The 60,836-nt window shown below is 35.2% G+C and overlaps 2 protein-coding genes and 1 pseudogene across 3 annotated transcripts; 1 reads left to right on the top strand and 2 right to left on the bottom strand.

Moving 5' to 3' along the window:
• The first annotated feature begins 1,364 nt into the window (after window positions 1-1,364).
• On the top strand, window positions 1,365-3,635 carry LOC143591967 (uncharacterized). Its single transcript, XM_077072008.1, has 6 exons — window positions 1,365-1,433; window positions 1,526-1,744; window positions 1,843-1,935; window positions 3,029-3,136; window positions 3,245-3,392; window positions 3,445-3,635. The coding sequence occupies exons 1-6, from the start codon at window positions 1,368-1,370 to the stop codon at window positions 3,633-3,635; spliced, it is 825 nt and encodes a 274-aa protein (XP_076928123.1). The 5' UTR covers window positions 1,365-1,367.
• A 29,006-nt stretch (window positions 3,636-32,641) lies between these two features.
• Window positions 32,642-41,153, bottom strand: LOC143591966 (protein transport protein SEC31 homolog B-like). Of its 2 annotated transcripts, none has more exons than XM_077072006.1 (22): window positions 40,822-41,153; window positions 39,852-39,906; window positions 39,602-39,724; window positions 39,378-39,474; window positions 39,260-39,296; window positions 39,065-39,170; window positions 38,894-38,951; window positions 38,659-38,756; window positions 38,428-38,547; window positions 38,272-38,314; window positions 38,055-38,161; window positions 37,856-37,983; window positions 36,743-37,280; window positions 35,792-35,884; window positions 35,528-35,713; window positions 35,236-35,449; window positions 34,142-34,257; window positions 33,969-34,076; window positions 33,753-33,881; window positions 33,413-33,668; window positions 33,062-33,300; window positions 32,642-32,975 (listed from the first exon to the last, which is right to left on the bottom strand). In XM_077072006.1, exons 1-22 carry the CDS (start codon window positions 41,151-41,153, stop codon window positions 32,886-32,888), a joined length of 3,273 nt encoding a protein of 1,090 aa, XP_076928121.1. In that variant the 3' UTR covers window positions 32,642-32,885. The 2 variants fall into 2 exon arrangements, with proteins under 2 accessions (XP_076928121.1, XP_076928122.1); XM_077072007.1 differs by having other exon boundaries at window positions 33,413-33,662; window positions 40,822-41,141.
• A 4,715-nt stretch (window positions 41,154-45,868) lies between these two features.
• On the bottom strand, window positions 45,869-50,398 carry LOC143591968 (serine carboxypeptidase-like 40; annotated as a pseudogene).
• Window positions 50,399-60,836: the final 10,438 nt, after the last annotated feature.

The following is a 60,836-nucleotide window of genomic DNA, read 5'->3' as shown; positions in this document are numbered from 1 at the left end:
TTTTAAGTAAAAGATAAGAAGGATATTATCGATTAACATGAGTTTTCTAATATGGGGAAACCACTGAAAGAATTTAGTAAAATAAAAACATTTTTTTGGGTTTAGTTAATGTTGTTGGCAAATTGTCTGTACATTTCTTTTAAGGATAATTGTTTTGTGATATGTTTACAAGACTTATACATCTTTGCAGCCCATAATTAAAAAAAAAACATTGAAGCATTATTACAACCCGAAACCCAAGTAACCCGACCTGATTAACCCGAAAGTTGTTCGGGTTGACTCGATCAACACCCCTGAGCTACACGTAATCATAATTTAATTTAGGGTTGTATTTTGTTATCTAATCATGTTTTGCTTACATGAAATATATAATTACTTCGTTACATACAACATCTTTTTATCTATTAATGACACACTTCTATGTTCTAACATGTGGAGACATGTATATCTACATTGCATCTGATAGAAAAAGAAAAAAACAACATTAGATGTAAGATAATAATAAACATATGCATATAATAAAGCATATTAACGTGGACTGTCTTTGAATTGTTGCTATTCATTACAGGCGCAAGTGATAATCAGTAGGCCATTATATTGATTCTAAAAACATGGACACAATTCAATCTATATATACACTACATGTCTACATTTGATTAAAAAAACCCACTGCAGTTTAGATAGTATGCATATCTCACATGTTTAGTATCATGTTTATGTTCTAGTTCATAACAATACTTGTTGTGGAATGTATATATCAGATTTCTTTACTATCGATTTCCTTGTAGTACAATGTGGATGCTTATGTTAGTGATGATGGTCTTTACAAGAACGAGATCTGAAGAAGATTCTCGAGTACCTACAAATCAGTCGGTGGTTGAGGCAAGTGCATCTGCTCTAGTTTCGCGCTCGACACGTAGACGCAAACGTAATACGCCCAACACCAGTGGTGATACCGGTAAATTATATTTTTTTAAACTAAAATTTTCATATTCAAGCAAAGGGTAGTGGTTGGTTTTCATGGGTAAAGATCTGTTTGAAATCGCACTTCAAAAGGTGATGAAATGGGCTGAATTACTTTGCAAAATAAACAGAATTCAAATCATTTTATCCTTTTTTGTCTTTTCTACATTACATGCAGAACAACTTGTAGAAGCAGAACAACCACCTGCTGAAACAGAACAAAATGTTCAACCACCAAATAGACGCGGTCCAAATTTAAATCTTAGCATTACAAGGACTTTACAAAATATGCCTGAGGGTTCTAAAATCCCTTTGACAATGGATGAGGGTACAAAATCTTTTGTTGGAACCTCAGCAACACCGTTTGCGACTGAGTGTGGAATTGTTATTCGCAATTTTGTCCAATGAATTATCACGCATGGGACTCAATACCAAAAGAAGCGATAAATCTGATGTATGAGAAATTAGAAGTAAGTTGTATATATTTTTACATTTAATTATTGAGAATCTGTTATGATGTTATATAGTATCATTAATATCATTAACAATGTATTATTTGAAGGGAAAATTTGAGTTGTTGAGATCAAATAAGGTTTTCATGGAGTATGTGAATGCTCGCCTTCAAAGCCATTGGAAACGCACCAGATGTAATTGGAGTCGGCACTGGAAGAAAAATGGAGGAAGAACCAATCCCGAGTTGGCAAGATCGAAAAGGAAATCTGATTGTCGTGAAGAAGCTTGGAAGCATATGTGTGATTATTGGGAGTTAGAAAAAACTCAGGTATGCTAAATTTCTTTTTACAAATCATGACAAATGTCCGTGAATATTTTTCTTATTTTTAAAGTTCTAACTTGTGTGGCAAATTTGATTTTTCCTAGAAATATAGTAAGCAAATGGAAGCTAACAGAGCAAAACAAGTTAACATAAGCAGAGGGGGATCTCGGTCACTAGCCAATCATACATTCCAACTGGTAAGATTTTAAATTTTCGACTGATAATGCAATCTGTTATTCATGTTAAGTAATGGTTGTACTCGCGTTGTGGTTTAGAAGAAAATTGAATCTGAAACCAAGAATTGACTTGGCTGTAAAATTTATGAAAAACGGATGTTTATACTAGGGATGCCAACGGGCCGGGTATTGGCAATCACAAACACATACCCATCTACAGAACTGTGTCTCATAAACGGCCCATTACCCGTCGGGTATTTATCGGGTAATTACCCGTCGGATAACAGGGATACCCGTGGGTATCGAGTATACCTGGTAGTTTATAAAAATATACCCTTGGTAGTTTCTAGATACAAATTCTAACTTTATATTTTTAAAAACTTTGTTAAATATGATAAAACACAAGGATAACATCATCACCATTAGATAATATATCAAATATCAAGATAATGTAAACTATAAACTTCAATACTTCATGATAAAAAATAAAGACACTACTATATGCAGGTTTGGATACTTTTGCTTTTGCATCAAAAATACATATCCACAAAAATAAGTTTGTTGCTACATTCTGAAACGAATATCTAAAACAATAATTCCATTTTCCATAAAGCTAAATGTTGAATTCTTGGGCGGAAACTATTTAGATATTTACTAGAAAAGCTATACAAAGAGTCATTTGGTAAAGATAATTCATAAAGCATTTAGTTATAAAACTATTAATTAAAGTCTTATATACATAGTAAATTAGAAACGTGCAGATTATATTTCGGGTATATTTACGGGTAATCAGATAAATATAATTCGGGTAATGGGGCCGAGTATCACCCAATCCCATTCCCATACCCGAACCCAAAAAAAAATTATATTTTAATCCCATACCTGATCCCATGCTCGTTTACCCAACCCGTTACCTGGCCCGGATGCTTCGGGTTCCGTGTATACCCATCGGGTTCAGTCATTTTTGCCATCCCTAGTTTATACTATACTGTACATGGCAAAAAAGGATAACAAATTCATTATGCTTCATTTTTATAACTTTTTCAACGACAAGCAAATACTCAGATTAATTTGAATATATTTGTTCTTCATTATTATAATTTGATGATGACAGACAACTCCTGAGACTCACATGCCGCCTAGCCCGTTAGAACTTTATCATAAGATGCATTACAATGCCGCGAAACAGGGATGGCTAAATGATAGTTCGCGTCTTGAATATGTAAGCATCTCCTATTTAAAAGTTTTTATTGTGAAATTTATTTTTTCAAATATTTATTTGGGTTGGTGCTGGTTTTGAATGTTGTTCACATGACTTCTTTTATGTTAGGAAAACATTACTCAGCATAAACAGGCAGCCATGGATAAATTAGTTTATGAAGGAATCACTGTTACAATTTCTATAGAACACGAGATTGAGAAAGAAGCCATAAAAAGTGTTTTGCGGGAGGAAGAAAACCATACAATCAGCATGGGAGGTTGGTGTAGGGCCCGTGTTTAGGAAAAAATATAGTTGGATGAAATTGGTAGCCGAATCATCCGAACAAGATACAAGTGAGAACGAAGTTCTAAAAAATAAGGTTATTGCACTCGAGGCGAAACAAAAACGAGAAAAGGAGAAATATGAAAAAATGTTCGAGTTTATAAGCACAAAGTTTCCGGACTTCGAGAACACAATAGCCATGGAAACGAGTGATGAAGTTGATGGTGACAACATCTAGGACATTAGTTATAAGCGTTTGTTACTTTTCTTTATCAAGTACTCTTTTAAATATTAGAATTGGTTAGTTGACGTTATTTTGATTGGTTTTGTTACGATATTAATGCTTATTATATTTGGATTGTGTGAAATCAAAAATCAAATTTATGAGTTATATATAAATCTACAAATCAGTTACTTCAATGGTATTGTTTTTCAGTCCTTGAAGGGATTTATTCGGTATTATGAATGCATGTTGGGAACTGAATTAAATTGTGTGGGGGACTATTTTTCAGTCCATATATAAGAATATTGGAATATATACATTATTAGAGACTAGATATGTCACTGAAAATAACATATTAGAGACTAGTTTATGAGACTGATTATCATACTCTAAATATAGTTACTAGGGACTAAAATAACATAGTATCTGAGAATAATTATCAGTCCCTAAAAGTGATATATTAGTGACTGAAATCAAGTAGTAACGAGACTAATTCTCAATCCTTAAAGAATATCATTGGAGACTGATTTGATATAGAATCACGAACCTAACGAAACGTATTAGGGACAATATTGTATTGATTAGAGGACTGATTTTCAGTCCCTAAAGTTATACATTAGGGACTAGAATATCATTGTATTCGAGACTGATTTACAATCTCTGAAGAAATGCTTTTGGGACTGAAAAGATGTGGTATGGGGGGATAAATTAAGGACTGATTTTTTGTGTACCAGGGACTGGCTGTTAGTCCCTATTGGTGTCATACAACGGAGACTGATTTTCAGTTACAAAAACTAGTATCTAGGACTAGGTATCTGTCACTGGCTAGGGACTGGTATATCAGTCCCGGATAACCATTAGGTACTGATTGGTGTGTATTAGAGACTAACTTTTCAGTCTCAAATACTAATCTTTTTTGTAGTGAGATATAATTAACTTATATATGTTGGTGCATAATGTCAGTAGTTCAGTATCTCGTGTTTTGTATGTGTCTGTAATCGTGTTAGATTGTTTGTTTTGGTTTTCAAATTGTGTCACACAAGTTCGCCTGGGATGTAGGCGAACTTGTAGACAAGCGAAGTTGTGACAACTTCGCCTAGTCTGTTAGGCGAAGTTGTCGAGGTTATATAAACCTCAACTTCGGCTTGTTTTGTTTAAGTTTTTCCAGAACGTGTAAGTGATAATTGAGATCACGTGTTGAAGTGTTGCAATACAATCGTGTTTATTAGTATTGTAACGTGTGTTTGCTTATCGGTTCAACGTATCATATATCTTACGCTCGTATTGTATTACGTGGGGATTCCGCACCCTCGTGTTACGAGATACTCCTGTGTAGATCCGGCTGGAACCTACAATTGGTATCAGAGCGTTTGCTCGTGATTGTGTGGTTCGGGATTATCACACGGGTGTTAAGATCGTTCCGTTCGACTATTCGCGGAACGAGTTTACGTTGAAATACCTAGTTTTTGTGTCTTACCCATCTCCCACCATCAAATATAACCCATTACACCTTCGCATACCTCGCAATACGTTCAATTAAAACCTGAAAAAACCTTGTGTTCATCAGGCGAAGTTGCCGTCACTGTTTGTAGGGTTTAAGCGAACTTATAAGGTTTAAGCGAAGTTATAGAGAAGGCGAAGTTGATTATAAGCGAAGTTAAGTTGTCAGGCGAACTTATCCTTAAGCGAAGTTATAATAACTTCGCTACCTGAGAACTGTTTACAAAAAAAAAAAAAATTCTTTGTATTTCGGGTCGTGTTTCTTTCAACTATGACTTCAATAAACATTACAGAACTGGTAAAAATGGAGGTTGAAGCCGGTTCAGCAACCAAAGCTCCAAAAATGCTTAAGGGTACCGATTTCGTTGCATGGAAAGATCGGTTTGAACAGTATGTGAAATATCAAGATGCTAAGATGTGGGTTTGCATTCATGATGGATACATTCCACCAACATCCTTGTTTGAAGGTCGTGATTAAATTAAGAAGTACAGTAAGATGGAATAGGAGGAAAAGAAAATGTATGAGGCAGAGAGTAAAGCTCATGCAGCAATAACCATGGCTCTTCCACAAGAGATTCTTCATACCTTCAAGAAGTACAAAACTGCAAGAGAGCTATGGGAAGCACTAGAAAATAGATATGAAAGTAATGTGGGGATACGTGCTTCTAAGACAAAGCTACTAAAAACCCAATTCTCTGTATTCAAGTATTTGAAAAATGAATCACTTGACGATATCATCACAAGATATTATCACTTGATGACCGAACTTAGTAATTACTCCATTGAATACAAGGAATATGAGATAGTAGAGAAACTCCTTGATGCTCTTCCACCGAAATGAGAAATGTACACGGTTTTGATGAGAGAGGATAAAGACTTTGTCAATATTGATTTGGAAACTGCAGTCAATAAGTTACGAAATTTTGAACTTAACATGGTTCGGAAGGAGACACCAACTGATCAGGTTCAGGATCCGGGAATGTATGGTGGAAAGTCACTCCAAGTTCAAGTTCAAAATCAGATGCCTCTGCCTACTACTCAAAGGGAGAATCAAACTCAAACTCAACTCGGGATGGTCATGTGATTCTCAATATGGATGGCGATATATGCTTCGTAGCTGGAGGTAGTAATACTTCAAAACCTCAAGCTACAACTGGAAATTTCTCGTCAAATGTTCCGAGCTACAACTACTCACAGATGCCCATGAGTGTTAAATCAGCTGAATAGCAGTTTGCTCTCTATGCATCCTTCATTGCATCTTATGAGAACTACATCAAAGGTAAAATAGTCGACCCTGCAACTTTGGATGAGGACTATGATCAGATCGATGCTGATGATTTGGAAGAGATGGACCTGCAGTGGCAGATGGCTATGATAGTAAGAAGGGTAAAGAGATTCATGAAGAAAACGGGTAGAAAGTTTGCTGGAGAAAGACCAGGGTTTGATAAATCAAAGGTTCGATGTTACAACTGTCAACAGAATGGTCACTTTGCTTAGGAATGTACAAATGAGAGAGTCGAACGAAGTCAGAACAGGCCTGCACAACATAATGGGGAAGGTAGTGAGAATAGAGCTATGGTATCTAGACAGAATGGTGGATACAACTGGAATATACAAGTTGAGGAAGTGTTCGAAACAGGCTAATTTGGTAAACATCGAAACTGGAGGAAGTGAGAGGGAGACGAGAAAAAATCAAGCATATATGGCAGAAGTGAACGATCAGCTCTCTGAGGTAAGTTCTGAACTTCATTGTATACAATGTGAAAATCTGTCTGAACAATTGAAAACAGTAACTGATCAGTTTGTTAGTTTGGACGCACAATTTAAAACGTTAAAAGAAGATCATCACTACACTAAAACTAGAGAAAACAGTTACTCGGTAAAAATAAAAGCTAGTGAAAAGGATATCAGAAGTCTTAAAGCCAGTCTAGCTGATAAAATACAAGTAATTGATCTTAGTTATGAAGTGTTAGAAGAAAAAACCAAACTAATTGCTGAAAAAGATAAACAGATAGCTGATTACCAGGTAAAAGTGGTGGAACTAAACAGAAAAATTGAACAATTTAGAAATTCTTCAGCAATGTTTGATCACATCATAAGTGTTCAACGTTCCCCAGTTAACAAATGGGGAATTGGATTTTCTGAAGTTCCACCACCGTATAACAATAACTATACTTATAATCCTAGTAATCAGAAATCTGCTGATGTTGAGATTAGTCAGACTGTTCCAGTCAAAATTTCGACTAACGAACCTGAAGCCAATAAGAGCGAAACAAGTAAGTCAATTTCTAAGGTTGAGATTTCTGTTCCTAGCTCTGTCTCATCTAATTCGGACAAGTCATCCGAATCTGGTGAGATAAAAGAAGAGGTAGTGTTACTAAAACGTGGTGAGGAATATAAGCCTGATGAAAAGAATTCTTCCTTAAACCCATTCGTCCCACCATATGTAAGACAAACGGGTAGTAATGCAACCTCGACCTCTGCAACAACTGTTGAGACGAAAGTTGAACACAGAAGTTGTTTCAGATGTAATCAAGTAGGACACCTTATTGCTGATTGTCCTCTAAACCAGAGAAAAGTTAGAGGTATGAGGCCTCCGAAAACTGAGAATAAAACGAATATTAATTATAATATTGGTAAGAATGTGAACACACCAAATTTCAGACATTGGACTAATCCAAGATTTCAAAGAAATCGGTCTCATTTTTCCCCAGTTAACTACCAAACCAACAATTATAATTCAGTTAATTCACTAAGGTTTGGATGGCCTCATAGTCAATCCTCGATAAGGTTTCCTTTCAGAACTTACATAAATCATCCTCAAACTGACTTTGGGCAACCAAAGTACTGGATGCCGGTCAACAGATTTAACCGACCCAAGACCAGTAGGTCTTGGGTCCCCAGATTTTAATCTTTTTCGTTAATTGTGCAGGAACAGTCAAACAGAGCTGTAAACAGTCTGTGGGTTGTTGACAGTGGTTGTCCTGGCACATGACTGGTAACAAGAATTTTTTACGTGACTGGAAATCTGTTCAAGGAGGAAGGGTTAGTTTCGCTGGAGAGAGTGGAGGTAGAATCACTGGTATTGGAACTGTGACAAATGGAAGAATGAAGTTAGAGAAAGTGAATTTTGTGGAAGAATTGAAGCATAACTTGTTGAGTGTATCTCAGATTTATGACAAAGAATACACGGTGCATTTTATTAGAAACGAGGCAATCGTCCTTTATCCTGGTTTCAAGATACCAGAGGCATGGGTGGTAATGAGAGCTCCAAGAGAAAAGAACACGTATGTAATGGATATGAGGTCAACTGAGATGACAACAGAAGAATCATGTCTTCTGTCAAAGGCAACTGAGTCTGAGTCAGAGTTATGGCATCGAAGAATGGGACATATACATCTTCGCAAGATGAATTACATTGTCAAGAATGGGCTGGTGATTGGTGTTCCCTTAAAGAATTTTAACTTTGAAGATCAATGCTTGTCGTGCAAGAAGGGAAAGCAACACATAAAACCTCATCACTCCAAGAAGGTTAACTCAATTGTCAATACCCTAGACCTACTTCATATGGATCTCTTTGGTCCCGTGAATGTAAAGAGTCTAGGTGGAACGTCATACTGCTTGGTTGTAACCGATGACTACTCTCGATACTCTTGGGTATACTTTCTGAAGGCAAAAGATGAGACAGTTCAGTTGGTAATTAACTTGATTACTAAGGTTGAGAATATTGTTGGGCGAAAGGTTAAGTACATCAGGAGTGATAATGGTACAGAGTTCAAGAATTACCAGATGGAGATGTTCTGCTTACAGAAAGGGATAGACCATCAGTACAGCTCCCCGTATACTCCGCAACAAAATGTGGTAGCTGAGAGGAAGAATAGAACGCTAATCGAAGGAGTCAGAACCATGCTGGCAGATGCTAAACTTCCCGTGGTGTTCTGGGCTGAAGCTGTTGCCACAGCCTGTTATATCCTTAATCGTGTTTTAACTGTTAAAAGATTAAATAAAACTTGTTATGAGCTTATGCATGGTAGAAAGCCAAACTTGAATGGTCTCAAACCTTTCGGGTCCCCATGTTCGATATTAAAGACAAACTCAAAATTTGGTGAGAAAGCCGACGAAGGTATTTTAGTCGGATATGTTGTTGGGACTCCCAACAGAAGAGTCTTTAATTTATCAAACAGCAAGGTTGAAGTGGTATGTAACACTGACATTACGAGTTACAAATCACCAAAGCCTAGCATGGGACCCGCTAAAGCTTTCGACTATGATAAACTATTCAAATCTTTTAATGTGCCTTATTTGGATTTTGCAGAAGTTAATGAGAAAATTGCTTCACAGATTCTGTATGACGAGGCGGAAAATATTGTGCAACGTCCGCGATACGATGAAAGACAACCTTCCTCGTCAAGTTCAGTTGATACTCCTGCTGCCTCTACTGAAGAAGAATTCTACAATCCATTTCACTCTCAACATCAATCACCCATTGATGAACTCTCTTCGAATTTAGAAAACAATCTGGAAGTCGGTCCGGTTCAGACTACTAGAATTCAGAAAAATCACCCTTTGGAGAACGTGATAGGTAATCTATCTGACGGTGTTCACACAAGAAGGAGTTTGGATGAACACACATGTGGTTACGCAAGCATTAAAAACACGGGGATCATAAATGAATGCTTGTACACCTGCTTCATCAGCCAGATTGAACCAAAGAATTATCAAATGGCTCTAAAGGACAGCTCGTGGGTCGAAGCCATGCAAGAAGAGTTAGCACAGTTCGAGAAGATGGAAGTATGGAAGTTAGTTGAAAAACCACAGAATGTAAATTCTATTGGTACAAAGTGGGTTTTTAAGTGTAAGAGAGATGAGAAGGGGATAATCATACGGAACAAGGCAAGGCTGGTAGTAAAAGGGTTTAATCAGCAAGAAGGAATCGACTACAACGAAGTGTTTGCTCCTGTGGCAAGATTGAAGGCAATTCGACTATTTTTGGCATTTGCTGCACACAAAGAGATGAAAGTGTTCCAGTTAGATGTGAAAAGCGCCTTTCTTAATGGTAAAGTCGATGAGGTGGTGTATGTTGAACAACCTCCAGGATTTCCTGACCCTGATTTTCCTGATCATGTGTACAAACTGAGTAAAGCTTTATATGGGCTACATCAGGCACCTCAAGCCTGGTACGCGACCTTGTCCGATTACTTGCTTGAGAATGGGTTCGAAAGAGGAAAGATCGATAGCACGCTGTTTGTCAAGAGAAAAGGGGGAGATTTTCTACTAGTTCAAGTCTATGTGGACGACATCATTTTTGCTGCATCAAAAGTCGCCATGTTTCAAGAATTTGAAGCGGTCATGAAAAAGAAGTTTGAAATGAGCGCCATGGGCGAATTAACTTTCTTTTTGGGATTGCAGGTAGATCAGAAGAAAGATGGGATGTTCATTCATCAAGCAAAATATGTCCATGATGTGCTCAAGCGCTTCAAGATGGAAGATAGCAACCCATTTGATACACCAGTTTTCGTCAACCACAAACTGGGTGCTGATTCTGACAGTGATGAAGACGTGGATCCCACCCAATATCGAGCAATCATAGGTTCTTTAATGTATTTAACTGCATCTTGACCTGATATTATGTTTGCAGTTTGTCTTTGTGCTTGTTTTCAGGCAAGCCCGAAGGAATCTCACATGAAGGGAGTAAAGAGAATATTGCGGTATCTCAAAGGCAAGCCTAAGTTGGGATTGTGGTACACGAAAGGGGGAGAACTGGATTTGGTAGCTTACACAGATTCTAACTATGGAGGTTGCAATCAGAACAGGAAGTCAACAACCGGTGGATGTCAGTTTCTGGGAGGAAGATTGGTGTCGTGGCAGTGCAAAAAGCAGACCTCAGTAGCCATTTCCACCTGCGAAGCAGAGTACATGGCAGCATCGAACTGCTATTCCCAGGTTCTTGGATACAACAGCAATTGCACGATTACGGTCTGAATTTCACTGTAACTCCTATTTACATTGATAATATTGCTGCAATCTCAGTAGCTAACAATCCCGTCAAACACAGCAAAACTAAACATATTGACATTCGTCATCATTTTATACGGGATTGTGCTGAGAAGAAATTAATTGTGCTTGAAAAGGTTGATTCTTTGGATAATTTCGCCGATCTTTTTACTAAAGCATTTGACCGATCCCGTTTTCAAAACCTTGTTGAACTTAATGGGATGATCAATCCCGAGTAACCTTGTTTTTCGTTTTGTTTAAAAAAAATCACTATCGCTTAGAATTATGTCGGTTACTTCGGTTTGAAGGACACATCTTCGGATATGTTTGGTCCTTACTTCTACTAGTAGATTATGAGGATAACCATTAACCAGCTGACTGAAAGTGACCGGGGCGGTTTATGATGGGTTTTTTATTATTTCGCTGAAAAATAGTCGTTCATACTTAGTTAGAAGGACACATACTCGTATGTGGTCGGTCCAGCTGATCCATTGGATCTTCAAGATAGCCGTTTACCTGAAGACTGTGACTTGATCGGGGCGATAGAATTTAAAATTTTTTTTAGGGAGATGACATAATTTTTCAAGTCTATAACTTCGTAAGAAGTTTCAATACAATGTTTAAAAGAAAATTGATCCAACCTTGGAAAGTGATAGAAAAACTAATTCTGTGTGCCTAACTGGTGAAGTTATTAGGCCTAAAAGACTCTAGAACAGCCATTGTAAGTTATGGTAGCTTTATTTGGTGCGTAAAAGTAGAAGTGATACAAACTAAATCGCCTCGATTTAATGTGGAGAATCATTCTGAGTTGTGCATGTCTCCATATACATCTTTCCGAATGATAGGCAGAAAAGTGATTACCCAGTCATACACGAGCCCGTGAGTGTTCTTATTCCCGAGAAGATGGTGTGTCAAGTACCTGCAGTGATCCAGATTCGGGACTTGCAGTCGTCTATTATTTGAGGCTGTATTAATATCTTCATTATTAAAAAAATAATAATAAATAAATAAATAAATAAAAATGTTGTTAAGCCTTCTGAAATTTATATTGTTACAAATATCAATCAAGAGGCAAGAAAGAGATCGGGAAGAAGACTCTAAAGATCGATATATACTTACTGTTTAATCGGACACTACGGGTCGAAGTCAACTCGGGGTGACTTGGGGAAAGCCAAATACGCTTTGAGAATAGATAGGAGGCATCACAATCTCTCATGTGATATCCATCTAAATTTTGAGCTTAATTGAACCTAATCCGTATCACAGAAGCGATGAAAACCATATTAAGTTGTATACCTGCTTACAACCTGTTTCTTTATGTCATAATACCGCCGAACATGGATCTATGTGACAGCCACTTAATTAGTATGATTCCTGTTTGGATCTTTTTTAAAACATGTCGGTCCCCGTCTAGACTGAAATTTGATCCCATTTATTTTATTACTAAAATTCTCTCTGGATATTCTGGTTTATGGTTTAAAACTTGGTTACTTGGTTCTTTGATCGTAAAGTTTAATTCTTTAACGGAAAATTTCAAAAGACTGTTACATTTTGATCTAATTATATGGTCCTGTTTTGTAAATCAAGTTAGACGAACATACTGGTAAAGTTGACAAGCGAAGTTGTTCAGGGGAGAAGTTAAGGGTAAGCGAAGTTAACCTTAACTTCGCCTAAGTATCTTTAATCCTATATAAGGTGTCTTTTTGGTCAAACACTTTACAACTTTTCAAACACTCTGGCGAACTTATAATCTTCTAACCCTTGGCGAACTTAAATCTCGAATCGAACCTTGTTATTATCTGCTTCCAATCCGTGTTAAAGGTGTGTAGGCTTGGTATAACATGTAATTCACACTAATGGTGATAATCAAGGGCCGTGGTGATTCGATGTGTGACATTGTTTATGCTAACTTTTAAACAGTTGATAAACCAATCTGTTTATAATGTGTTCGTAACTCAGTTGATTCACCAAACACACAGTTGATCTCCATAGTAACATCTTTTCTTGTTCTCAATCATAAATTCACCAAACAAACCAGGATCGGACCTCTGTATTCGTCGTTTCAGATTCAGGCGAAGTTAGGTTTAGGCGAAGTTGTTCTCAACTTCGCCTGCTCATGTTTAATTAATTAATTAGTCTGGTTGTTCTTATGCGAAGTTAGGGTTGGGCGAAGTTATACTCAACTTCGCCTTATGCATAACTTCGTCTGCTGCTTATCTTATTTAATTTAAAAGTTCTAATTTGTTATCAGGCGAAGTTAGGTTTAAGGCGAAGTTGTACTCAACTTCGCCATATGGTCAACTTCTCCTGCACATAAGAAGTTATCATAACTTCGCTCATGGTAACAGGCGAAGTTATGATCTGCTTTGTCGATGTTCTAACTTAGACCGTTTGTTGTGCAGATATGGCTGCTGTAGCAGGAGCTGGTGGTGCTGGTGGTGACGAAGGTGGTTACAACAACCGACAGTTCTTCCCGGATCACAACATGTACATTACCTTGGATCCGGATGCTAGTGGCATCGACGATTTTCGCGAGATCATCTCCTTCCTAGTTCGCTCACGTATTTTTCACGCTATTACTACAACTCTCCCCATTTCTCTACCGAATATTGAAGATTTCTGGCGAACGATAGAATATGACTGTAGAGTTGAGCCTCCGGTTATGCGCGCCACAGTGAACAATCAGGTGGTGTAGTTCTCAGCAGATCAGATCAGAGTCGCCTTGCAGTTCGGGGCTGAGACTACAGATGATCCTACATATTTTCCAGCTCCATTCAGAGATGGTGCATTTTTACGTATGGGCTATTCGGGTCCTTTGGGTGACACTCAAAGGCGAAAGGGGTTCTTACTGGATCAGTGGCGTTTTCTGATGCACGTGATGATTGTGTGCATGTCGGGTCGTAAAGCTGGTACCGACGGAATGGGGGCAATGATGCAATCTGCTATGACAGCCCTGACTTACAACAAGCCCTACAGCTTCAGTCAGATGGTGTTTTATGAAATCGATCGTCAGAGACGCGCGGTCGCTCGTGAAAGATTTTTAATGTACCCCAGATTCTTACAGATGATTTTGAATCATGTAGCACCTACGCTACCTCAACGACGTCCCATCCGTTATGTTGAGAGTGCAAGTAAAAGGATCTTTGCACAATGTAAGTCGTCAAGCGCTCGTAGCAAACCAGAGCTTCGTCCGCGGCACACTCCATTGTGTGGTTATTTGGTGAACCCTGCTTATATTTCTCCTCTTGGAGATGAATTTCGGGACCCTGCACCGCAACAGGCTGACGTTCCTGAACCACCACCTGTGGTACAGCAAGCATTGCCTGCTGATCCTGTTGCAGCTCCAGAGGAACAGGTAGATCTTGAAGCTGCTTTTGGTGGCCAATGGTTCTTTGATATGGAGCAAATTGATCCAGCTGCCGAGGTTCAAGCCCCAGTAGCTGAGGCTTCTGGTATAAATGTTTCGATCGTAGCTACGTCTGTAGCTAATTCTGAGAGAAGCGACTCTGACTCCTCCGCTGACGATATCGCTGAAGCACGACAGATTCTGGTCACACAAGAAAGAATACATGGTAAGAGAAAGAAAGACTCGGATGACAGTGAATCTGACTTCGAGGAGGAGTTAGACCAGTTGATACGACGATCGAAGAGGGTCAGAACTGGTGAGGGTTCCGGAGCTGGTGAAAGTTCAAGGGTGGTTTGTTTCACTCCACCCGCGTTATCTGGTATGACTATGGTTCCCGCTTCGATGACTGTGACAGGACTGATCGCCCCATGTATTCCCGTGGTAACTACATCATCATCATTTGGTGTTCCAGCAACCACGTTTCAGTTTTCGGCTCCGGAGATAGTTTCCTTGCCACCTCCTACTGTTACTCCATCGAAGGTTGTTGCAAGATTTGTTGAGTCAACGTTGGTAGCTACTGCGGGGTTATCTGTCAAAATACCACCCGCGGTTACTGTTCAGCCTGCTTCTGATACTCCAGCCAGTTTGGGAATACCTCCACCTTATGCTCAAGATGCTTCTCACATGCGTTTTGATTTTGATGCTACCTTGTCTGATTCTGAAAGGATAGCGGCTCTTGAACGGGTAGTTGCTGAACAGTCAAGAATCAATCTAATTCAGACTCAAGCTATCCAGCGGCTTGTTGCAGAAAATCAGATCCAATCGTCCCTCCTTGTTGAGCACGGTAAACTATTTGATGCTTTAAAACAGTTCTTAGCATCTCAGGGGGAGACGAGTTGCAAGGGCGACGAGTTAAGAATAAAGAAGAGTCATGATAGAGACGATGATCCCAATGCATCGAAAGGTGCAGGTGGTGAGTTGCCAAGAACTGAACAAACTCTTGGGACTTCCACATCTCAGGGGGAGTCAACTGGTACGGCAGGTGGATCAGGTGGAGAAGATGTTGTGGTTGTGGATGATGAAGAAATGTTGGGTGATGATGATGTGGGTGATGATGATGTGTTACCTGTTGAGGAGATAGAAAAGATAGGAGAACAGATTATGGTTGATAGTGAGATAGAAGAAGGTGAGATTGTGGATGACAGTGTAGAACATGATATTCCAGACGTTGATAAGGTAAATGTGAGTCAAGATATTGATGAGTTAGATGAGTCTGAGTGGGAAGAGCAGCCGAGATGGAAAGAAGGCTACGCTCAGTGGTTTGTAAAGACAAAGAAGCCAGCAGTTCCAACAATGTTCAAAAAGAGTTACAATATCAAAGGGTATGCTGAGTCGAAGAAGGGTATTATTAGCTGGCTGTATGATGAGCAGTTGAGGTTATTTGTGATTAAATGCTTTGATGGGATTCAGTATTTTAAGAGGATGTTGAGATCTCTCAATACCTTGCCTGAGTGTGAGGTGAAGGATTTGGCAAAATTGGGGTTGATTAATAGAAGTGATGATAATATGGCCAGAATAATTGGGAAGATTGTGTGGAAAGAAAGTGTGAAAGAAAAGAAGTTTGAATTGTTAAAGCCGCAGAAAGGGAAGTTAGTTGAAGATAAGGAAAGGGGAATGCGAGCTGATGGCAAACCTTGGATGGTGATGAAATATAAGCCGGTTCGGTGTTTGAAAGAAGTGCCGATGAAGACAATGCCCAAGGATGTTTTAAAGAATCTCAAGTGGTGGTATGTTGATAGCCAAACAGCTGAAGCTGTTATGGTAGATGAAGACGAGCAGGAGATTCTGAGAGTGTATGATCCCATGCACTTAGTAAATTTGTCTCAAGCTGACTTGCAGGTGCTAAACGATAAGAAGATATTCTATATTCCTGCATGGAAAGATGAAGCCAAGAAGTACCGGAGGGTGGTCTCTGTCTGTGTAAGAGAGGGCGTTCATGCTTGAAGACGGGTGACACGAGATTTTTGGGATTACGACACGAGAATGAAGATAGAGATATGAAGCAACTGCCAAAGGGGAGTCTGTTGGTGCATAATGTCAGTAGTTCAGTATCTCGTGTTTTGTATGTGTCTGTAATCGTGTTAGATTGTTTGTTTTGGTTTTCAATATTGTGTCACACAAGTTCTCCTGGGATGTAGGCGAACTTGTAGACAAGCGAAGTTGTGACAACTTCGCCTAGTCTGTTAGGCGAAGTTGTCGAGGTTATATAAACCTCAACTTCGGCTTGTTTTGTTTAAGTTTTTCCAGAACGTGTAAGTGATAATTGAGATCACGTGTTGAAGTGTTGCAATACAATCGTGTTTATTAGTATTGTAACGTGTGTTTGCTTATCGGTTCAACGTATCATATATCTTACGCTCGTATTGTATTACGTGGGGATTCCGCACCCTCGTGTTACGAGATACTCCTGTGTAGATCCGGCTGGGAACCTACAATATATAGCAAATATATATTAATTATAATTAAATAACTTAACTTATGAGATATAAAAGTAAAGACATTTTGATTGGAAAAAAAACTGATACATAAAACATGGTGATGATATGTTGCACAGTTATTTTCTTTTATTAGAATCTATCTATTTTAATAAAGTAAAATAAACGACGACACATGTCACTCTGAAATCCATTCTTCGTAAAAAATTCTCGCTCAAACTATTTTCTTATTTTTAATGAAAGCTTATTTATGTCAGTGTAGTCAAAACATATCAATACTGTAACATCCTAAATTTATAATATTAAATAAAGAAAATTTTGTTTAGAGTTGTGTGTGAATATTTAATTAGATTAAATAAAAGAAAAGAATATGGACTTGGAATAATTAAGATGGATTAAGGGATGGGATGAGCGTTAGGTCTATGGGCTTTAAGGAGTATAAATACTCCCTTAAACCTCTCTAAAACCCTTGATCCTCATTTCCATCTTCCATAATCTCTACACACTCAAAACACACACAAACCTACACCACCTTACGGCCAAGAGAGAAGATGGAGAAACGAGACCAAACAAGTGTTGATTCTTGATAAATCTTAGATATACAAGATATATACAAGATTTAAGATTTACAACCAAGCTAACCGAGACCAAACGAACACGTAAAGGTACGTTCTTGATCTTAAAGTTTGTGATTTTATGAATGGTTGGCCTTGAAACTTAAAACTAGAGTAGATCGGGTATAAACGAAACTTAAAGTAGCAAACTTGATGTTAAAATGGACTAAACAAACTTATAGTTATGGACGGTTCATAAAATGAACCTAGATCTAGTTTAAACGTTTAAAGCCTAAAGGTTCAAATTTTATGCTTTCTCGGGCCGAGTCTTAGCCGCAGTGGTCAAGGGAACGCTTACGGGATCGGATAATGTCATGATAAAGGGTTTAAAACATGAAATGGTGGTGGATTTAATGACCAAACCCGTAACCACAGCCACGTTGAGACCTTACAACTCAATCGATTACTCTTAAGTAATCGATTACATGGAAATCGATCACATGACACTCACATACAATCCCATAGATTACAATATGACTCGATTACAATCTGAGATCGCTTACAAGGGAATTCGATTACTATTAAGTCCAGTCGCATACACGGCCTACTCAATCACATATATAACTCGCTTACATTCCAAATCGATTACTATGGTTAAATCGCTTACAATATGCTGATAAGGAAGATACGGTTACCATCTGGAAGTCACTTACATTGAACGTCGCTTACATTATATCGATTACAATCAAAGAACTCGCTTACAATAAAGATAGCCAAGTACATTCAAACTCACTTACATTAGCCACAGTCGATTACTCATGAGACTCGCGTACTTCTGTAGTCGCTTACATGCAGCTATTCGATCACATTGTATAATCGATTACATGGAGCTTCGCTTACATTATCATTCGATCACTTTTACCTTAACCCGATTTCAAAGGAATAATTTGATTACAATATAAGAAACCGATTACTTCTATAGCTCGATTACAATGCTTAAGTTGATTACCTATAGACCCGCTTACAAGCCCATATAGCTAGGATCGAATACACAGGTATGGGTTGGTTACATTGACTAGATTACATGAGTGGTTCGTTTACAAGGGAACCTTCGTTTACATCATAAATTGAATACATAAAATACCCGAAACCTTTATACTTAGAAACACTCGGCTACAATTGTCATCAAATAAATAAAAAAATAATTGGAAATGATGTGTGTACGGGGGTAAAATACTCTAAGTAAATGTGAGCTAATACAAAGAAAGAAAAGAAAAGAAATATTAAAGTAAATGAAAATATTCTAAGTATAAAGTAATCTAATACAAAATCATTAGATTAGACCAGACTTAGCCATTATCGGTTGTAATACAAAAGGACAAGCATTGATACATGTAACTCATATGCAGTTAGCAGAGCTCAATTCAAGAAGGGATTAACGATTAACGAAGAAAGAAACATGATCCAGGTGAGTTTCTAGCCCCATTCCTTGTTATGTTTTCGGGGCTGTGTGCATACTCGATGTGATTTGTTAATACACTTATCCTAAGTGATAAGTGTATGTCATATGTGATATGTGTGAAAGGTATAAATGATTGCTTGTCGGTACGTGAACGATCTTTGGATATTGCACGTACTGTCAAGTTATAATCACGGATATGAATGCTATGTATAATGTATGAATGATATGTATGTATGTTATGAATGAATGTAAGAGATGGCTAGGTACAGAAAAAAGGGACTGAGCCCTAATAATACTCAAGGTAGAAAGGGACCAGACCCTAATTATATCTGAGGCAGAAAAGGGACCGAGCCCTTATAAATCTCGAGGAAGAAAGGGACTGAGCCCAATAATACTCAAGGTAGAAATGGACCAAACCCTAATAATATCTGAGGCGGAAAAGGGACCGGACCCTAATAATATCCGAGGCAGAATAGCTCAAGTGCCTGTTCATCCATCTTCATTCCAAAGGCGAGAAAAATCAGCAGATTGAATAACTTCTTTAAAAGGAGTATTAAGATCCACATTCTGCACAGAAAAAGCACCAGCGCCCCGGTTAGCCATGCTCAAGCTGATGTTACCAGCACCTACTGTTACACCCCCAAATTTCGACTAACGGATTTTTACCGTGAGGCACGTGACATACCAGGATCCAGCTCATTCGTTATACCAAACAATCATTTAATCTATATAAAACACCATTTGAGTTTAATCCAACTAATTGGTAAAACAAAAACAAACCAAACAGTTCAAAATTTTTGTGGAAGCGTTAACGTAAAAAATAAACCATGTGCTCAAACATGCACAGCCCATCAAATGTAAACAATGTGAAATAAAATTTCATGCAACAAGTGTGACTCCAAACATAAGCAATGCAAACCCACTCCTTAGCACATCTAGCAACCTGGGCAAGTATAAATACTCAAGGGTCAACACGAGGTTGGTGAGTTCAAAAGTTGTAGTAAAAAGTAGTATAAATAGTATATGTAGTATACGTAGCATAAGTAGTATATGCGTAAGTAGATTTAGCATTTTTCAAATATACCAGGGTAGCTAACCTATTTACAAGCTACTAGACGTTTGAACCGAAGCTGACTGTATGTATGCCTTCTTACCAGGTCTATCACCAACACTGGCTTATAAAAATTTAGGTAAATATAACACCCGTGTTACGACATCACAGCCGTGCAAGCGCGACTAGCCCGAGTGAGGTTTGTCAAACCCAGTAGTACTACTCCATATAACCCCGCGATCACATTCTATCGGTTCAAGGTAACGTAAGGACTTTAAGTGATATAAGGGCATCTAGTATAAACTTGTGATATATAAGAAACTACATAAATCCAAAACAAGTCGCTGCGTTTTCCTTCAGAAAACCAGTATGTAAGTATATCCATGTTTTCTCCCGGGAAAATGTTGTGTTTTCAATCCAGAAAACAATTATACGAAAATAGTTGTGTTTTCAATCCAGAAAACAAGTATACAAAAATAGTTTTGTGTTTTCAATCCAGAAAACAAGTAGAGAAAATGCATGAACTCACCTGGTGTTGCGTGTAATAGACTTTTCTCAAAACCAAAAGGACGCACTTGACTCGCTAATCATTACCTAGTACAAGTGTTTAAGTTATGAGAATGTGTTCAACAACACATGATTCTAAAACCCAAGTATGGGCTCACACACAAACACAAACTTGACACGATGACTCTTTGGTGATAATAAGTAATGTCAATTGTACAAAAAAAGTCTTAACATGTATCCACACATAATATCATGGAAAATAAACCAAATATTCATCATACAACTCAACTTATGATCATTCAGTTCACGAGACAGATTATGGCATATACAAACTGATTTTATTCACTATTCAAAACCTAAAGATAAACTATACAAAATTTATCACAGTAGAATATACGAATTAACTTTCTCAAACAATTTTTGTTATATTTTTATCATGTAAACAAAGCTTACAATAGTTCAATCATTGCAGATAGGTACAAACAGTTCAGCAAATTACACAACAAAATGTGTTGACTTGGCTAAGCCAAACTACAAACCAAATCAAGTAAGGTCAATTGGGTTTGAATACTAACTCAAAATGTGACGTTCCATAAGTGGAACCAACTAATTTTCACTTGTCATAAAATATTTATGATGTCGGTAAGACAGAACATAATTCGACTCCCCACATCAGCTTTGACATATGTTTTTGTAAAATCATAAAAACTATTCAAAACTTGTACAAAAATTACAAAATTTACCTTTCTGGAATCTAGACTCAGAATACTATATCCTAGAATCAAGAATCGATCAATAATCATCGTTTAACAACAAGTTACAAACCAATCAATAAATGAGAACGAATCTGTCAGCAAACTGTTATCATCAAAACTCAAACCCTAACATGTTTATGTCATCCCTAGGGTTCTAATTCATCAATTAACATTATAATCATCAAAGTTACAAAGATTGAACATCCAGGGTTTTACAATAACTCATCAAAAATAAAATTGATACATAAAACTTACCGATTAACATTATGAATCTTGTGAATCACTCAAAGACACCACTAATTGCAAGAATTAAAGTTGAATTGAAAGTTGTGTGTATGGGTGTGGGATGAGAAGTCATGAAAGAGGGAGAGAGGGCAGGTTTCGACTGATTTTTGATGGGTTAGGGTTTGATTTATTTTTAATATTATATAATCATAATTTTCAAGAATGATTCTTATTGAAACAAGTTATGACTTAAATGAACCTTTTTAATTCCAAATCGAGTCATAACGAATCATTACAACCAAAACACTAACCCAAGTTTATAAAAATAAATACTCATTGTTATTTATATATACTATTTTATAAAAGCCGAAAACGTATAAGTTACGCTCATTTGATCATAATTTCACGAAAAAGCTATGAACTACGCACATAATCATTTGGCATGTAATTTCACATAAATAATATTATAAACATATGTTTGAGATATTATTTTTATATAATAACTAATAACATGTTAAACGAGCATAATGTACTAAATCGTGTGACACATAAAACCATCTAGCACATAACACTTATATCTTAATTATTTAAACATATTTCATTCGACATTAATCACCAACGCGTACTGACGGACTCATGTGTGTGACTCGTTAATGACTCGTGTAAATGTTATGCATGATGTGCAAGATGACAAAGTTTGTGTTAACGTAAAAGTGCGGGGTGTCACATTATCCTCTTGTTGAAAGAATTTTTGTCCCGAAAATTGATAGGTGTCGCTAAGTAAATAAGTAGACTCACAGTCTATACATGTGATCATAATGAAATTAAGTAGACAATCCGTCTATATGCATGATAAAAATGAACCAAGTATTGTGTCACTAGTGTTTGGGCAGAATTGCCAATGTTTAAAAAAATTAAAAAAAATCTCGGTTGTCACATCATCCCCTTGTAGAAGAAATTTCGTCCTGAAATTTTGATTATGATAGCTTGAGACCATAACGATAGTTAGCGCATGGCTGTATAAAAATTTGAGAAATGTCTTGCATGAATGATTTTTTTGTGATACTTTATGAAATTTGAGATTCATGGTCTTTGTTGTGAGTACCGGTTATGCAAGGTCAAAGCGGAAGTGAATATGCTAACTTAAAAGTTCAAGGGCTTCTTTGTAATTATATCATTCTTTTTCTAAATCCAGAGACCATTCTGTCATTTTGTTAAACTTCTAGTTCGTTACATTGCTCTTAACGAATTGGGTTATCATAACTAACTGGTCCTTGTAACGAATTGGACCTTATAACGAACTGGTCCTTTGACGAATCAGTCCATATAACGAACTAGTCCATGTAGCGAATTCGATCTTCTAATTCGTTATCTCTATTAACGAATGATTAACGCGAATTGGGATATAGTTCGTTATCTTATCCTTAACGAATCATCAGACGAATTGCTTCTAATTCGTTAACTTCCCCATTGACGAATCACCTTTAATTCGTTAACTTCCCGTTAACGAATTAGGGTTAGGTCAGAGAATGTCAGAAACATTCTCTGACATTCCCTTCCTCGTACTCGCTGCCCTTCCGGCGCCGCCTTTCCGGCGCCGTCGTCGCCGGAAAACCGCGGATTCGCCGGAAAAACATATTTTTGCACCATCTTCACTGTTTTTCGTCCCGTTCGATCCAGATCTGAGCTAGGGTGACCCCTAAGCTCATCTTAGGTTCGGTTTATACCTGATTCCACCCGGATCTTGTGACTTTAACGGTTTAAAGGTGTCGGCTCGTCGTTTCGCAAATAGATCTAATGGGTTTGAGCTCATACAATATCATACTATCATTACCTTGGATCGGGATCGATTTTTCCTTGGTGATTTCGGCTAGAGAGAGAGCTTAAGTGTGTGTTTTGGTGGTGTATGGAATATGTGTAAATGAATGATTAAATGGGTAATTATGACTTATATAATTATGGATCATGGGTTTAAGCCCATGGTCTTTCCTTCCTTCCTTCATAACCCAAGTCCATAACCCATATCCATTTAACCCAACACTAGCCCGACTCATAATAACTCATATTTCATTTTATTAACCGAAATCTCGAAAAACGGGATGTTACACTCATCGATTAGTTGATAGAGCTTACTACAAACTTGCATATCAATCGTATAATTAGATATTTAGAGAAGAAACCAAAATCAGTTCGCGGTTCTATTAAGATAAATTCAAATCATTAATTAATTTGCAAAAACTGAAATTATGCTTTTGAAATCGGAAAATAAGTTATATATCAACGTTTTGATATTGTACTCATGCTCTTATGGATAAAAGGATATAAAATTATGTTCAGAATTGACACCACCGCTTCAGTTTGTGGTACTGTAAATCACGCTCATATACATAATATGAAATAATGCAAAAATACGTGCATCTGCATCCAACTCAAAAGTCAGATTGTAAAATAATTAAACGCTCAATATGTCATATCGTAATTAGTTTTGAAGAAACAATGATCCGACAAACGCTTAAATCCAATTACGCTTAAACTAAGTTCCATTTACGCTAAATTGCAATTACTCTCAAACACAATTCGCTAAGATGCTATTACACTATGTTCAATTTGCAGACCCAGTTCGTAATTTACGCTCTATTTCACAAAAGACATGAATTTATGTATTTTTACAAAACTAAGGAAACATTTAGAAGTAAGACAACATGTCGAACTTATTCAAGCCCAAAATCAATTTCAATTTCATCAATTTTAAGTTGGAATTGATGTTGGAAACCATTAACGTACGCCAAGGTTCGTCCAACATTGAAAAACCATCTAAATCAGATACCTTATGATCTGAAATCACACCATGGAAACAGTGATAATCGCAAAATCGTGATTGCAAACGATTAATTAGGACGATAACAGAATTTAATATGTTTAAATCGTGATTGCAAACGATTAGTTATTGAAATCAACGGTGATTTTTGGTCGCGTACTTTTTTTGTACGATTAGTATAATTGTATTTTATCTTATAGGGGAGGGTTATCCTAAAAACAAGTAGTTTCATAGGAAGACTAGGAATAAATTATAACCATTGGATCATGTTAATATATGGTTGAGATTTAAAATTACCAATAACCGACATAGTTTCCTAGAATTACTCTTTCATAATTATAACTGACATAGTTTTCTAGAATTGTTCTTTCACCATCATTTGTAATGCCACATGTCAAAAATTTGTTAGTTCTTACCATACTTAGGAAACTCATTATTCTTATTTGAACCATTTTCTTATCTTATATATATATATAAAGGGTTCAAATAAAAAGAAGTTGTTTCCTAGGAATGGTAAGAACCAATAGAATTTTGACATTTGGCGTTAAAACCTATGGTGAAAGAACAATTCTAGGAAACTATGTCGGTTATAATGGTGAAAGAGTAATTCTAGAAAACTATGACGGCTTTTTGTAATTTTAAATTTCAACCATTGATTGATATGATCCAACGCCTATGATTTATTCCTAGTCTTCTTAGGAACTACTTGTTTTTAGGATAACTCTCCCATATATATATATATATATATATATATATATATATATATATATATATATTGTGGGGTTAAAATAAAAGGTGGAGTGTGTCTAGGAAGTGTAAGAAGTAACACGGTGCGTTAGATATGTTGATCTAGCGGTGGATATAGAAAGTGTGTTTATTGTGCGGTGTGTTTTATTAGATCTAATGGTAAAAACACAATTTCTACACTTTATAGGAAAAATCTACTTCTTATTATAACCTTGTGATGACCGTCGTTGAGTCATGCAAAAACCTAATTAACCTAAGTAGCTAGGATAAGTAAGGTATCGTATCCACCATGAGTATGTGGTCAATGCAAATCGTGTAAACAAGTTTCAATATTATGAAGTAGTAAGTTTTAGTGCTGATCACACAAGCAAATAGTTTAGCTTAAAATTAAGCAAACGAACAAGCAAACAATTTTCAATCAAATAGTAAAAGCAAATCGCACTTGGGACTTCAAGTAAGTAACTTACAGTAATCTTATGCAACGTAACAAATTAATCATTAACGGTTAACTACAGAGTGGTCAACTAGACAAAACCTTAAGTAGCAATAATCGCTTTACACACGGCACTGGTTATCAAACAATCCCTGCCAGTGTGACTCAGTTAAGAGCAATTATATGTTTTATCGTATTCAACCTAATCAAACAACCCTATGACCAATTATTATAGCAACTGGTAACTAATCGTTCAGATTAACGTAAACCTAAACCTATTGAACACACGGACATACTAAACATCAATAACCATAGATTAACCATAAATAGTTATACATAAACGTTCTTAGTTACATGAGAAAATTGAAACCGTTACAGACTTTACATTCCCAGGTGAGATTCTATGAGTTTAGCCGCGTCTCGGCATCATGGAATCATCAATAATGATGAAATGGAGCATGTATGTGGTCTTGATATGATCTGGTATGGCGGAATCGACGTCCTTGAACTTTGGAAATCGCCTGGTTCGAAGTATGATAAGATAGGGTCGAGAATGATGAAAATAACATAAAAAACCCTAGCTTCGCGTTTGCACCTCCCATCGCGTATCGCAATTGTCACACTCCAACCTACGACGAAAATGTCGGGCGTGAACTGATTGTCACAGCTCGCAAGGTTACTATCATGCAAAATTATAAATTTAAATATCTATTTAATAAATTCAAATAACACCATTATACAGTACAATATCCAAAATAAACAAAACATCAAACAAATCAAAATCATAAAATTCATTATCTCAATAAAATCCTTCTAGCGTAAGTCCTTAAACAATCTTCTAAGTCCACTTACTTCACATCATACGATGACCTGCATATGCGTTGAAAATAATATAGTTTGTCAGCACGAGGTTGAGTGAGCAACACACCAGTTCAGTTGTACATACAGTATATAACAAAATACGTAGCTGCAACGAGTCATATGAGATTACCAAATCAACCAATGAGCAAATAAAATGAGATGTCGAAAAGCACAAGGCTATAACGACTAGCGTATGATCATACTATTTTCTGAGATTGTGTTGGACCTCTCTGAATGCGGTTCACAATGAGCACATAAACATATAGCATGAGACTAGTTAGCACATAAGACAACAGTTGCAGTTTTGTGTATAGGTAAATATAAAATATACTAAGTTACGCATGTGTCCCCAAAATGTGATAAAACGAGTAAAGTGGAGGGGAATGTGGGACTCACCTTAAAGATGAACGAGGATGATTAAGATGATGAGAATGAGGAAAAGAATTACACGCGAACGTTAAAGCCTAAGAGAGTAAATGATATGTTTAAAATAAAGATCTTAATCACGACAAAAGTTAAACGCTAACCAATTGATATTATAATAATATTATATTTATTTAGGGGTTTATTATTTAAACTATTATTTTGATTTAAGAAAACATAACTTAATAAATATTATTGTTAGTTTTATAAATAAAATTACTTGAATTATATATACATGTATTTATTAAAACGTTAGTTTTTAAGTTATAATCCTCTTTATATATATATATATATACCTTTATACATATATATGAAACACGTGAATTAGAAATATATATATGAACAAAAACGTGAATTAACGAGTATTATAAGGTCGGTTTTTAGTGAAACAATCTTGTTTAATCATTATCATTATTAATATAATTAGTTATTAATTAAAAAGAATAAAGAGATAATTTTCCCAAAAAAAGGGGGTGCATGAGGGTCGAACCCGCGACCCCCGCCCCCAAACATTCATGTGTTACCAGCAGACCATTCAAGGCGACGTGCATTAGAAACCAGTTTCCAAAATTAATATACATAAACTATTCATCCCAAAATTGATTATATAAACCCTAGAATCCGATTTGAATCAATCTGTTATAATTGATCAACTCGATTATAGGGTTATTGAATAACAACATATCGTGATTAGAACCATGCCCTCAATTACCTTTAAAGAAGAACAGAAGAGGGAGAACGAGATCAAACAGGGCCGACCAAATAAACGCGATGAACGAGTAAATAATGAGTGAAATGATTCAATTAAATAAGGGCCGGGTATTGTCGGTCACATTATAGGGAAATTATCCATACAATTAATTGAAATATAATCAACTCTTTCGCGATCAACAAGCTGTCAAGAGTGTTGGCTAGCTTAAAATGGAAATGGATCAATTTAACATATAATTAGTTTGTATAAACCGTTGGTGAGGCCGCGCTGACATATGTAAACGATTTCCTATATCAAAAACTTGATTACAAACAAATCTTGACAGCTAATTGATTGTTTGTTTGATTCGGGTACAAGAAAACCCGTTTAACCAGGGTATGGGTAAACGAACCATCCAGGTAAGAAGATGGGTTATATCCTAAGTTACACTTAGGCCCTTGGAGTTTGAAGTTGAAGATATATGAGGTTAAAACTTATATTTGGGTTAAAAGCGTAAACAACAGAGATTAAATAAATAATTAAATAATAATTGAACTTGATAAATGCGGAATACTATTCATGATCAAGCCCGGACCCGTAAATGGGTCAGGTAACGGTTACAAAATAGATGTGGAAAACCCGAAGTATTCCCTACTTTTGGGAATTTCGTCCCGAAATTAGAGAATCCGTAACAACGAAAAGATGAGGATATTTGAGTTTCATCTGGTCCTCATGCTCCCACGTAAACTCGGCTCCTTGCTTGGAATTCCAACGAACTTTTACCAAAGGAATGTGGCTTCGCATAGTAACTTTATCCTTATGATCCATAATCTCAACGGGTTGCTCAACGAAATGCATACTCATCGATACTAACTTCATCGAGAGGAATGTGGAGATTACCCTCGGCCAAGGTTTCAAAAGTCGCTAGGCGGACCCCAGGCGGCCGACTGGGGAGTTGGGTGTACTCGGAGTACTCGGGGAGTACTCGGACATGGTAATATAAAAAAATTAATTTTTGGATATTATGTATATGTCAAATATAATAAGTTTACTAATATTTATAACAAACTAGTTGAATATTAATATAAATAAAAAGAATACATTTTTAAATAATAAAATATTATAAAAATTACTAAACATTAATTAAAAAAAATATATTTGTTCGTTAATATTATTGAAATACGAATTTTGTATTATTTTTTTGAGTCAAATCGGTCCAAGTTTACCGATAAGATGTGGTTCTGGCTGAGGTTGACCACATTTGACCGATTATTAGTCACTAGGCGGATTTACAGAAACACACCTCAGAGACATATGGTCTTGTAATCCTACTTTTACAACATTGCCCTCGGCAAGACACTTCTTGAGGTTAGAAACATGACACACCAGGTAAATATTAGAGAGCTCAACAGGAAGTTTGAGTTGATACGCAACAGGACCAACTCTATCAATAATCTCAAAAGGACCAACGAAACAAGGAGCTAGTTTTCCCTTCTTTCCAAAACGAACGACTCCCTTCCAAGGGGAAGCTTTGAGTAAAACAAAATCACCAACACTGAACTCTAGGGGTTTACATCTCTTATCAGCATAACTGTTCTGACGACTACGAGCAGCAAAGAGGTTTTGACGGATTTAGTCGTTTCTTGGACTAATTCAGGACCAGTGATTTGAGATTCACCAACTTCGTTCCAACAGATCGGAGATCGACATTTACGACCATAGAGCGCTTGAAAAGGTGTCATACCAATAATAGAGTGAAAGCTATTATTATAAGAGAACTCGAACTTTTTGTTTCATATAACGCGCTTCCCGTTTCGTTTCCAGGTTGTCCTTCCAATTTCAAATGTGAGTTTCTCACACCCCCTTTTTACCTTTTTATTATTTGGGGTAACATATGTATCCTACAAAACCCAATTGCTTATGTTTTTGCTTACAAACTACAATTCGTTACATGGACTTGTACAGTGTGCTTACTTGTTACTTGCTCAATATTACTTGCTCATGGATTACTTCAATATAGTATGATCATACGCCCCCCTTTGCGCTCAAGACCGTGTTGTTATGAGTGGAAAATGGCCTCATTATCCGAGTACAATGGTGCACAATCCCAACTGGAAAGGATCTTATTTTCTTTTCACGAGTTTTCATGGAATTGTATGATTTTTATGTATTATATAAAAATTGTGTGAACTCATCAACTATTAAGGGTGTGTTTGGGATTGCTTTTTTAAGTACAAAAGGACTTTTTGTAAAAATGTCTTACAACATATAACTTTTTGAAAAGGAGTTTATAAGAAAAGTGTTTGATTTAACTTACAAGAAAAGTGTTTGAAAAGGACTTTTTTGAAAACATTAACAAGCAATTTATGACTTCTTTTGAAAGTAAGGATAATAATAATCAAACGCAGGTCTACTATTGAAATTGAAAATCAACATATGGAGATCAAATCACATATATTGAAATTGAAAATCTACTTTGTTTGCAATATAATTTACATATTAGCATTCACATTGCTGAACAAAACCCATAACTAATTATTAACCCATTAAGAATAATAACAATAATATATAACAGTAGAAAGACTCACATACAAACACACAAAAACAATAGAACAAAATCAAACGAACAAACCTGGTGGAGGGACGAATTGAGGAGAGAAAAAACGGGTGGCTGGAATGAACTACACCTTGTGTTTTATAATCGAAGAGAGGGGAACCAGGGTTGTGGTACATAACTTCAGGGTTTTAACTGATGGAGGTAGGGTTAAATTAATGGTGGTAGGGGTGTAGTTGAGAGCCGCATGTGTCAAATTGGTGTTAAATTGATGGTGGTAAGGATGTAGTTGAGAGCATAGATGTTAAATTGGTGTTGAATTGAAGATGGTAGAGATGTAGTTGAGAGATGCAGTTGTTAAATTGGTGTTTAGCAGAGAACTGTAATGGTTATTGATGGTAGCGCTGTAATGGTTTTGATGATGGCAGGGATGATGACTTGATGAGAGACCTGCAGGGGCATAAATTGTGATGGTATTACTCCTCACCTAACCCAAAAGTCCAAAAAGCCAGAATATATTAACTTTATAGAAACTTTCATTTTACACTTGGAGAAAAGTTAAAAACCAAAATAACTTATGGGTTACCAAACATCTTTTAACCTGCTAACTTCTTCTAAAAGTTAAAAAAGCCAAAAGGAGGGTTTAATAAGGAATCCCAAACACCCCCTAAGTTAGTTGACACTATTTTATACATATGTTACAGATATGCTTATTAGAGGATGACACAGGAGAAGACACTAGACATAGGATTATCAATAATAAAGTGTTTGACTTGTTTATTTCCTTGTAATTTTTCTTATTTGCAAAACTACTTGTTATTTGAATCATCAATGAAATAATGATAATATTGTCACTTAATAGTGTCACGTGTGTTTTGAACAATCTGTACGTCGCACCCGGGCGTATTCCGCTATAGCCGGGATGTTACATAATGCGCATAAATAAATTTTAGACATCCGAAAGTGGCGCCTAAAAGTCTTCGGGTTCTTGTATCTGGCGCGTCGTTGAAGTAATCCGTCATCAAACGATCGTTGGCGCTCATACGGTCTCGTTTGATATATGCTCTTTTCGAAACCGGGGGTGGAGGAGAGCTAATAGAATTCATATAAGTTGTTTTGAGCACAATCGCACTCGTAACCGCCTCTTCCTCCACGTCGTCATCGGCTTGTTGGTCGGACCCGAAAAATTGGTTGTATATAAAAGTGGGAGAATCCATATATTAGGTTTTATAGGGAGATTGGTGTGGGAAATACCAAGTTTAAGAAGAAAGGTTTATAAATTAGTGAGTTTTTATTAGTGATGAAGATAATTATATATAAAAAAAATTGTTTTTTTTATAAACGCTCACATGACCTTTAAAATGGTCAGAAATTTAAAACTTGTGCCATGCATTAGTGTGTTGTGTACAAAACGCTATGATCAACCCCCTCCCCGGGGGGGGGGGGGGGTACCCCCTGCGTTTTAGGCTCAAAACGCCACAATTGAGGCCGAGTACGGATGGTTTAATCGTGTATTAATGCTTATGAAAGAAGAAAATATGTTTACCTCTATATTTGCTTACCATGTGTGAAAGTCATGTATTACACGATTTTAAGTAATTGAAAAATTAAAAAATTCATAGATGTGGAAAATGTTCTTATAACTTAAATTAACTGTTACATAAGGGTGTCACATAACCGAAACAAATTATGTATATTTGCACGGTAGGACCTACTACATGGGTAAGGGGTTAGTCATCCCTGTGAAAAAAACCTATGAAATTTAGAGACTGTCCCTAACATAAATAAATTTACATATTTACAATTAACAATTTATCATTTTAATTTTAAGTAATAGAAACAATGGTATTACAAGTTTAAGCCCTCATGAGAAATTTTCCTAGCCCTGATGAGAAAATTTTCTGAATCCACCACTATATAATGGCTTTTGTTTATATTCAGTTTAGTATCACCATTGATAGAAAATTTTCTGAATCCATCACTATATAATGGCTTTGGTTTATATTCAGTTTTGTATCACCAATGGTGCTCTGATATATCAAAGGATCATCCACAGGCACATATGTAAACAAGGTAATGCACTGATGGAGGCCAGTACGCTTCGTGTACCGCTAATGAGAACGGTGAAGAACATCATTAAGGCTAAAGGGTACACACCTTCCCTTCACTCATCACCTCTGCGTTTCTCCCAAAATCATTTACTATCACCCTTCAACGAAGGGTAGACACTATTCTCATTCTCCTCATTCTCTATCAATCTACATTTTCTATTTTTTTATTTAATACAATTTTTATATTTAAAATATATCTTTAAAACTATAATATTTATAAAATAGATTAAAATGCATAAACTAAAAAGTGAAAACGATTACATTAATTACAAAAAATAAAAAGTAAAAGGTAAACGGTTTATCGGAAAAGCTATATGGCATTAGAAAGGTAACTAATTCGAGCAACCTCGACCGGGTAGTTGTTTTTCCACTATGCGATCGTGTGTATTTGGGCATGATATATGGTAAGTAATGCCCGAGTCTTAAACGAAAACTGACTCGGTGTGCTTTGAGTGAGCACCATCACATTGTAATTGTTAGATATAAACAAAAACTAAACTCTCAAAACTTGTAACAACAAGAAAAACCAAAACACCATAAATCATTCAACATCCTTGAGATACCTGACTGCTTTATAAAAATCAAATAAAACAAGAAATAATTAATGAAGCCGAGCAATGTCCTTGGCTAAGAAGGATGAAACGAAAACAAGTAAAATCTGCTAGAAAGTTATACGCTCACGTCCTTGTGTACAAGAAGGCAACAGATTCAAACCATATGAGTATGATGAAAGTACGTTTATCTCGCATTCTGCCTAATCTTGATCATTCGTTTCAGAGTCGCTAACCAGAAGCTGCACTCGTCCCAGTCACTTGTCGTAAGATCCACCTTTTACAAAAAAAAAAAATCACATTGGTGTAATTATAATCTAAAATCTAAATACTTGAATATTTATTTTCACAAATATACTATACCTGGATTTTAAGAGCAGTAGTAAAATCACCACGATCCAACGACTGACAAAGCTGCACAAGCTTTTCAGCAGCATTCTTTGATATGTCACCACTATTTAACTTGGCAAACAAGGCGCCAAGTTTCTTAGAGTTATCATCAATTTCCCGCCGCTTAGCTGGCGCAGCGTTTGACCCTCCCAAGGCTTCTGATGTCTCTTGAAAAAGTCTTGTCAAAGTTCCGATAACCGGCCTTTGCTGGGCTGAAAACACCACGGTCAACATTCATTACCAGCATAACAAAATCAGAACATGAAAAGCGAGCAGTTAATAATAATAATAATAATAATAATAAAAATAATAATATAAAATTACCAGGAACATTTGACACATCAGTGGTCTGCACAGTTGGAGGGGCGGCAGGTGGTGGAGTAGACGGTTGCATTTGAGCTGAGGAAGTTCTTTGTAACCCTGTATTATTATTATTAACAGGCATAAACCCTCTGACCGGTGGCGTCACGCCGTGTGGTATCTTTGGGCTGGTGGTTGCGACCATTGGAGACGGAACAGGCCCAAGTGTAACAGGGCCCGGTGGGCCAGGTTGGTAAACAGGGTTAGCATTTCCCTGAGACTAAAGGTTTAGCAGACGTTATACAATCTAGTAAAACAAATAATCAAGAAAGCAAAAAGAAAGTTATATATAGTATATACATACAGGGTATAACTGTGAACCCAGAGTCGGTGGCTGCTGATATTGGTCAGCATTTCTCATAACTGGAGGTGTTGTGGGAACAAAGACTTTCGGTGCAGGTTGAGTTGTAACTGGCGGTGGATTAAATCCCACCTAAAAACATAACTCATACATAATATAAATATAAGTATATCACAAATAACATCATATATATAAATACAAGTTTAAATATTTACGTACAGGTGGAATATGAGCTGCAGGAGTTGGGACAAACAGAGAAGGTTGTTGTGGCTGTTGATATTGAGGATTGTATAACGGTTCGGGTGGTTGTTGATAAGAGCTTACATCCTGCATGGTTTTTTGTACTGAATATATTGTTTTCTAATTGTATAATATATTTAAAAAAAACATACCTGATAATAGTTTCTAGAAGGTTCCACAACAGTGTTTGTTTGCTGATTTGAACCATACACAGCTCCCATTTGTGGTTGAGTGTGAACATAATCTCTAGACTGTGTTGTCTCTTTCTCTGAATAAACAAAAATATAATGAATTTAAAGAAACATGAAGAAAATTTTAAAAAATAATAGATGTTTAGTGGGAAGCTCGTTTATGTTCATTCATTTATTGTTTGAACAAACATGAACGCGTGTCTCGTTCATTTATTCGTTTATGTCCGTTTATATCATATATATATATATATATATAGGGGAAGGTTCATGTTCATTTTAATCTTAACATGAGAACGTTTAAAATAATACTAATTTATACAAAAATGAGAACGTAAGAAACAACACCAATCTACATAAACAATGATTTATAATAACAAAGAAAAAAACCTAAAAATTACAACAAAAGAATCAAAATCAAGAACAAAATAATAACAGCAAATACCAACAAATACTTATAACAACAAAAGAAAAAATCTAATAATAACAACAAAATATAAATTAGCAGATACTTATAACGTCTCATAATAAAAAATTAGCAAATACGAACAAAAAATAACAGCAAACACCTATAAAAATAAACCTAATGATAACTGCAAATTTGTTCTCATTGTTTTCATGTTAAAAATAAAATGTATTTGATCATGTTTCTAATATATATATATATATATATCATCTCTATCTGTTCGTTTACGTTTTTTTAAGCGTTCATGCAAATTATTTGTTAGTTTGTTACTGTTATTAATTTCTTATCAAAGTGACTTTCATATTTTCACACCATTAAAACAAATTTTAGAAAAAATCATTTAAATATAATAATAACTGTATTCTGAACTCTATATTGGACATTCATCTTTACTTTTAGTTGGTGTCCGTTTGCGTTCATCATTTATGCATGTTCGCTTATGCTTGCGAACCTTTTATTTATAACATTAACAACCAAACACAAACATGCACGTTCATTTTCTTAACGAACGAACATGAACACGAAAATCCATTCACTTAAATGTCCGTGTCTGTTCGTTTGCTCACTCAAAGTTAAACAAATGAACACATACCTGGTTCAGACGAGAGTGCAATACGATCTCTCAAAATAACAAGTTCAGGTGACAAATCTTCAGTGCCCATTAGTTTCAAATACTCCATAGCCGTTGTCAACAGGCCTTGACTTGCTAATATTTCAGCATACTTTTCAACAAGTTTGCATAAAGAAGCACTGAATCTCTTCTGTCCGGTTGCTAAAGCAAGAACCACAGTCTTCTCCATTAAATCCTAATATCAAAAAGACATAATTAGCCTTACGTTATTACTTCTCAATTAAATAAATAAAATTAAAAAAACTTTATTAACCTGAAGTTGTTCAACATAGGATTCACCCTTGTGATCACCAGTAACACTCTTTGACCAAATTTCAACGGTTTTATCAATGTTGCCGGCACATATGTAACAAAGAGTTGCGGCTAGTGTGTTACCGGCAGCTACAAGCCTAGATGCAAGGGTGTCACAAAGTAAAGTCCATTCCTCCCTTTGTGCAAACTGTAATTAATCAATAGTAATTATAAAAGGAGTAATTAGAATAGTAATTAATAATAATAATAACTCTAGGAAACTTACAGTGCATAGAAGAGCAAGCGTTTCCTTCCAGGATTTAAGTGGCCTGGTATTAACCAGACTAACTAGATCATTATTCACCATCGCAGCAACAACCTAAGTTCGAGAAAAATATAAAAATACTTAAATTAACCACAGATATCAATTAACTCAAATATTACTTACTATTACTATTACTAATATATACAATTAGCAACCTGTTATGAATAGTAACTTTAATATTTTTAATTCAACTTATAAATTTATAAAATAGCCCCCTAAGCTTTAGTTCACTTACCATTTGTCCAACCAGGTTACGACACATGGAACACTCGCTTTTTTTTTTGTTTTTCCTATTATAGCTTTTAAAATACAATGTTTTATTAAAATTTCGAATGTACCGTTGCAACGTGGTTAACTTTGCCTACGTTTTGGTGTAAATTTAATTAAATTCTACGTTTCAATGTAAATTTCGTTCAAAAGTTTTCATGATAATGTGCAAGTCATCGAAGCATGACCGTACAAACCATCAAAGCTGCTTCAAGGTTTCATCTTTTCATAATTTTTTTTATTTTCCTCTTATAACCTTTATAATATGATTCTTTAACAGCATTTCGCTGTGAATTTTGTTCACAGGATGAATACTAGCATACAAGTCGTCAAAACCAATACCTACAAATTTTAACACCACCACCGCAGCACGCGAGTTTCGTCCACTAGTTTAAATGATTATAAACTTGCATAAAATACACGTCTTTTTTTAATTTGTCCTACTTTAATCATTTTTCTTAAGAAATACCACCTCGGTAATCTATCACACTATCAGTAACCTGATGACATTGCACTTGTTTTTGTTTACTTTAGTTCGCATTGGTCGTTCAAGGTTTCAACCAGTCAACAGGTTACCGATGATGTAAGTGGAACAAATTGACATAACATTAATGGCAGAAATATAATATTAAAAAGGGATATAACCTTTAAGTAAGGAGAACGGTTCTTCTTCAGGTATTGATCTCTTGTAGTCTCCCACAACGAAGCACCGCCAACCTGAGCGATAACTAAAGCATCCGCCATCTTATCAGCAGCTATGCACAGTGCAACAGCTCCCTTATAATCTCCGACAACCAAAGCCCGTTGTACAGCATCATTAAACGAAGGATCAGCGGACCCCACATGTAAATCACCTTCCTTTGATGCTTCTTCAAAATTAGGAACATATTCTTCGGTGTTCTTTCCAGGAGTCGAGACAGGTGTATCACATTTAGGACTTGGAAGATTGTTAAAGAAGTCTTCCCCGTTATCGATCGGTGTTTGGTTGCCAGCTGCAAATGGTTCTTTGCTTGTTTCTTGTTCTTCAAAATTTAGGGAATTTAATTCTTGAGATAGTTCTTGTACTTCGTCGTTTACTTCAGGTAAAGTGAAACCAAGATGGTTCAAAAGCTTTGTTCTTGCTGTTCCGTCATCTTCAAACATCACTTTCAAGAATCCCCATGTTTCTTTCTCCTCCTCGGATCTGCTCACGAAACAAAATGTATTCAAGGGTTTAAACAACAAACAATCAAAATTAAACGTTGAACACGAACAATTAAACGAACGAGGTTTTCTTGTCCGTGTTCTTTCGTTTAAAAAAATAAACATAATTTGAACATAGATGAATGAGCATAACTTAGCTAAAACTAAATTAAAGTAAATATGATTCATAATGAATACATTAACAAATGTAAACATAAATTATATGAACTTTTGGACGTAAAAAGTTATTAAAACTAGATAAAATTGTAATTTGCCTACAAATATAAATAATATATTAAGAAACGTAAACGAAGGAACTTAAACAAACGTAAACTAACGAGCATAATTGAATGTAAACGAACAAACATAAATAAATAAGCACAAACGTTCACGAACATAAACAAACGAACGAGACATGTGTTCATGTTCATTAGTTTAACTAGATTAAAAAGCATAACACCAATCAGTTCACTAAATGTCCGATTCACAGGCTAATACGTATGAGATTAGAGAAATAAAGAAGCGCAGCCTAATCAATCTATTTAAATAAATGGGTTAAGATTTATAAAAACTAACTCAGACTCTTGAGTTTTTTTGTCACAAAGAAGCCTCAAAGTAGATCTATCTCCACTTCGCATTGCAGCTTCAAATTCAGATGAAGTAGTCACTAAATTGTGCTCGGTAACCAAGTCATGAACATTAACCTGAAGAACAAGACAGTTAAAATAACTAAAAGACAGTTATCTAATATAACTAAGTAAAGAAATATTAATACCTCCGATGGTCCAGAAGAACCAGTTGAGTGAAAAGAAACAAGCTTTCCACCAAATCCAAAAGAAACACCAGCTTTACGTTGATACCATTTTGGAGCTTTTAATGGCGCTGCATAACATGAGCCACACATAAACGACCGTTGATTTTCATAACGAAAAAGAAGTTGTATAAATACATAAAATTTCTGAATATTATTACATTATATAGAGACACATTACCTGAGCCATAGAAATTCTCACCAGCACCATATCGAGCACAAGCCTATGAAAAATATAAAAATGAAAATGTAAGTTTTTAAAACAATTAGTAGAAAAAACTCACGATTTCAACATTTACAAAGCAAATATGTGTGTTTGAATTATGAGTGGAAGTACCTCGATATTATAAATGCCAATTTTCCCATCAAAAGAAGATGCCGATATAATTCCCGGTATCTTTGGGTACCAGTGAACATCGAAATTCCAGTTGGTGCCAGCTGGAAGTTCAGAGACGATCTACATCAAGACATTAAAGTAGGTTAGACGCTAAAAGAACCAAAAAATGCAATAAGATAATTACAAAGTAAAACCATTAAAACATTTAAACCAGCATAAAGATTTACAGACCTCAGTAGTATTAGTGTCCCAGCAAATAGTGCGGTTATCTTTGGCGCATGTAAGCAAATAGGTGCTGTCACTGGGACACCATGACATGGCAACCACACCTATTACATTACATCATAACGTTTAGAAAGTTGTAAAAGATTAAAATAAAATTAAAAGCAAAATAAGTTTTATAACAATTTAATGAAAAGTATCTAAGTACGCTAAAACAATTACAGTTAATTGAAATACAGCATACCTTTACTGTGACCTGACAACTCTCGCAGTGGTGACATTGTGTTACGCATATCCCATATCTGCATGCCAACACAAAGGTTATATACTTATATAGTTACATTACAAGAATAAAATACTAACTTGAAAAATCACTTGAAATATAATTTTATAAAATTAAAAGCCTAACTCATACCCTCAAAGACGGTGAATTATCATCATCTGAAGCAACAATCAACTGAGTGGCAAAATCAGGATGCCACTGTAAAACAGAGCATCGTCTTCTAACTGAATCTGAAAAACTGTATATTGGAAGTTCATACGTTAAACCTTAACGGTTCAGATACCAAACACGTGCATTATAATTAGTTTTGGCATCCAAGTTGTTTACCTTATAATCGGTTTTTGCTTCCGAAGGTCCCAAACCACTAAAACAAAAACAACATAACATCATATACATATCTCCAAACATATATTAACTTAATAAATATCGTTGTTTATGTACATACCAGTTGTCCCGTTAATAGAAGTGGATGCCAATATGGGCTGAACTTTTCTGTTCCACGATAAGAACGAGATTTCACCCTGTTTAGCCGATGCACTTCCCTGCACGTAGAGGTTTATTAGATGTCAATTGTCAAAGATGCACTCGGCTTTTGAAGTTTGTAATTATTTTAATATATAATTTAATATGTAATGTAGATTGATGATGTCAGAATATTAGTATACTTACCTTGAGAGGAGGAAAATGTGTCGGTTCTGTTGGTTTTGCGATATCCCATATACAGATGTCTCCTTCTTCGGCACCGGAAGCAAGATGGTTTGGCGACAGACTACTAAACTCAAGACCACGAACCTATAGGAAGAAAAAAATAATAAAAAAAGAAAAAGTAAGAAAAATGATTCAGAGAACACCCATGACGGCTTATTTTATATGCCAAAGGATAAGTGTAACATTATAGAAATTAAAAATCAAAACTTACAGGCCCTTTGTGCCTTGATAGTTGTTGAATAAGAGCGCCTTCCTTATCTTCAGAACTGTAGTCAGTTAAGATACTAGCAATAAGCTTTCAAGATGATAGAAACGATACTGGAGCAATAACTATTTTTGTTATCAAAAATTAAAAAGAAGCAAAACAGTACAACTATCTAAATTGTTTGATTATCGATATCTTAACACGTTGAACGCTAAAAGTACAACATTTTAAATTCTCAAACAATAAAAACAGGCAAAAAAAAATGCTATTCAAGCAGGCTACCTCTGATTGAAACCGAAAGAAAGATTCAAGGGCAACTTTTAGTAACATAAATCGTTGTCTCTCTATCTTTTTCATACAAGCACCATTTTCAAATTATTATTTTTATTCATTTGCAATTAAAGATGAATCAATGTTAACATCATTCGAGCCCAATACAGATATATAAGCTTAAGAAAAAGAACATTGATTGTAATGCAGCTAAATTACTACTACTAGTAAAAAAAACCAGATCTAATCCGAAACAACTAAAACCCTTTCCTCGGTACCCGAACAACTACAACACATTGTTTTCGAAAGATCAATCTTCCGATCACGTATTATTATTATTATCCTAAATTATCTCTGATCAACTCTACATTGCCAAATTATGCATTCAAATCACAAACCAATAATAAAAAAAGCACAATTAACACAACCCAAATCAATCAAATCACAACCCGATAAGTATCCACCAACCCACCGGCAACGAGGCCATTGATAGTAAGGCAGCTAAATTACCACTACTAGTTAACAAATCACTATCAACCTTCACACTAAAACTTCTAACAAAACCAGATCTAATCCGAAACTAAAATCCTATACCAATTCAATCGCCCGATCGACACTACATTGCCAATCACACCACAATTATGCATCCTAATAATTTACATCAAATCCACACAACCCGAATGGACAATTCGATGAATTGAATTACCCGATAAGTATCTTGGGGTTCCAGATACCAATATTCCCATCAACCAGTCCACCGGCAACGAGACCGAGAGCGAATTCTTCCGAACCGTGGACCGGGGATTTCCCCCAGGACAATCGGTTAAAGGGTTCGGAGCTGGGAACAGAGCCAGCTAAAGGGAGGCTCCGATGGTCGGATTGGAAATCAAGTTTGAAGATTTCGAGATTGGCGGAGGAGCTGAAAGACATGTCGACGGCACCGGCCATGGTGCCGGCGGCGATGAAGGGTGCATCGGGTGCGAAGGCAACAGATGCGGATCTGTTAACTTCTTTAATGCACGCAGATGATGGGTCCATGCTGTGAAATGGGTTTCAGAGATCTGAGGGTTAAGGTTAAGGTTAAGGTTAAGGTTATGGGGTGTGATCTGGTGGTGATGAGAGAGAAAGGTGTGGTGTTCTCTCTCTTCTTCTGTTACTTCAGTTCGTGTTCGTTGATTGATGATCAAAGTATTGTATGTATGTATGTATTATGTATGTATGTTTGGTCTTTAAGCCAAAGATTATGTTTATTTGTTGTGTGTACTGATGTTATGTAACTTAAGTTTTATGTTTCATGTTTTGTTTCTAAATGAGGGGTGAAAATATTAATATTAATATTAATATATGTTATTATTAATGAAAAGTTATAAGAGAAATTAATGTTAAAAGTTTTTGTTTATGAAATTGTGATTGATAATATTTTGGCTTACGAGTAATGTAACAGTTGTTATGCACGAGCGTTGAAAATATGTTGTTAGCGATAGATTAGATTGTAAATCCAGTCAGGAGTTTGAAAGAAAAGAAGTTGGAGTCTTATGTTGTAAAACCAGAAAGTAATAACTTATTGATTAGGATGTGTGGTGTGGAGTTGGAGGAGCGTTCGGGGAGCTCTGGGGCGAACGGGAAAACTGTTTATTCCCGTTTGGGGTGTGTGAACAATTTCAAGATTCGGGACCTGTGGCGAAGTTTGGACGAGAATGTTGGGGGGTCAAATTATAGGTCGAAAACGATTAAATTTACTTTAATGCAAAAAAAAAAACATGGGGGGCCCGGGACCACCCCTGGCCCTCAATAAGATTCGCCTCTGTCGGGGACCATCCTCTGATCTCCTCATCGATTCTCAACTCATTTGGGTAGTTTGGGGAGTGTTTCTATGCATTTGGGGAGTTTGGAAGTTGGGAGGAAAGCTGATGTGATATTTAAGGAGATCGACGAAGATACCATCCACCCTTATAACTCAGTATGTTGTCAAGGAACAAGTTGATCTCCTATGCATATCATACAAAGAGTTGGTTGCTCAAGGTGCATTTTGTTCAAACTAAAGATTTAAAAGATGCATTGCCCGTGCATAATGAATAAGAACCTTTGTTGGGTTGTTGAAAGATACAAGAACTTTGTTACACTCCAATGTTGACTTGTTAGTGTTTGATAAATATGAACTATTTAATTAATTTTGCGTGTGGTGCTCTCAACAACCTAACAATTAAAGTCTTTTCAAAGTTAAGTTGTCATCTCTTCAAGATAATGCACAAAAAAATGTGAAAAATACTTTGGATTACAAAATTTCAAGTTTTTGGTATGTTATCTTGAGAATATTTAATTCATGAAATCATGATAAATTTTACTTTGATTGTAGTGCTCTGGTTTTACTTTGATTATTTTAAACATCAGGCTTTTAATTTAGTCAAAGTCAAAATCAATGTTACAAACGAAAATACCCATCTTTGGCTAATGTCCAGAACGGTAAACCATAAAGATTTTAGCAGTTTAGAAGCATCTCAAATGATGATCAAAATATCTCCTTTGGTTTGGTTTTGATTAAATCCAAACCATGGATGTGATTACTAATAAAGTGAGTTTTTATGTCATAAACTTTAATCATCGATTAGAATCACCATTATAAATGATTTGGGTAGAAGTTGAAACTTCAAATATGAAGTATGATTAAAATTAGTGACAACTAACTTGGGTTGTTGAATCGGTTAACTAAATTGGTTTTAAATAAAATTTATATTTTCACAAAAGTGTTACAAATTCTAAATAAAAATTGCATTTCAATTAAACTATACAAAACAAATTTATAGATGTGTAATGGCGGAAATTACATAGTAGGACATGCCTTATGCCAAATTTTCACCTTTGGTCCCTACGAATTAGGGGTGTCGATTCTTGACACGACCCGTAACCCAACCCGAACCCGACACGAAAAAAAACAGGTTTTGGGTCGGCTAACACGACCCGTTGAAAAAACGGGTCGGGTTCAGGTTGACCTGTATAAAAACGGGTTGACCCGTTAACCCGTTTAACATTAGATATTTTAAATTAATTTTATATTCCCAATTTAGTTTTAAAATGTATTGGAGAATTTAATTATTTTTCATTCCCCGTATTACCTTTTTAGGTCTCCTCTTAAATACTATTGTTCGTGAATGACACTTCTAAATTCTCAACCAAAATTTCATTACCCATGATGCATTTCTTCTTTCCATTCACCAATATAGATGAACATATCGTCAAATACATCCATATCTAAATCGACTCATGCTTAAATTTCATTTAAATTTTGCAATATATGGTTTTGATTTTACTATAATTTGTATGTCTGATTAAATAAATTAACTTGTTTAAAAAATATGGGTTAAACGGGTCGTGTTCGGGTCAACCCGAATTTATGTGTGTGCGGGTTAGGGTTGACATATTTGACACGAATAATAATAATATGGGTTGGGTTCGGGTTGCACATTATAACCCGTCAACCTGCCAACCCGCAACCCGTTAACCCGCCAACCCGCCAACCCGACACGTTTGACGCCCCTACTACGAATATGAAATTGGTTATGTGCTATATCCCTATAGATCATACGGTATGTCAAATTTTCACCTTCAGTCCCTAAGTATAAGAAATTAGTTACGTGTTATGTCCCATGTCTTTTAAGAGGAGGTCGGGTATCTAGTCATTGTGATGAATGTTTTCAAATTTTATATTAAGTTAGTTGAAATTGGCTATTATGCCTTTTAAAAAAAAAATTTTAGGGACCCCCGCCTATTGTTATAATTAGGGCTGTTCACGAGTCGAGGAGTCGAGCCAGGGTGATTTCGAGCTTGGGCTTGAAATTAAACGAGGCATCTCAGCTAAGGCTCTAGCTTGATTTTGAAGCTAAACGAGATTTAAATCGAGCCAACGAGCCGAGCCATGATCGAGCCAAGCCTAGGTCGAGCCGAGCTTGGTTACAAAAATGAGCCAACTCAACTCAGAATGTTTCAAATCAAGTTTTTTTAGCTAGTTTTATTCGAACTTTTATCGAGCGAGCCACGAGCCTGAGCTTCGAGCCTCGAGCTTTTTGAACAGCCCTAGTTATAATAAACAAAATAAATAAAAATCGTATGGACTTGCCATCGGTAACCCGTCATCGTTGAACACCCACAATCCAGGTCTTTAAAGTTCTAACTATTTTAACATCTCAATATAAGGTCACGCCTTTATTAGATAGTTAAAAATCGACCAGAAACACCTCATTAATATTCTCATGTGTTGGATTGTATTAAAGGTATTTAATACAATTTAACTTAAACTATTTAAAATATATGTTTCAACTTAAGGGTGAAATGTCTAACACCTTATTTTCTCTAATTTCATATTAGAGAAAATGAGTATTGGTAACTTGCACACAAGTAGGAACCGTAAAGTAAGTAGCAACTATAGTGAACAACTAAGAAATTAGAATCTGAGAAATGGTAGGCAATAATGGTAACATCTACTGCCTCGGAGATATTGGAACTATTAACTTGGGTGGTGGTGGGTGGGTAACCCACCAACAATGGAGACCAACTGACTGGTCGCAACCAGTCAATTGATAGCTCACCCATTGTGGCAACACACACCAACCACAGTTGAGCCTACAAGCCGTTACCAACAACAAGCTCAAGTAGACTAAGTTGTCGATCCAAGCCAATCTCTACACACCCTTAAGAATGCAAAGGCGACTCTCATTAACAAGAGTGTACAAGTGTCAAGTGGGCCAATAAAGCAGTCACACTCAGAGGCGGAGCCAATATATAAATAGGTATGCGGAGGCGGATCTATGACGGTGTAGGAGCTCTCGCCGGAAAATCAGTGGCGTTGGTTAGTGGTTCCGGGTTCGTGCGGTCCTTTGGGTGGTTGGCTGAGGTATCATGCGGCGGAGATGATGAATGACGGTGTCGGTTTTGATGAGTGACGGTGTTTTTGTACCGACCCAGTTTAGCGAATGGCTTTGAGTTATGGTTTTGAGTTATGTTTAGCGAATTAATGACTTGATGAGTGACAATGTTTTTGTACCGACCCAGATAGGTATCAAATCTATGGCTTTTGATTGAACTATGGTTTTGAGTTATGTTTAGCGAATTAATGATTTGGTATTATATAACCACTATTTGTTTTTGTACCGACCTAGTTTAGCTGACCCAAATTTTGCACCCCGTACTTAAAATTTCTGTATTCGCCACTGGTCACACTATGCTCATCGCCCACGCCATGTATGTAAGTTAAGGTGCTTCACACTTTTAGGGTCTCCCTTCATTCTATATCTAGGGAAACAATATTCAAGGAAAAGGAATATGTCACTTTAGGTTTCTTTCAAATTTAAATCCAGCTTCTCACTCATAACGATTACAATAAAGTGAAAATCAAACGGGTAACAAACTGCGTCGGAACTTTTCGGTTTCTTTGAACCTTCTAATGAAACGATATTCAATGAATGCCTCTACAAAACTTGATTCGGTCACACATTTTCAGGAACCCACTTGTTTCGTTGGACTGTGGTGGCCTCCATTAAGTAATTAATGTATTATGTCATTTGATATAAAGCTAGATTTCATAAACTTACGAGACCCGTAGAAATGTATCATAACTGCAAAGACATGTGATGTTAAGTGTTACCATTTGACTCCATAAATTAACCATTACACATAGCTTTAGCTTATAAACAATGATAATTTAGTTTCACAATCAACAATTCAATCGAAAACGATGAACAAACCTAACCAAGACCAAGACCAACACCAACACTTAGAATGGCGATATTTTAGGAAATTAAAAAAAAAACAATAAAACCTTCAACGAACCCAATCAAGCAGCTAGAGGTTTCCCAGTCAAGAAATGTCTAATAAGTGCAAGAGAATTCTTTGGTTTATAGCCTGGCACCTGGTGACCCGCTCCGCGAACTGTTGCGAATGTTAAATCTCCTTCATACACTTGTGCAAATCCACCCACCTAGTTAAGTTTTCATGCATGAAGTTAATTAAATTCAGTTTATAGTAAAATAATAAAATAAGATAATAGTTATATACCTCCCCATCATGTAGCCATGGATGCCATATGAGTCTTTACAGGCAGCTTCATCAAGTTAATGGAGTATTGAGTCGACGTGACGGGCACTCGTCCATCGGTATCACCACTGCCGAACAAGGAATTTAACACAATTCACATAGATATGTAATTATTCATCTCCATTATGATCTATCTATATATCCAAGTTCAAAAATCAATGAAATTAATTACCTAAATATCCAGAAGCGTAAGTTATTCGCCATAAATTCCTTGAGGAGAGGAATTATCGTCGAAGGACTATCGACCCAATTTGTGATGATTGCACTGCATATTATTGTTATTATCATTATTATCATTATAGGTTCATACCAACAGATTTAATAAGATGGACAGAGAACCTTTTTGAATAGTAGGTGGTCTAATTAGGAATCACCTTGGAAGATTTTATGATATTAGCTCGTTAAAATCTTAAATCGAGCCGCACTTAAACAAGGTGAAGCCTAAAGATAAGTTTGTTTAATAGATGAGCTAGCCCAAGCCCGAGTTTTACTTATTGAGCTCAAGACAATTCAAAAACCTAAACAAGTCTATTATATAATAGCTATTAATAAAATAGAGTTATGTTAAAAGTAACTAAAACAATATACATAAGAGTTATGATAATAAACATCATTTTATATATAAAAAAACATAATTAATGTATAATTAATGTACGTATATAACTAAAAATTTATAAAAAACTAATTAATAAAAAAATAATAAATGGGCTGAGCTCGAGCCTTTGTAAGTCAAACAAACTCAAGCTCGAGAGCGATAGAGCTCACATCATCTCGTTTACACCCCCCCCCTCCCTATAAAGTTCTTTACTAGGCATTTCGCTACCCGCAAACAAACTTGCCAGAAAAAATTGTAATTATAAGTAAATAAATTAACTTAAAAAAATTTAAGAAAACGTACGTATAAAAGTACTTAGTTGAATATTGAACCATCTACTAATCCCAAAAATTCAATGCATAGCTGAAAATCCATAACTTGAAATTTACCTGCATGCTACCCAATCATGATCAAGTTTTGTGACATTGTCATGAATTGCCTCCTGCACATCTTCACGATTCATATAATAATATGTGTATAAATCACTACATGGGTCGATAACATGTGACAATTTGCACCAAAACAAAAACAAATTAGGTTAGCTTTTCACTCTTAGTTATGTATATAACATTACATATATTCATGACTAAAGATCTACCATTCGTTTGGGCTTCGAAGTGAGATCAAAGTTCGAGCATTTGCGGGCATAGATGTTGTAAATATCAATTTTGTTAAGATCATTGTCCACGTGATGAGTCACCTTCTTGCATTCGGCGTTTCCTTTGGTTGCATTTGGAGAGAAGTCGCAATGCTTACGAATCTGTTCTCTTGTTTCATCCGATATTAAAGCATGCGTATGAAAATAATCGTACATCCCTATAGTATCCGTCTCATCATTGATCACCGTGTTCCCGATCTGTGTATATCAAAAGCATGCCATATATTATCAAGTTAATACAAGCTAGAAAACTTAACCGAAACTAAAAAAAATGGACTAGGGAGTGTAAATGAGCCAGTGAGCCAAGCCAAACCCTGGTTCGTTAAGCCTCGAACTTGACTCGGTCGCTTGGCTCGTTTTAAGTTAAAAGGGCTCGTGCTCGACTTGTTTAGAGCCCTTTCGCTCTATACTAATTATTAATTTATATATTTTTTATTTTATATAATTATTTACATATAAATGCTAATAATTAATTTTGAATATAGTAATTATTTAATTATTTACAACTATTCTATTTAATTATTTAATTTATATATTTTGTATATGATATAATATATTAATTATTTTATCCAAATTTAAATTATACATAAAAGAAGTTATTAAGTAAATATATTTAATAGAAAATAAATAAATAAATAACTTGTTTAGGCTCGTGAGCCTCAATAGAAACATGAACTCATTTAAGCTCAGCTCGACTTGAGTTCTTAACAATCGAATCTTGATTTGGCTCGCTTAACCCCTAGACTCCAAAAAAAAGGAAGAGATACTTACAATGATCCCTTAAAGATTGATTAAGGTTTTGTTAGCCATCTTGTTGTGGTGTAGAATGGTATGTGCAAGCTGAGGCACATAATGTCCTGCATAACTTTCTCCTGAGATGTAAAAATCTCTTTCTTTGTACTCTGGAAATCTTTCCAACCAATTCGTCAAGAACACATAGTTGTCTTGCGCGGTTGATTTGTCTCCACATTTGTCATAATAAGATGATATGTTGGAATATGAAAATCCTACGCCCGCAGGTGACTCCACAAACAAAACATTTGCCGCTGATCAATGTTCAAAAATTAATAATAATGTGTATATGCAAACCGAAAACAATGCTTTGATTTGTTGGATGTGATCATACCATGGTTCCATGCGAATTTATTTCTGAATAGAGTTTTGCCATCACTATTGACTCGGAATGGTCCAAGCTCTTGCATAGCTCCATAAGAAAGTGAAGAACAACCCGGCCCTGAAAACAGTCGGTTCATTCAATAGTGTATATGAGTTATGTTACATTTATCTGATGTGCTTACAATAATTAGAAAAAATATAAACATTTAAAAGATATTTATTTATTTTGGAACTAAAAATATGAGGGAAAATGTATAAGTAAGCAATTATGCATATTGCATAAACTAAAAATAATAGATAAAATTTAACTAATTACGCACAGAAAATTACATTACATGTAAAAAGAATTACACAACTAATAAAATATTCACGCAACATACATAACCACACATTTCTAAACTTAGGGTAGACGATTTTACTAAAACAAAAACAAGTAAAGGGGCATGTTATACGCATGTGAAACTCCCAATTGAAGCCTAATGTAACAAATAGTTTGAGGCTCGTGTATTACATGAGTATTTCTTGGAAATACAATATTTAATAAATAATCAGTATGCAAGAAACAATAAACCCGTTAAACACTATTAATACAGTCGTTGTACAATAGTCTTTAAAATAATTTTAAAGTAAAAGATAATTATGAATTATCAAATGTTTGTAAAAAATCATCATCATCATCATCGTACTCAGTATATCCCACCAATAGCAATGCTATGGTAGGGTCTGAGGAGGGTAAGATGTAGACAGCCTTACCTCTATCCCATAGGGATAGAGAGACTGCTTCCGGTGAGACCCCCGGCTCGATAGTAGTTTTGAATCAAGCCTTGGACATAAGACACATAACACTCAATCATCGGGACACCGGCTGATTGGTGCATGTGCCCTTGTCTTTCGGCTATCAACGCCACCACATGATGCCTGATTAACCTTCCGCCACTTTTAACGTTATTTTCACGTGATTAGTAAAATAACGTCAAAATTAGTGCAATTTTACTTTTGCCCACCCAAGGGTTCACACATATATACATTATATGTGCCCACCCAAGGGTTCACACATTTTCACGTGATTAGTAAAATAACGTCAAAATTAGTGCAATTTTACAATTTTACAAATGTTTGTAAAAAATAAGAAGTAAATTTTAACAAATTTTGAAGCATAGATTATAAGAATGGTAACTATTATTTTAGTATTATAAATTTGTTAAAAATAGTGATAATAATCAAACAAGCAATAAAGTTGCACCCAAGTTCAAGGGTATAATATTAATATATTATAGGTATTAGGGCTATGTTACCTCCATTGAGCCAAAGAAGGAGAGGTAATGACTCTTTCGATTTCTCAGCCTCAACAAAGTAATAATAGAAAGCCCGGCCACCGGACTCGCTCACGGTGACATACCCGCCATACTGATCAAACTTCACACGTGGTTGACCGGGCATGCTGGATATTTTATCCTTCTCTTTGAGACCTTCTTGAGGAGGTACAGCACAACCTACATCTAGAGGTGCCTTGAAAAGACTAGTGTCAATGGTAGAATCACCGGACCGTTTCGCCCGATAAAGATTGTCAAGAGCTTGTGATTGTTTGTTGTGAGCATGGCTAATTTGACATAAAAGGTTGAAAGGAAAAGGAGAGATAGCAAAAGACCACAAATAGTTGTGTTCTTCATTGTGAACTATGGAACTATGAAGCTGGAAGTAAGGTTTATGGGGATATATATAGAAGTGTATTTGAATTTTCAATGAATATTTTGAGATTTTATTGGATGTTAATGGTAATTGATAAATCAGTATCAATATACGTAACTGTCTTTTTTGTGTTGGCATATTGAGAAATCAAAGCAAATTTGACAATTTTTTGAAATTAATGTAGGAGTTATTATTGGAAATTTGGAATAAATAGTGAAATCAGGACTTTATGGAAACTACTAATAAAGATTTTATTTGCCAGTTGTGACACCTAATATCCTGAATATAACTTTTAATTTACTATAAAGTTCATTTCTTTTTTTTTTTTGTTTACTATGAAGGTATATCCAGTGGTGTAAAAACCGGCTTAGGCGCCGATTAACTCGTTTTAGCCTATCGGAGGAGGCTCTAGGGGCGTAGAATCGAGTTTACATGAATCTACTGAGTTTCGAAAAATTATAAGTACGACTATATAATAAGTTAAAAGTGTACCCTCAAGCCAATGGTATAATTTGTTGTGTGAACCCATACCCAAATACAAAAATAGTTCAAATGCTAAGGAGATTTGGATTCAGGCTAAAGGGAGTGGATGTCATTTTACTTCCCAAATTACAGTGCTACGTCAGCGCTACATCACATCTCACTCCATTTCACCATCTTTCATAATATCATGAAAATGATCATCAATTTATCAATTTACCACTTCCCTTTATTTTCAAATAAAATAAAAATATTAAATTTTGAGTACAAACGTGAAATTTAAAAAATATTAAATTTTGAGAACCCATCGTTGTCGAGTAGTCAAAAACGTAAATATATTTCACTATGTTTATCGGTTTAAGCACATGTCAAAGTCGTTTACGAGACCAAAATTTTTTTTTCCAAAACAAATCCGTTTTCGTTAAAATTTATACCGGAATGTTCATAAAAAAAATTTATACAAAGCTGTGTCATCATCATCGTACTCAGTATATCCCACCAATAGCAAAGTTATGGTAGGGTCTGAGGAGGGTAAGATGTAGACAGCCTTACCTCTACCCCATGGGGATAGAGAGGCTGCTTCTGGTGAGACCCCCGGCTCGATAGTAGTTTTGCATCAAGTCTTGGACATAAGGCACATAGCACTCAATCATCGGGACGCCGGCTGATTGGTGCATGTACCCTTGTCTTTCGGCTATCAACGCCACCACATGATGCCTGATTAACCTTCCATCACTTTTAACGTTATTTTCACAAAATTAGTAAAATAACGTCAAAATTAGTGCAATTTTACTTTTGCCCACCTGAGGGTTCACACATATATACATTATATGCGCGCACCGCAAGCAGGACACATTATATACAAAGCTGTGTATTTAGTTTATTTGTTTAAAATCAACAAAAACAAGTTGTTAATCAAAATTTAGTTTAGGTGGTAAATTAATTAGATAATGAAGAAAGAGTAAAGTAAACGAAAAAGTTAGTTTAGCGGTGGAGTTGGCGTGGAAATATCACCGATTTTTTCACCGATGCATGCACCGATTTCGTAGGGGTGGTATTCACCGTTATCCCCGATGGCCACGTAGATGAGATATTCGGTGGATCGGTAACCATACCTTATAGTCTCATAGTACAGGTTACGGGTTCAAGGCTGGTTCTTGACAAAAAAAAAATTTGAATTTTTTTTCTTAATGCAAAGCTTTCCATAATGTTGCATCAGGATTACATTTTCTAGAACTAAACTAATAATCAAATATCAACCTTCCTTCATGTTAACCTGATGAAACTTGAATTTGATTTTTTTGGTATTATGAACGTTACTCGCCTTATAGGTAGTTTGTTTTTAATTAGTAAAGATCACCATATTCATGTTATGTGTTTTTTTTTTTTTTTGAATTTTCAATGGTGATTTTTTTAAAAATTATTGTATTGTATTTTTATTTTGTGATAAACCTTACATAACCCGAAAAGTTGAACTGACCCGAAATATTTTATGTCCAATCTTATAAAATTGTAGCATTTAAAAGCAATGCACTGACTGAAATTCCTAGATCCGCCACTGAGAGGCGCTAGTCGGCCAAGATTGGTCCTAGTCTAAAAAAATAGTTCGAAGTCGCCCAACTTGGGGTTGGTCAAAACCGGTTCTAGTCTAATAAACTCGGCCCGATATATCCAGAAGCTTTTTAGTGAACTCCGGTCCAAAAAAATCGGCCTAAAAACACTTTCTAACCTAAATGATTAGACCATAAGTTTTGAAGTACTTGATTTGTTATGTTAAAGGTTAAATGTTTGAATTATGAACTCTTTTTCAAGTATTATATTCATGTTAATATGCACACAACCATTTACATATGAAAATTCCAAATCGATTAATTCCAATTAATCCTAGACGGTGTAACTTTCGTCAATTTTCGGACCCCAAAACCTGACTCGTTTAAAATTTTTGATGTGATTCAGTTAATTATACATATACCCATATGTTGCATATTCCATACATAATAGTTCTTCTTTCCTAAAGTTATTTAATAATATTAATCATTACTAATATGTATATAAATAAAAATTATAACACTCATGATTTTTTCTTTATTCAAATATCACATAAATAACATTATTGATGCATAACCAAAGTACATCATTTTAATCTTGTTATGTCACATTTATTTTTGTCACATCTATTTTTACTTAAAGTTATTTATTTTTAAAAGATGAAAAATATCTTCCTACACCATTCAAATTTTGGTCAAACACCCTTCCCCGAATCACTCTCCTAATCAATTTTATCATTAAAACATTCTAAAGAATAATCTCCTTATTTTAGTATAAATAAGAACTCACTCTCACCCCTTTCATTCTTGCACCACTCTTTGACAAGTTCAAGAGATTATTTTTTTTTCATTTCAAATGTAAGGTTTTAATTATTCAAGTCTTCTTCATATTATTTCTATTTATTTTAAATTCTTGTTCATACTAGTTAATCAAATGGTCATATTACCATAACACAATCATGTCTAGGAATACACATAATCTATACACCATGGTGTATAGGGTGGATGAGACAAAGAACACAAGGAGATGATCAATTACACGAAGGTCACACTTGAAACGTTCTTACATCTTTATTTTTCTGTTTTGAATCATTATTTTTTTGTTCAAAGGACCCAAGGATTTTTGATGATATATACTAATAAATGTTATATAATCATATCCAAAAAAGTCCATAATTTTATTTCATCAAAATCTTTTTCGAAATCGTTAAAATATTGCTTTTAGCAATATTTTAGTTTTGATATTAGATATAGCCGTCAAAGAAAGAGGCATGTCATGTTTATAAAAAACTGAAAAAGTGCAACACCAAATTCTATGATATACTTCAATGAAATACGGTTCTAAAAACTATTTTTACGCATTTTAATTCATTCCTATGAATTCGCAATAAATATTTTAAAAACAGTGCGCAGATTCGTACCCTCTGATTTACATGGTTGTTTTGGCTTATTTAGATTAGGAATTTGTAAAACTTTTCTAAACGATAGTTGTTCAAAACATTCTAATCTAGTAGACTGGAAAGTCTTGATTTATAATAAAATTGTGTGATATTTTAAATACCTTAATCAAAACAGAACGGTTTGTTGTCCAAAAACTGATTTTGTATTTCATCTTCCTTTTTGATATTTTCCTTGTTTTTATCTTAATATTTATACATTAGATTTAGTATTCTTTAAACTTTCCAATCCCATTAGTTAGTCTTTAATTATTATATTTTGTTTATTTATAGTTCGTGAGGTTCGATCGTTCATTTTCTTTAACGTGCTTTCGGTTGTCATTTCAAGATTGGTTTTAATCTCAAAGGTGAGTTTACATATCCCCTTTTTTCATTTTTCAAATTTTGGTGGTGACATGCATACCCTATTTAAATTATTCATTTTTATTTACTTATCTATTCATAACACAATTCAATATATGTTTGTGTGTGATTATTGCATGCTCTATGATAATGCTCTATGTGCTTAATTGTTTATTTTATGTTTGGTGGTTAGTATCTCATCCTCATCTAGTATGATCATACATTTACCCAAGTACTTTAATTTCGTATCAATAAGAACAGGTCCACATCTATTTGGTTGTTTACATTTTCATAGGAATTGTAATACTCATCATTTACATATGAATTGTGATATATATATATATATATATATAATTAAAACTTATGCATTCTCACCAACATTCGTGTTGACAAACTCTATTTTCATACATATTACAGGTACAAGTAGTTGATATCATTCAAGTTGGAAGACAATAGTTTGACCTTAGGATATTATTCAACATACAAGAATATGATGTAATTTTTATAATTATTGAATTTGTGTACGTGTTTAATGTTAATGTGATTAAATATTCATTGTCGCTTTAATTAGTGTGTTTTGAGCTACTGTCCAATCAATACGTTACGCCCCGGCATGTTCCGCCGCCTTTGGTCGGGGTGTGACAGACGGTACCCGAACACCTGACTAGCGTCTCGTGACTTCCTACAACATTGAGTATATCCTAACTTTTTCGATGAGTTCTACTTATGTTAGTCTTTTAGTATACAGAACTCTTAAATTATTTAAATACTTGAAGGAACTCTTAATAACTAACGTGTTTTATAAAATTTTTTGTATGTTAATGTTATTTGAGTGTACTTTTATCACTTTTTATATTTATATTTACGATTACAATTATGAAAATTAGTTTTTACACATATCAAATTTTTTTTACATATATGTAAATTTGTTATTACATAAATTTTACACATATGTAAACTTGTGATTATATATGTAATAAAAAATTTATATATAAAATTTGTAAATTGGTCTCAACCAACGTTAATATATGAAAAAAGTGTGTAGTTGTTATAAGTTCCTAGAAGTTCGTAACTTTTTTGAAGTTTTGAAAGGATACCAATAGTTAAAAAAATGCAACTTCAAGATTATTCTAACCAGATTGCTAGTTTTTTGAAATGGTGAAAATATTTTTAAACAAAAGATTATATCTTTATACATATAGGTTATAAGAAAATATAAGGAGGATTATTATATAAAAATGATTTGTCGTATATTAGGTACGCAAATGACGCTCAAGGCAAATACAAATTAAGCTCAAGATTAAACCTAATTACGCTCAAATCCAGATCTTTTTTCATAACTATGCAAAAACCATAATTACGCATAAAAGGTTTTTCGTTAGGAACAAATTAAAAACTGATTGATTAATCCAGATATGTTTGTTTGGATCAAATGGTGATTAATTGAATATAAATTGTTGACTTTGAGAACACGTGATGTACTTCTATGAATCAATTTATCAATACAAGTTGTCTTGTAGTTACCAGTAACTAATGTATAATAAAACATTATAATATTGAATATTTGACTTAAGAAATATAAATAAAAGAAGAGAAAATTCCAATTTGCCTCCCTGGGTTATATCGTCGGGAGATGGAATAGCCACTGAAAACAAAATTGCGCATTTTGCACGTCTGTGTTTCTCCGGCGGGTTTTTTTTACTCCCACCGTCAGTTGACCAAGCGTTGACCTGTTAAAAATGTTGAAATTACGTATTTACCCCTAAGCCTTTAATTCAGTTTAAAAATAAACTTCCAAAACCATGTAACTGCCGGGATTCGAACCCTAGACCTCCGGTTTAACATCTCACCAAAACTACCACTTGAACTAAGTTAGTGTTTGGTATAACTATACAACATAAACTATATATTATCACTTTTATCACTTCATCTTCCCCAATTAAAATTAGGGTTCCTAAGTTTTATTTCCAGAAAATTGTCACCTATCAAAGATCTTAATCAACATCACCAATAATCACTGAATATACCAATAATCAACCAATAGAATACATAATCAATTGAACCGGTGGACTCAATTGTATCAAATTTGGATATACATAATCACTGTATAATTGAACAGGTGGACTCAATTATTATAGACATGCGGTAGGTGACGTATGCTTCTGGTTGTGTGAGTGATATTATGAATCTCCGGAGACTCTCCGCCGGTGGGACACGTGGCAGCAGAAGGCGGTGATTGGTTCTAGAGATTTGGGGATTGATTTGGAGAATTAGACGCTACATTCTGTAACACCCCGGCTAAAGCGGAATACGCCCGAGTGTGACGTACAGATTGCTCAAAACATATGTGACACTATTAAGTGACAATATTACCATTAATTGATTTAAACAACAATTACACAAGTTTAGAAGCAAACGAAATACAAAGAATTATACATTTAAGCAATTTTTCCATTTATGTTGAATATCCTAAGTACTAATGTCTTCGTCACGGCATCATACTCTAAATAAGGTACCTGTAGCATATATATAAAATAAAGGTCAACTATATGAATAGTTGGTGAGTTCACATAAGTTTTGATATACGTACATAAAAATCATACAATTCCATGAACAAGTGTAAATGAGCAAGTAAGGTCCTTTCCAACTGGGATTGTGCACCAGCGTACTCAGATAAGCCCAAGTAAGGTCCTTTCCAGTTGGGATTGTGCACCAACGTACTCGGATAATGAGGTCTTTTTCCACTCGTAACAACAAATGTCTTGAGCGCAAAGCGGGGCGTATGATAATACTATATTGAAGTAATCCATGTGCAAGTAATTTTGAGCAAGTAACAAGTAAACACACAAGTCCATGTAGCGAATTGTAGTTTGTAAATAATGAATAAACGAAATTGTAATTTGGATAAGATATATATGCTACCCCCAAAAGTAGTAAAAGAGTAAAAAGGGGGTGTGAGAAACTCACCTTAATGTTGAAGACAAACTTGAAATCAAACCGAAAGTACGTAAATGAAATCGAAGCAATTGAACGTCACGAACTATTATTAAAAGCATAAAAATTAATATTGACTGACGACTTATAAAAAGTAGATATTCATACAAGCACTATAAGTATTTTCTAAGCGATTCCTAGAATCCTAGTATCCAAACAATCCCACGGATTATTAAAAGTTTGACCAAAGTTTGACTTTCCGTTGACTTCGACCAAAGTTTGACTGTCGTTGACTTTTGACCGAAAGGTCCAAGTTGTTGACCGTTGACTAAAAATTTTGACCGTTGACCCTAAATGTTGACCGACGACCCGTTGGTGACTTTTGACCAATTATCTAGTCTTAAATAGTCATAAGTTATTATTAGTCGCAACCTAACAATCGATTATGTAATTTGCACTTAATCAATTTTCATGCAACCCTATGACTAAGTCACACATTTACCAATTTCAATTCTCATAAATAAGACCAAACATTTTTTCAAATAATTTCAAGTTGACCATCAAGTCAAATTTCAAAATACCACAACAATCTTTGTACAAACTACAACTATTTTTACCAAACAGCATGCTGGACAAATTTGGGCAGATTTTAAGTCACCAAAACCTATTTTTCTAACCAACCAACACATGCAAATAATTTACCAAATAATTCTCACAGATACTTTCAAGTATTAGGAACAACACAAAATTTTCTTGTAATATTTAAACACTCACAAACATTATGAAAATTCATACACTACAACAACCTATTTCCGCTACCTTATCATCACAACAAAATGTAAATATTTGCTAAAAATTCCATATATGTCAAATTGATGCAAGACTAATTGGATTGGATTCCTAATTCAATTTATAACATTCCAGAAGTGGAATCACACATTTATTCATTTTCAATTACAAGTTACAAAATTTACAAAACGAACCCGAAAATTACTTTTTTAATCAGAATTGCAACCCGATTTCGTAAATTTTAACTAATCAAACAGAGTCCAAAAATTATGATTTTTGGCTTTTTGAAAAACAAGACCCAAAGTACTTGACCGTAGCATCAAAAATAAACCAAAAACACTAACATATCAACATGTTATACAATTAACAACCTAGGTTACAGAATCTGTCAGCAAGCAGATCTAAATATATGTGAACAACAATCATGATTTTCATATCTATATGATCCTAAATCACCAATAAATCATTTTATAAAATCAAAACTCATGTTATTCCATTATTAATATAAATCCATAAAGAACAAATATATATATATATATATATATATAAAAGATTCAAACTTTTATACCAAGACACAACAAACACTTTTAACCAAATCAAACTTTGATCATTCTTTATTTATCTCTATAATCCAAATCATTTGAATACCAATATCATGCTTCTAAGATAAAAACATAAACAAAAACATAAAGCAAATTTATGTTAATATGATTACCTAGTTTCTTAATCCAAAGATTTGCTTCCAAGAATCACCAAAACAATACTTGTGTATGAGGATAATTTGAGAGAGTTTTTGCAAAAGTGTTTTTTGTGTGTGTGAGTTATAAATTTTGGCCAAGTGGGATGAAAAGGAAAGGGAAGAGTTTGATTACCAAGAGTATTTAACTCCTTGTTGAGTTAATAACAAACTTTTAATCTCACTTTAATAAATTTCAACTTCAGGTAACTTTTATATTAAAATAGATAACATGATACAACTTTTTAAACCATTTATAAGTATTATGTTGTCTAAGGTTTATTGGTCTAGCTAGGCAACATAACATGTAACATATCATATAATGTAACAAGTTTAATCATTTATTTTTCTTATAAATCACATAAGTATGTACAACTAGTCATATAACATATTGATCATATAACACATTATACCTATCGTATAAGGTACATGTAACATATTATTATTATAACATTTGTAACAAGTTACTTTTGTTTAGGTCACCAACGATACGACTAACTCAAATGTATGCATACATGACACTACATGCATGAGAGTTCATTAACATAGTTCACAAAAGTAACTGGGTTTACTGACACAGTCAACAGGACTTAACTAGGTTTGTTAACAGGAGTTAACCTGAAAATGTCGGGTGTCACATTGGGGATTAGAAATGTTGAACGTATATTTTATTATGGAGTTGGATATTATAATATGTTTTTATACATATATTTATAAATAAAACCAAAAATTTAAAACGGGTCGGATTTTCGGGTTTGAAAAGTAACGAATGTTACACATTCCCAACGTAACGTGCGATTAGCTTCACGGCTTCGAGGTCGGCTTGGGATGAAGACGGAAGCCGGCTTCGATGATGTCGACGCCGAGCTTGGAGAACTGACGAGCGATGTCGAGTTTTTCCTTGGTGGTCATGGGGGCTCCTGGTGACAGTTCGCCGTCGCGGAGAGTGGTGTCGAAGATGCGGATGTAGTTAGGGTTTGGAATGTGGTTGGGAGTGTAGTATGGACGGTGGGAACAGAGGAGTGTGAATGAGGTGGTTTTGGTTTGTGGGGGTTTGAAGGAGAGGAGTGTACGGAGTGGGTTATTGGTGGTGGTGGCTGGAGAATGGAAAGTGGGGGTGTGTGAGTGGGTATGGTGGTGGTGGTGGTCAGTGTGTGTGTGTGTGTGTGGAGACGATGAGGTTTGTTTTTGACAGCTTATTTGGAAGAAAGAAAGAGTCAGTGCCAACTTGGATCATTACTTATTATTATTATTATTATATTACTATTATTATTATATTTATTATTTATTAGAAGAAGATTACTAAAATACCCTTAATATGTTGGTATTATTACTAAATACCAACAGTCAACTGACGGTCAACTAACGGTGGGAGTAAAAAAAAACCTGCCGAAGAAACACAGACGTGCAAAATGCGCAGTTTTGTTTTCAGCGGCTATTCCATCTCCCGACGATATAACCCAGGGAGGCAAATTGGAATTTTCTCAAAAGAAAGATGAAAACCAATATGTCATGTCATATATTTGGTGATGATGTGTTGAATGTTATTTGTTGTGTATTTTTTTAAGTAGAGAGGGATAAAGGAAAATTAATTTAGAATAATAATAAAAAACAACAAATTGTACATGTGTTAATACCCATTTAACATATTCGAAAGTTACTTTTTGAGTCTTATCTTTTGGTTGTTATAACGAGTACATCGATGCTAACTGAATTAACATCACATTCATATTGTAACACATATGTTAATCCTAGTAGTTATTAATTATATAATACAACGGATCAGGTCTTGCTTTTTTCTTCCCGGTTTCACAACCACACTGTGAGCACCATCTCCCATCCTTGAGTTGTGAACCCCTTTGATGATATAGTCTATTAGTCTAATCAATAATCACCGGTTAAACTACCTCACACCACCAACCCCAACCTTTAACGTCATCTTCTTCTTCTTCGTTACCACCTACCTTAAACTGAACCTAAAATCAAAAACCATCAATAAACCTGCCATAAACCATTATTGATTTATTGGCGAGCCCATGAAACACCCGAATCACATAATATTTGCTTTGAAAAATTAGAAAAGTTGTTTTATTTGACCTTTCATTTTCAGATGAGATTACATCAATGACAAGTTGGCACAGGGGCACACCCACATACTAAGATCGGGAAGCAACTGCCCTTCAATAAATTCTTTTTAGTGTTATCTATACATGAAAGTCATAATCAGTTTTATATAAAAACATGTAAAAATTACATTTGAAAGAGTAATAAGTGGGTGGATCGAAACTTCG

Source organism: Bidens hawaiensis, unplaced genomic scaffold (genome assembly GCF_021521415.1).
Source record: "Bidens hawaiensis isolate Kalapana, Puna unplaced genomic scaffold, B.hawaiensis_p1.1 tig00040213_1, whole genome shotgun sequence".
NCBI lineage: Eukaryota > Viridiplantae > Streptophyta > Magnoliopsida > Asterales > Asteraceae > Bidens > Bidens hawaiensis.
Note: the sequence above shows the minus strand (reverse complement) of the source record. Positions and strands in the feature narration are given on the sequence as shown.

Excerpts from the sequence above, each read along its gene's own strand:
- LOC143591967 (XM_077072008.1), top strand. The coding sequence starts at position 1,368 with ATGAATTATCACGCATGGGACTCAATACCAAAAGAAGCGATAAATCTG. Across the intron at positions 1,936-3,028 it reads CCAATCATACATTCCAACTG|ACAACTCCTGAGACTCACAT; the intron begins GTAAGATTTTAA and ends TGATGATGACAG. Across the intron at positions 3,137-3,244 it reads ATAGTTCGCGTCTTGAATAT|GAAAACATTACTCAGCATAA; the intron begins GTAAGCATCTCC and ends CTTTTATGTTAG.
- LOC143591966 (XM_077072006.1), bottom strand. The coding sequence starts at position 41,153 with ATGGACCCATCATCTGCGTGCATTAAAGAAGTTAACAGATCCGCATCT. Across the intron at positions 39,475-39,601 it reads CACATTTTCCTCCTCTCAAG|GGAAGTGCATCGGCTAAACA; the intron begins GTAAGTATACTA and ends CTCTACGTGCAG. Across the intron at positions 33,669-33,752 it reads TGGGTTCACAGTTATACCCT|TCTCAGGGAAATGCTAACCC; the intron begins GTATGTATATAC and ends CTAAACCTTTAG.